The 57,513-nt window shown below is 53.6% G+C and overlaps 4 protein-coding genes across 17 annotated transcripts; 3 read left to right on the plus strand and 1 right to left on the minus strand.

The window, feature by feature from the left end:
• Positions 1 to 2,746: 2,746 nt before the first annotated feature.
• On the minus strand, positions 2,747 to 10,726 carry LOC108349570 (uncharacterized). Of its 5 annotated transcripts, none has more exons than XR_005499045.2 (3): positions 10,582 to 10,726; positions 3,674 to 3,831; positions 2,747 to 3,054 (listed from the first exon to the last, which is right to left on the minus strand). XR_005499045.2 is itself a non-coding variant. In XM_039100938.2 (3 exons), the coding sequence occupies exons 1-3, from the start codon at positions 9,204 to 9,206 to the stop codon at positions 3,009 to 3,011; spliced, it is 468 nt and encodes a 155-aa protein (XP_038956866.1). In that variant the 3' UTR covers positions 2,747 to 3,008. The 5 variants fall into 5 exon arrangements, 1 of the variants encoding a protein (XP_038956866.1); XR_005499047.2 differs by having other exon boundaries at positions 3,674 to 3,805; positions 10,582 to 10,709; XR_005499046.1 differs by lacking the exon at positions 10,582 to 10,726 and adding an exon at positions 10,220 to 10,560.
• Positions 9,098 to 43,371, plus strand: Lrrc4b (leucine rich repeat containing 4B). Of its 2 annotated transcripts, none has more exons than XM_006229055.4 (3): positions 9,098 to 9,237; positions 24,928 to 25,265; positions 41,011 to 43,089. In XM_006229055.4, exons 2-3 carry the CDS (start codon positions 24,963 to 24,965, stop codon positions 42,835 to 42,837), a joined length of 2,130 nt encoding a protein of 709 aa, XP_006229117.1. In that variant the 5' UTR covers positions 9,098 to 9,237; positions 24,928 to 24,962; the 3' UTR covers positions 42,838 to 43,089. The 2 variants fall into 2 exon arrangements, with proteins under 2 accessions (XP_006229117.1, NP_001258010.1); NM_001271081.1 differs by lacking the exon at positions 9,098 to 9,237 and adding an exon at positions 22,668 to 22,712 and having other exon boundaries at positions 41,011 to 43,371.
• Positions 43,372 to 45,522: 2,151 nt separating this feature from the next.
• On the plus strand, positions 45,523 to 47,784 carry Aspdh (aspartate dehydrogenase domain containing). The gene is made up of 7 exons (NM_001009643.2): positions 45,523 to 45,606; positions 46,140 to 46,284; positions 46,519 to 46,603; positions 46,693 to 46,842; positions 46,921 to 47,141; positions 47,215 to 47,369; positions 47,675 to 47,784. The coding sequence occupies exons 1-7, from the start codon at positions 45,543 to 45,545 to the stop codon at positions 47,716 to 47,718; spliced, it is 864 nt and encodes a 287-aa protein (NP_001009643.2). The 5' UTR covers positions 45,523 to 45,542; the 3' UTR covers positions 47,719 to 47,784.
• A 137-nt stretch (positions 47,785 to 47,921) lies between these two features.
• Josd2 (Josephin domain containing 2) lies at positions 47,922 to 51,811 on the plus strand. Of its 9 annotated transcripts, none has more exons than XM_006228996.5 (6): positions 47,922 to 48,219; positions 48,382 to 48,439; positions 48,820 to 48,982; positions 50,588 to 50,713; positions 51,264 to 51,458; positions 51,565 to 51,811. In XM_006228996.5, the coding sequence occupies exons 1-6, from the start codon at positions 48,178 to 48,180 to the stop codon at positions 51,662 to 51,664; spliced, it is 684 nt and encodes a 227-aa protein (XP_006229058.1). In that variant the 5' UTR covers positions 47,922 to 48,177; the 3' UTR covers positions 51,665 to 51,811. The 9 variants fall into 9 exon arrangements, with proteins under 9 accessions (XP_006229058.1, XP_006229059.1, XP_038960714.1 ...); XM_006228997.5 differs by having other exon boundaries at positions 47,929 to 48,219; positions 48,823 to 48,982; XM_039104786.2 differs by lacking the exon at positions 50,588 to 50,713 and having other exon boundaries at positions 47,935 to 48,219.
• Positions 51,812 to 57,513: the final 5,702 nt, after the last annotated feature.

Consider the following 57,513-nt stretch of genomic DNA (forward strand, 5'->3'; position numbering starts at 1 on the left):
ACACCAGATCCTCTACACCAGGCTCCAAGCACTTCATGCCTCTCATTTGCAGTTGCCTCTCTCCCCAAGGCAGCTCCTCACTCTGGGGCTTTCCGGAGTCCCGCTCTAGACATCCATACCCTTGATTACAAGTCTGAGCCTGGATCCCTACACTGGTTGTTGATCCCTGCATCCTGTAGCTCCTCTCCACACTGCAAGTTCCACTCCCTTCAGAATCTTCCAGATGGGTGTTTGCTTTCTGGGCTCATGGTCGAAGCCCCGTACACGTTGCTTGCTGTTATAAGGCAGCATGGGGTTCTCAGGAGTGCAGAGAAAGGAAAGATCACCTCCTGTCTCTCCCCCTTGAGGACCAGTCCTTTTCTCCATGATGAATGCTTGCACACAGTCACCCCATGGGCTGTGTCCAGTATCGAGTGCCTACAGTCACCTCAATAGCTGTATCCAGGGTTGAGTTCTTGCACGAAGCCATCTTGCAGCTGTGCCGTCTCAGGCTTGTTCCCCGGAGAAGGGAGACAATGTGATGTCTCGGTCATCTACAGGAGCAGGGGCTCCCCAACATGTGGTATCTATAATGAAGAGTATACGATTGGTGTCTACAAACGGCACTGCTGAGTAGAGAGAGCCTGTGCCTGGGGGGTCCTGCAGAGTGAGCGTGGGCCCCAAAACTGCCTCACTGGGTGTCTTGTGTGGCCCCTCGAAATCAACCAGGTCTCCTTACACCCACCTCGTAGGGTCACCAGGGCCTAAGAAAGCACGGGAGCTTTCCTCACACCCAGAATGTTCAAGGAAAGTAGCTAATATCTCGTTAAGCTGGGAGAGGACTTGTGTGTGTTTGTGTGTGCATACCTGTGTGGGAGGCAGAGGACACCGTTGGCTGTCATTCCTCAGGCACTAGCTACCTTGTTTCTTAAGACAGAGCCTCTCACTGGTCTGGATCTCACCAATGAAGTAAACTGACCGGTCAGTGAGCCCCAGGGACCACCCTTCTCTACCTTTCCAGTGCTGGGACTACTAGCGTAGGCACCATGACTGTCATTTATTTATTTATTCATTTATTCATTTATTTATTTATTGTTAGCATGGGTGCTAGGAAGGACCCATCAGCCACAGAGGGCTTGTGCTTGTGCTTGTGCTTGCAAGAAGTCATCATGTCTAGTCCCTGCAAGATGGCATTGTAGACAAGAGGGTATTGTCTAGGAGGGCACATAAGGCTACATAGTGCATATATTATTATGTGCAACAAGTTTAATGAACCTGATGTTTCCCAGACTCAGGGAAGGGAATAGCCAATGAGACGGGACAGGCCTTGGTTCTTGGTTTTACTCCTAGCGAAGGGGCTCTTGGTGAGTGGCAAGGAAGTGAACAGGAAACTCTATTGTCAGTGAGAGCATGGTCAGGGGTGGGAGGAGGGTGATCAGACCGAGGCCTGAGAGAGCCAGTCCACAGAGGGCACCAGGCAAAGAGGAGCTGGTGCAGAGGTGCTGGCGTGTGAGCCCTCTGTGGCAGGAAAGCCCTAGGTGAAGGACGAAGGAGTTGAGCAGTATCAGGACAGTGCCAGGATGGGGACTACGATTGTTAGATGTGTTGAGCACCAAGGGCTGCCCTCAGAGATAACCCAAGGGTAATTGCTTGTCACTAAGTTCACTCCAGCTACCCTGAGGAGGCTGGCCCAGAGGGATGTGACAGTGCCCATGATCAGGCCAGCGAGGAGACCTGAAGCTTGCTTTAGGATACTGGGATAGCAGAAGTGATGGAAGGGGGTGGAGAGATGGCTCAGCGATTAAGAAGTGATGGAGGGAAGGGACTGTTGGAAATGAATACCTATTGTATGTAGTACTGTGGGGATGGGGGATGGGCTGGACCCAGGCAAGAGTAAAGAGATTTCCTCCATTCTCTCGTCAGCTGAGCCGATGGTGTGCTTCGGTATAAGCATGGCTGATGTAGAGCCACTGTGTGGGCTGGCAGCACGGCTGTGCAAACTCTGCTTGGCCTACCAGATGTGGAAGAGTTATCAAGCATCTGTGTGTCCAAATAAAGGAGGAGCTGGAGCAGAGATCGGACTGGAAATGTATCAAGTCCCTAAGAAGTCACTGCAGAGAGGGACCACCTGGGGGAGAGAGGGAAGAGCAGAGAGAGCTTGGTCCCTGAGCTCTGTGTCCAGGGTTAGGGGCCAGAAAGGAGAGGCAGACTAAGAAGCCTTCTGTGGTGATGGAGGACTTAGAGAAGTGCCCATGGAGGTGAAGAGAAGCACTCGGCAAGGACAGGAGCCAAGAGCAGACGCTGGATCGGCCCTGGTGTGATGGTGGTGGTGGTCTAGAACAGAAGGCTGAACCCTAGCGGGTGTTTGGGGAAAGAACAGGAAACAAAGGCAGAGGTGATGAGACATTTAACCATTTCGTGGACGTGAACAAGAGTAGGGTCTTTGCAGAGAGGAAGCTATAAGGAGAAGGAGCTTGGAGATGGCCATTTTTGAAGACAGGTGATACTTGGCAGTCTTAAATGCTGTGCAGAGGGAGAGTGTTATGCTGGAAGGAGTTATGCTGCCTAGAATCCCCCAGTGAGGGGCTGGAGGTGACAACAGCCCTCAGTGTTCACACAGCTCATCTCCCCTCACACGCTCCCAGGCAGCATTCAGGTACATACAACATTGGAGAAATTGTGGTAAGTGTCCATAACCCACTGTCAGGGACCTTCCTCATTTCTGACCAAACACCTGGCAAAAAACAATACACAAACAAACAAAACCTTCAAGAAGGCTGTATGATTTATGATTTGAAGAGGCACAGCCTGTCATGACGTCTAACATCTAACAGTCCATCTAACAGCAGTGACAACAGCTCTTTGATGCTTCTAAGGAAGCCCAAGTTCATACCACCCCAGTTGCCCAAAGACCATCTCCTAGGCCTTTAAATAGAAGCTTCAGAGGCTAGCGAGATGGCTCAGCAGTTAAGAGCACGGCTGCTTTGACGAGGATCCGGGTTCAATTACAGCATCTGCATGGCAGCTCACTACAACTCCAGAGAATCTGGCACCTTCTTCTGGCTTCCATGGGCACTGCACAAACATACAGGCAGGCAAAACAGCAGACATATAAATTAAAAGTAAATAACTTTTTTTAAAAAAAAAGTTAAAGATTCTCTAAACCAAAATGGCAACAGGAGCAACACGCTGTACCTGGGTGATCTCTGTAATCTCAGACTAGAGCAGGTTCTCTCCCTCCTCCTCCCCTCCTCTCTTAAGGAACTGAAGATTGAACCCAGGGCTGCGAATGTGCCTGGCACGTGCATTACCACTGAGCCACGCCCCCAGCCCCTCACTGGAGGATTCTAGGCAGGGGATGTATTCCTGGGCCACATTTCAGCTCCTCCCTGGGGGATTCTAGGCAGGAATTACCCAGACTTCTTTTTACTTATTTTGAGGTAGGGTCTTCCTAAGTTGCTCAGGCTGTCCTTCAACTCATTCTGTAAATCAGACTGGCCTTGAACTTACAGTCTTCCTGTCTAAACCTCTCGAGTAGCTGGGATAACAGGCCTGTAACACCAGGCACAGTCTTATTAAACGGACTGGTATGTTGGTCATCCTCAAGAATGCCCCATCCCCTGGATTTGCTGGCTGATCCTTCACAGTGTCTAACTTTGTCCTGAGTCTGACAAGAAGCAGCTTAAGCACTCACAGGAGGACTTGCTTGGCTCCCAGTTTGCAGGTCCAGTCCGTCATGGAAGGGAAGTCAAGGAGGTGACTATGTTTCATGGCTGTGCTTGCAGAGCGTGAGGCAGCCTGCTCACATGACTGTAGCTCTTCACATCTTGGCAGAACAGGAAGCAGAGAGAACTAGAGGCAGATTGTGTTATAAACGTCAAGGCTAAGGCATTCTCGTGCTCATGGGCTAAGGCAGGACAATCAGGGGTTCATGGTTATCCTCAATTACCTAGGGAGTCTGAGGCTAGCCTGGGCTACTTGAAACCCTGCCTCAAAGACAAGCAGAAGATGCCAAATGTCCATGATGTATCACTGTTTCCATAAATGCACTGTCATAATGGTGCCGGCCATAATAATGTGTATATGTACATAACACATATACACATGCATTCACATACACACACACACACACACACACACACACGCAAACACAAAACCTTTCGTTCTTTTTGACTCTCACATTGTCCCCATATTTGTGAGTGGGAGCCCATTCCAGTGGGCTCTCGTGTCCTTTTGGTGTGACTGACTATTTATAGCTGTGCTTTCTGGTACAGTAGCTTTCTCAAGGTTACTTGATATTTGCCCTACCCTAGAGAGGGAAGCAGTCATTTCCCCAAGACTTGTAGGAAATATCGTGGAACTCAGGTTCAAGGTGGTATGCCTGCTCGCTCCAGCCACACTTTGCACTCCCTAAAAATGGCTTCACATTGGCCAAGATAAAGTGAGAGAGCTCCGTGTTCTTCACTGCTGTCCTCACTGACTGCCGTGTAACAGCAGACCACACTGCAGTACTTAGTGGCTCCAAATAGCAAAACCACCTCATTCCGTCCTAAACTTCCTGTAAGTCAGGAATTAGGGAAGGGCTTGGCTGGGAAGTTCTGGTCTTTGATTCCCTAAGGGAGGGCTAAAGACCTAGAGCCTCTCAGTGAGCAGTTGAGCTTTCCCCCAATATGGCAACCTTGAGAATTTTATCAGCTCAGAAGCTGGCAAAAACCCAAGGAACGACAACCAGGCAAGTGAAGCAGACGCTGCAGCCCCCCCACCCCCATCTCACCATGAAAGTTGCAGGCCACTGGCTGAAAGGCCACATGATTTCTACTCAAAGCAGTAATTTGTTTTGCTGTGCAACACAGCACACACGTTGAGGGCAGAGACAGCTTCGGGGAGTCAGCTCCCCTACTTTCATCACGGAGGTTCCGTGAATCGAGCTCAGGTGACCAGGCCTGATGACAAGCCTACTCACTGAATCATCTTCCCAGCACCCCCTTTGCCTTTCTGATGTGTTTTGACACAGGGTCTTAATAAATAGTTCAGGTGTCCTCCTGCCTCAAACTCACAATGCTGGGCTTATGAACTGCCTAACTTGGTTTTGGTTTTGTTTATGTCAATGTGTGTGTACATATATGCCTGCGTATGCAGTTGCGTTTATGTGTAGTCATGTAGTGTGCATGTATGTGCAAGTATGTATATGTACAGGCATGTATATGTACAGGTGCATGTGCACATACAGTGCAGGTGTGTATGAAGGCATGTGTTTACATGAACATGTGTGCATATATGGGTGTGCATGTTGTACATGTGTAGGTGTGGGTATTTGTTCCTGTATGCACAGGTGTGTTTATGTGCATATGTGTGTGTGTGTGTGTGTGTGTGCAAGCATGTATGTAGTTGCATACATGTGCATGTGGAGACCGGAAGTCATTGCCAGATGTCTTTCTCAGCTGTTCTTTGCTTTTTATTTTATTTTTAAAATTGTATGTGTATGAAGGCTTTGCCTTCATGTATGTATGCAGATGCGTCACATGAGTGTCTGGTGTCCTCAAAGGCCAGAAAAGAGCATTAAATCCCTTGAGACGACATTAGGGACAGTTATGAACTGCCATGTGGATACTAGAACTTCACTGCTGAGCCATCTCTCCAGCCCCTCCAGAATCTTGTGAGCCAGGGTGTCTTGCTGACCCTGTTTTGGCTGAACTGGCTGAACTGGCTGCCCTCTCTCCTCTTACTCAGTGCTGAAATGTCTGGTGCCCACCACTGTGCCTTTCCATTTTATCACCACGGCTTTCCCACAGATGCTGGGATGAATGCAGGTGCAGAGACCTCGGGAAGTCCTCTAGCTGGTGTTTTGACATCATGTATATCTTCAAGCCTTTCTGACTGAAGGATTACTGCCACTGTGTCTTACTACACAGCTGGTCTGATGGTTTGGGAACAAAAATACAAACAACTTATGGGGGGCACTTTCGCTCATAGTTCCTGAGGAGTTTTAGTGTATACTACGGGGAGCTGGCATTGGGGGCTCTCAGTTTGTCCTGGGGAAGAGGCTTAATGTGGGGGTCAGTATATTCTGGGGGCTGATGTTGGAAGTTTCCGTGTGCTCTGGGGAAGAAGCCCAATGTGGGATCAGTGTGTCTGGGGGCTGATGTTGGGGGATTTCACTGAGTCCTGGAGAAGTTTGGTGTTGAGGGGTTTTAGTGCATCATGGGGGTCCTGATGCTGGGGTTTTCCTTGTTTTCTGAGAAGATGCCTGGGGTTGAGACAGGAGGCTGCAGCTATTCACGTGGCAGAAGCAGAGAACTAGACCTGCAAAGGCCAACCCCAGTGACCCACTTCTGCTAGCCATCAAAATGGTGCCACCCACTGTTGGTCAAAGCATAAGCCTGGGGGCGGGTTGGGACTTCTCAACCCCAAGCTATAAGGCCCACCCAATACAGATTCTGCCGTGTGAACCAGGGGTGAAGGGCTGAGGCTGTGACTCAGTCAGCAGAGCAGACACCTAGACTGCTCTCAACCCTAGGTTCTCAGCCCAAGTCACGGTGATACATGGCTGTCATCCAGCATCTGGAGAGTGGAGGCAGAAGGATCAGAAGTTCCAGGTCATCCTCCTTTACCTTGTGAGTTTGAGTCTAGCCTGGGCTACATGAGACCCTGTCTCAAGGTTGCCACTAATCAGGACGAGCCTCGGCCGAAGATTAGGACATGAGGGCAGAGCTGAAGGAGGACTGGGTGGCATGGAGGTTGGCATTGTGCCTGTCAAACCTGGACTCCATCCTCAAAACCGGGTGGCATGGAAGTTGGCGTCATGTTTGCTGTTCTTGGGTCTTCCTGCCTCTCTGTGTCTCCACTCCTTTCAGTCTTTCAGACAGACCCCCTACCCCCTCCACCACCACCCCCATTGCTGACATCTGATGGTCCCTTTCTGCCTGTTCCCACTCCGTCTTCAGCATCCAGGCCTGAATGTGAAGCCTCCTCTCCCCAGCCTGGGGGTCTCCTCAGCCCCACCCTCCACCACCCTCTTCCTCCTTGCCGCTCTCTTATTCTCTTCATGGTTTGTGCACCTTCTGGAACAGGTCCTTGAGTTACCCTGTCCAATGAGGGTGAGCTGCCCAGGCTCAGGGTCTTGCCCACCCCTCCTCTAGCACTTACAGCCACCCTCCTCCACCCAGACAGCAAGCCTGGGATTCCAGGAGAACCAGCAGCTTCCCCAGTGTCCTCCAGTCCTTCCCTGGGAACTCTGGCCTTGGGCCCCAGACCCCTGGTAACTAGTGGCTGGATGTTCAGGGGGTGTAGACCTTCAGCCCCCACAAGCCCATACATCAGGCAGCTGACCCTCAAGCAGAGAACCCTGCTCCCCAGCAAACAGACACAGATCTGTGGTGCTACCAGGGACCCTGGTCTTCACCAAGTCTCTCATCCTGGCTTTGCCAGGCACCTAGTAGGTTCTGTTCCTGGCTGGACCCTTCTCTCTTTGGTTGTCTTCTGTGACTTTCAGCTCTGCATGTTCCTCAGTACCCACCCCAGCTACTTGTAAGGCACCCACCCATGACCTCACCCTTCTGTGAGCTCTAGGTCACTCTCAAACATGTCCAGGCTCTCAGCAAATGACTGTGCAACCCCTTCCCTTCCAGCTCCCCTGCTGGCTGCTGCTTCAGAGCTAGGGTAAACCTCCTGTTCTCTTGGACTCCAAGGGTTTTAAGAATAAGGACCCAGGCCCTGAGAGAAGTGGTCCTTACTCTTCCCCCTTTTCCCTATCCTAAGTCAGTAGCCAGGCTTTTGAGAAGGGAGCACAAATAGGGAAAGCATCTGCCTACCTTTAATACTGGAAGAACTTGGGGTGTCTGGCTGCAGTGAAACTGCTTCCTCCCAGCCCTCCTGGGTTCCTCTGTCCCAAGCCCCTTCCTCAATGCTAGGCAGGTGAGAGCATCCGCAGAGAAGTGGAGAAGAGCAGCGCCCTTGTGACCTCTCCCAGGCATCCTGCCCCACCCCCTCTTTCCTAGGCTGGCACCAGCTTCACACCTCTCCATGTGTCCCAGCACCCTCTGCCCTCACCTGGGAAGGTGAGAGTGTAGGGGGCTGGGCCTTGCCTCTACTCTGCACAGGCGCCTGGTCACTGACAGGTCTGGGGTGGGGGGTGGGGGATGGGGGGCTCAGAGCCAGCACTCCTGATCTTTCTCCTCCTTGCCAGGCCCAAGACTGGCCCCACTCCCCCCCCCATGAGACTCCCTCCAAAGCCCCTCCTAGAATGGTGACCGATGAGTCTGGCTAACAGTGGAGCTCCAGAAAACCCAGGCAACGCTCTCCCTTGTCCTGAGCTCCCAACTCTCCCCAGCTGTACTGCCTCTCTTTACCACCCACCGGCAGGTCCTCCTCGGTTCCCTCCTGGCATCCCTGTCCTGCCTCTACCTTCTGGCTCCGCGACAGCATTAACCCTCATCCTTCCTACTTCGTTCCAGCCCTCTCCCTATACTTCTTTGGCTTTCCTTCTCTTCTTGCCATCCCATTCCTTCCCGGCCTCCCTGCCCCCAATCCCTGTGTCTCCTCCACTGCTCTCCAGCCTTCCCGCCTCCCTCTTCCCCACCTTCTCCGCAGTGCCCATCAGGTTCCCTTCATCCCATCCATTCCATGGAGGTCTCAGAGTTCTCTAAGTTCGAGCCCCGTTCCCCTCCTCCCTCCTTCACAACGCCGCTTACACTTCCTCTTCTATAACCCCTTCTCTCCTCCACTCCCCTTTCTCTCCCTTCTCCCTCCTCCTTCCCTCTCCTTCTCCCTCCCTTCCTCCTTTGCTCCCTTCCCCCTTGGCTCCGGCTCCCCTTCCCTCCATCCTCCTTTCCCCCCTCTCCCTCCCCGTGCCCCCTCCCCCTTCTCGCCGCCTCTCCTGCCCTCCCTCCCCAGCTTCCCCGGCCACTCTCCCCTCAGCGCCCTCCCTCCTCCTCTTCCCTCCTCCTCCTCCTCCCGCTCCCCACCAGCATCAGTATTCCGCTCGCGTCCGCGGGACTCTCGGCTTCTCTCGGCGGCTGCCGCACCGTCCGAGCGGGGGCCGGGCCGGGCCGGGGCCTGGGGGGGTGGGTGGGGGGAGCGGCGGGGCCGCGGCGGAGGCGGGCGGCGGCCAGGCTGGCAGGCGGCGAGCGCGGTGCGCGGGCGGGCGGCGGGCCGGGCGGGGGCGGAGCCGCGACCCCGAGGACGCCCCCGGCCCAGGCCCCGCGCCCCGAGCGGACCCCGCGGGGCATGCCGCCCCTCGCCGGGAGCCCGGAGCCCGCGGTGAGTCGGAGCGCGTGGCGCGCGGGGACGGGGCAGGACGGGGCTGGGGCAGGGCTAGATGGGGACACGGATCCAGGATGGGGCCGGACGGAATGGAGACGCAGGACCGGGATGCGGGCCGGGACCTGGACCGGCGCCCCCGGCGAGGCGACCGCAGCTGGCGGACCGGCTGCGGACCAGGGCGGGAGTCCGCTCCCCCACGCCCTCCTCCCCGCCGCCGGGGGGCGTGCGGGCGATGGGGAGGGGGAGAGGCGGGCACGGGGTTTCCTTGGTGACCGCGCCTGGCAGGAGCGGTTGCCGTGGCAACCAGGGAGAACCGGGGAGTTTGGGAAGTGAACATGGGAAAGCCAAGAGGGGGTGACTGGAGAGGGAGGCAGCTTTAGATCCCACTCCCCAGCACCGATCCTCCTCCCTCTGGCCGCGGGTCCCGCCTCTCCCTCTGCCCCAGGACCCCCTTTCCTTGGACCCGCATCAGGCCCCAGGGCTGCGGTCCTTGCATGTCTCCTTGGGACTCCAGCTTACTCGGTGCTTTTCTCGAGAGGACCTCCCCAGCCACTGCCGGCCTCCCTCACACCTGTTCTTCCAAGGCCTTCTAACTGCACTTCTCCTAATCCGAGCCATCTCTGACCCTCTCCCCAGACGTCTCTCCACCCTCCTTCCTGGAGAACCAGCTTGGGCCTGCGCTCCTCTAGGCCCCATTCTTCTCCTTGCCTTAAGCTCCTAACCTTGCTAGCTGATAACCCCTTTCTCTTCAACCCAGGTCTTTTGGAGGTCCCATTCTATGACCCTTCTTTGCCCAAACATCTGTCTTCCTTTCTTCTCACCTAGGGTACTCGGATCCCACCTACCCCCAAAACCTCAGGTTCTCTCCAGAACCACTCTGCCCGTTCTCCTTTCTCCTAGCTGTCAATCCTAGGCCAGAAGCTCAGGCTCTGTCCAGGGTCCCTCCCAGGTCTCCACCGTCAGCTTCATCAGACTCCACCTCTTGGGCCAGGGGACCAGCCAGTCTCTCCGCTAGATTCTGAGTCCCCCGATGTTCTTGAGCACCATTTCCTCTCTGAGCACTCCCACCTCTGGCCCTTTCTTGCCCTGCAGCCTCGGGTGACTTTCTCCTGGCCGGGGAATTCTCCCGGGGAGCACCCCAGCTGGGCAGTGGAGGAGCCTGGGGTGCCTCTCGCCCCCTCCCCAGCTGGGAGCTGCCGCCGCTCCTCCCTCCGCACCACCCATTGCTATGCGCCTCACATCCCGAGTCCAGCCGCGCAGACAGGAACTCTGGGCTCCAGTGGCAGCTGGTAGTAGCTGAGTAGGCTTCCCTCTTGGTCCAGGAAGCTCTCCTCCCCATACCTCTCCCAGGACCGTGACCAGTCTCTGTCCTTTGGAGTATCTTCTGCCTGCACTTTGCGGCTTCCTCTTCCCCTTCCGACTTGCCTCCTCCTTTCCTTGAGCCTTCTCTGATTCCTTCTGGTCCTCCACCTCCTGATTATTCAAATACACACAGAAGAAGGGAGAAGCCAAAGAGAAGCTCTGCGGGAGGCTGTTGGGAGACACTCAAAAGAAGTCCAGAGAGAGGAATGGCTTCTCATGCACACACACACACACACACACACACACACACACACACACACACACACGAGGATGTTGGTGTTGATTTCCCCAAAGGGAAAAGTCAGTTGGGAGAAAGGGACACACATTCCCACTAAGCCAATACAGAGAGCCAGAGTCACAGACTCAGCGAGCCTGGGACCCACGAACCACTCTGCTAGAGGTGGAGAATATTCTGCCATGCAGAAGCTGAGAGGAGTCCAGACCAACCCAGAGGAAATTGGAGTGTGCGAGGAACACACACACACACACACACACACACACACACGCCGTGGAAGAAGTCCTCACACTTGGAATCCTGTGGTCACAGAGACCTGGAGGGGAGGACAAAGGCAGAAGCCCTCCTGTGCACACATGCACATGCTCCTCTCAGAGACAGAAAGTGAGGCTCTGAAGCTGACTCTGCCTGTAACTGTACAAATGAGTAACCCCACTGTCCACACTGTTGCTATGGGCTATGATTGAAGGGAGTGTGCTAGAGGGATGCCAGGGTCTGGGGAGCTCCTCCAGCAGTTGCCCCTCATGCCCCTAAGAGCACCACCAAGGTCTGTCACCCCAGAGAACAGCTGGACTGAGTCCTTAGGCTTCTAAGGCCCCTGACTGCTGGCAGGCAGAGCTCAGGCACACTGTCGGGATCCATGTGGAAGCTGCTCTCTGCAGCATAGATAGCCTGGCTCAGGCTTGGACTTTCCTGCCAGGGCTCGCTACCCACAGCATACATTTCCCAGTGCCCACCCAACTTCTTTACCAGGGCTTCTGTGGCAAGGTGTTACCTTGTTCCACCTGTCTGCTTTTCCCAGGGGCTGACCTGTCATCCTCAGTCTGGGATTTCCCTGAATTCCTGTCAGCCTTCTCTAACAGCAGCACTGGGAAACCCAAACTCCATTTCTACTCCCTTCCCTGAGTCTCCCATATCCCTGCCTGGTCCCTGAGGCCTGTGGTTCCCTGTATTTGGCCAGGAGGAGGGTGTACCTACAATCCCAGCATTCATTAGTCTATGACAACCCAGGCAGGGCTACACAGTGAGAATCGGTCCCCCAAACAACAGGTGTCCACAGAGCAAGAAAGGGGTAAGGGGGGGCAGGGATTGAAGCAGCAGGAAAATGCAGTCACCTCTCGCAGCACCTGTGCCAATGGCAGAAAGAGTCCCTAACACAGATGCCCACGGTTGGAGTCTACCTGGAACCCTGCAAGATGCTACCGTGTCATGTGTAGCCTGTCTTCATCCACTGACCATCACTAGGGCACCAACTGCATGTCCAACAGCCTCATTCTCTGTGTCTGCTCACAGCCAATGGCATGCCAGGTTTCTCCGGGGGCTTAGAGGGCAACTGTACCTTTGCTTTGGGTCAGATTGGAGAACAGGAGCTTTGGGAACACACACACACACACACACACACACACACACACACACACACACACACACACACGGTCACTTGATCTCAACTCCAGGTCAGGAAGCAGATGTTCGCCTCTTGGTAGGTGACCGTGGCCAGTCAATAGTTCACCCATGTTCTCCCTGGACCCCTGTAAGAAGCACATGTAAGCTTGTGTCTACATTGCAGGGTTTCCGCATTCTTGCTGGGAAGAAGTTCCTGGTCCTAAGGCTAGGATGGCTTTGCCAGACAGAGGGTGGCAAGAGAGTAACTACAGTGGCAGGATACACCTTGTTGCCTGGAAACCCACACTAGGCTGTTGTCGTGGTATGTGGGGGAGGAGGGGCTGGTTGTAAAGACCTAGAGCTGGCCAGCGAGGGCCCTGCTATAGGCGGGCAGGAGTCCATCCCAGAGTGTGCTGATTGTGAAGCGGTGAGGTTTGGGCAAGTTAAGCTGAGTAAGAGCGGACAGGGAAGAAGGAGGGACAGAGATGAGCCTAGGGACTGAGGTAAGTCCCAGCATCCTGAGCGTAGTTCCAGAGCCCTTGTCTAGACTCTCCGAGGATGGTGGGATGAGGAAGGTGGGACGGTCCATGGAAGGGTGGAGCACTGCAGGGCAGGGCAGTAGAAAGCTGTCCTGGTCTTGCCTAGAAAACTCCAGGACACAAGCCTAGTGCAGTCGCAGCAGCGTTCGCAGCAGATCCAACCTACGAGCCAGCCTAAGCCAAGATTGTGTGGGGGAGTCCTCCCAATCCTGTAGCAAGTAACCCTGGCAGAGAGGCACTGCCACCCCATCCAGACTGACAGAAGAAACCGTGGCCCATAGGTGTGAAGCACCCACTCCAAGGTCAAGTAGCTACAGAAGGCCTCAGCCACTCTGTAGACAGCCGTGCAGAGCTGTGCCTCTGCTTTACACAGAACAGCTGAGGCCCGGCGTTGGGAATGTCATAGGACGTTAAAGACACATGGGCATTTGGACGGCTAAAGAGACATTATGGGTCTCAACCTGCCCTAGTGACACAAACCTGTCATCTCAGCTTCTTGGCCTTTAATCCCATCACTTGGGAGGCAGAGGCCAGCCTGGCAATATAAGAGAAACCCTGTCTCAAAAGACAAAACAACAACAGCAGCAGTATTCAGTATTCATAGATAGATAGATAGATAGATAGATAGATAGATAGATAGATAGATAGATACATAGATAGATACATAGATAGATACATAGATAGATACATAGATAGATACATAGATAGATACATAGATACATAGATACATAGATACATAGATACATAGATAGATACATAGATACATAGATACATAGATACATAGAGATAGAGATAGAGATAGATATGGCACCTTCTTTGGGCTGGGGAATTGGTTCAGTGGTTAAGAGCACTTCTTGTGGTTGCAAAGGACCCAGGTTCGATTCCCAGCCCCCCACATGGAGGCTCACCATCTCTTTGGGCACCAAGCACGAATGCATTGCACAGACACACATGTGAGCAAAACACCCATACACATAAAATAGTAAAAATAGATCTATAAAAAAAAGGACCGTAGCATGGTTCAGAGGTAGATCCTCTGCCTAGAATCCCCCAATGAGGGCCTGGGATGCGGCTCAGTGGTACAGCCCCTGTCTAGAATCCTTCAATAATGCACGAGGGGCGTGGTTCAGAGGTAGATCTGCTGCCTAGACTCTCCCGGGGAGGGGCCGGGGATGTGGCTCGGTGGTAAGCTTTTGTCTAAAATCTCCCAGTTGGGCATGACTCAACAGTAGAATTCCCATCTAGAATCTACCAGCAAGAGAAGCTGGGGCACGGTTTGGTGAGAAAAGGCTTGCCTACAGGCAAGAAGACCTCGGTCCAATTCTTAGTGCTTTATGTATTTTGAGACGTATGTGTGTTTGTTTTGCCTGCATCTGTGGAACTGCACCACATGTGTATCTAGCACCCGAGGAGCCATTGGATGTCTGGAACTGACTTACAGAGGTCTGGGAGCCATGTGTGAGTCCTGGAAACTCCACAGGGCTCCAGGGCAAGGGAGCAAGCACTCTTACCCACCCATTTCCCCTGCCCTGCTTACGACCCTACAATTTTTTTTAATTGTTATGAGTATTTAGTTATTAGGGTGTGTGTATGCCTGGTGTGCATGTGGAGGTCAGAGGACAACTGACATCTTTCCTCTCTTTCCACCACATGGGTTCCAGGATGGAGCTCAGTGCCTCAGGTTTGGTAACAGATGCCCTCACCTGCTAAGCCACCTCACCAGCCCCACATCACAGCACTTTAAACAAGAAAGTTTCATAATTTGGGGCTCTCTGTCTCTCACGCTTGCTCATACCCAGAACCCCTGAGAGGACTCGGGGTTCCGGGCTGGCTCGGGCTTTGACAATAAGTCTATTAGGGATCTGTTTGTGGGAAGGAGACCAGGACTATGGTCCTAGGGGATCCGCTCTCCAACATATGAACATCTCTAACCCAGTCAGAAATGATGGAATTCCATATGGGGTAGGGGCTGAGTCATGGAATGGGGAAGCTTGGCCAGAGAAAATAAACTGTCACTTTTTCCAAGAGTCTGGGACAAGAAGGTTGTCATGAGTTTGAGGGCAGCCTGGGCCATCTTGTCAAAAAAAGAAAAAAACCCTAAATATGAATGGTACATTCAAATGTAGCAGTCACTGAGGGACCTGTACTGTGCCTGTCTTCCTTTGTGTTAGCTTTGTAGGGTGGGGTGGGGGACTTGGGGGCCATTAAAGAGCTAGAGAATAAGTCTGGGCTCAATAAGGCTCCCCTCCCCCAACCCTTCCTCCCAGGAGACAGTCTGAGAGATGGAAGAGGGTAGTTTCTTACAAAAAGATTTTATCAGAGCCCATTGAAGAAATGGGGTGTCCCCTATGAACAGGTAAGGCTTTGGCAATCCCTTTCCAAGGCCACATAGCGGGCTAGTCATGGTGGCGGGTTAAGTTCAAACACAGCCCACCCTGAGCCACAGCCCTGGACAGGGTGAGGCAGAGGGTTTACAGCACAGGCATGGATAGAGGGAGACAGAATCTCTGGCTGCCCCTCGGGGAAACACAGAACCCCACTCCTCCCGGCCTGCACACAAAGGAGCCGTGCGCAGCCTGGATGCTCATGTGTGTCTGGGAAAGGGTGTTGTTTCCCACGACTTTGGGATTTTTATTGCCTTCACTGTGACCTTTGGGTTTTCCCTTTTGAGACAAGGTTTCAAACACAGGGCAAGTTCACCTCAAACTCCCAGCTCTGCCTGTCTCCCAGATGCCGAGATGCTAGGTCTGAGACACCACACTCAGCTGCTAGAGCACCCTTCGTTTCCCCAAAACAGTCACAGGCCCCACAGCCTCCGCTAGAGCTTGTCCAGTTAACGCCATTTCAATATCCACTAGTTCCAGATTCAAATGTAAGTGCTCCCTCTCTTCCCCAAGGAACAGGTTTTGGAAGTCCTCATTCTACCAGAAAGCCCGCTTGTGTGTGGTTGTCCAGTAGGACTACATTAACCTTGGGCCTCAGAATACTCTTCTGTGAAATGGGCTGCCATGGCTCTGTCACATGGGTTTCTGGTAGGCCTAGATCTTCCCCCACAAGAGCCCTGTAGGAGACAATGTCCTACCATGCTATGGGAACTGAAGCAGAGGCAGCTCCAGCCAGGGCTGGGGGTTGGCTGTGCCAAGCCACATGTCCTGCTACCACTGATGTTTAAATCCTTCTCAAGTGAGTGGCGAGCTCAGGCTGGGCGAGGTCATGTCCACCCATCACCACAGCCCACAGAAGGCACAGGAGTGTAAGTTGAAGTATATTTCAACTGTAGTCACGGTTGCCAGCTGGGGAGGGCTCAGTGGCCAGCTGTGGTTGGTGGGCACTGGGTTCTCTCACGTGGCTTGGACCTTTCTGTTAACTCCAGAACTCCATTGGGCAGGGCCATGTCAGAATGTCATAGTTGCCCTGCCCTGTAACTGTAGGTCCCTGCCATGCTGCTGTGTCCCCATCCCTAACCTCCAGCTCTGTTACATAATAGTGCCGGTTTGTGCCCATTGCTCCATAGGGGCAGCAGGCAATGCCAGCAAGGGCAGATTGATGGCGGCGCAGGACAAGGGCCTATCACTCCCCCCACCCCATGGCTATTCTTTTGAGACAGAATCTTATGCAACCCAGGATGGCTTCAAACTCCCTCTGCAGCCCAGAATGACCTTGAACTCCTGATCCTCCTGCCTCTATTTCCCAAGTGCTAAGATGAGAGTTGTATGTCCCATGCCTGGTTTATTTGCTGTTATGGATGGAGCAGAGCCCCTGGTAAATGCCAGGTGAGCTCTCTACCAACTGAGTCACACTCCCAGCCTGTGTGCTTGTTTCTTATTTAGAGGGGGGGGTTGAGACAGGATTCCGCTGTACAACCCAGATTGGCCTGGAACTTAGAGCAATCCTCCTGTCTCTTATCTCCTGAGTGCCAAAGTCACAGGTTTGAACCATCACACTCAGGCTTCATCTTCCTTTTCAGAGTCTTCTGCCCTCTGCTGGGCTGTGCGTACCCACTGCCTGGCATGAGGGCAAATGCTGGGCAGGCGGCTATGCACTCAAGGCCCGTCTCTGACTTTACCTGCCCTGTGCGTCTCCCTTAATGGCTTTCAGATCAACAAAGGAACAGGGTCCTCCTCTTCTTCACCTCCTCTGCCTCTGGGTTTGATGGTTTTGCCTGTTGTCTTTTTATTCTTCTCCCTTCCTGTCACTTGGGCTCCAGCCTCAACCTCCACTGCCCCCAGCCTCCACTGCCCCCAGCCTCCACTGCCCCAGCCTCCACTGCCCCAGCCTCCACTGCCCCCAGCCTCCACTCCACCAGCCTCCACTGCCCCCAGCCTCCACTGCCCCAGCCTCCACTGCCCCAGCCTCCACTGCCCCAGCCTCCACTCCACCAGCCTCCACTGCCCCCAGCCTCCACTGCCCCCAGCCTCCACTCCACCAGCCTCCACTACCTCCAGCCTCCATCACCTCAGCCTCCACTCTGACTTCTAGCTTCTCCACTCCAGACAGAAGAGACGGGTTTGGGCTCCCAGGGCTCAATTATGCTGTCCCTGACTTCCCAGTAGCTTGCTGGCTAGAGGAGACCCCTCCTGCACACGTGTGACCCTCTGGCCTGCTGTTACTCAGTAGTGTATGAGCTCTCAGCATGAGAGCAGAGCTTGGGCCCTGTGCATTTGGGCATCTGACCCCTGTCACCTTCTAGTGGGAGACAGACAGCTGAGAGACCTGGAAATGGCTACATATAGAGGTTTGGTGACATGTCAGCTGAACAGAGACCAGATCTGGGAGGAGGAACCACCCCTGTGAATGTCCTGAGAGGTCGCCACTGTGTGCTGTAGATACTGGCTGTGCTGAGGGGTCACCTGAGTAGCCCTGGACACTCAGGACGCTGTTCTGCCCTTTTCTCAAGGATCCTTTGCTCCCATTTGAGAAGACATCAGTGCCCGGGGGTTATGTGTTCACTCTTACTCTGAAAGAAAGCCCTGGAGATGTGCGCAAGCAGGGAGCGGGCTGGTCTGCATTCATTTCCTTCCACCAGAGCCTAGACCACCTGTCCACCTCTCCCAGCCTTGCTTATGGCTGCTGTCCCAGGAGCTGTGGAGCCTCTCCTCCACCCAGAGTTGTGGAAGTCCTCCTTTAGCTCTGACTGCCACCCCTCTCACTGCCTACCCTGCAGCAGGCAGTTCCCTCTCTTGTCCTCACCTGATGAACTTACTCAGGCACAGGAGTGTGACCGACAGGAATGCTTCCTGCCTCCCTTTTCTTCTCACCCCGCCTCCCCTGGGTCCCCGAGTTTCCGATCTGCCATCTGCCTGAATCCTCTCAGGCACTGTGCCCAAGATGGAGCTGGAGCTGGGCAAGCAGCTGTGTCAGGAGGGCTTAGCATCTTGCTTGAGCACCTGGACCCTGGGGGTCTCTGGTCCCTGTCCTCGGCCCCACTCCAGCCTGCTCAGCTGTCTGGCTTCTCCATTCAAGGCCTGGCCAAGGCCTTGTCCCTAGGCAGTCCTGCCTGGCCGCAGCCAGTGTCTCTGAGTCAGCATCTCAACCTGGGAGCGGGGCTGTGGCTGAGCCTTCCAGGGGCCAGTGGAGTGTTCTGTGCTGGGCACCCTGGGGCTAGGAAGGAAGGACAGGGCTGTAGCTGACTAACAGTTGGCTACTTGGCCAGCTAAATCATAGCGACCTCTGTGGGACTTATCACTGTGGTCCCTGGATGACTCCTGGAGGCTCTCTCTCTCTGTCTCTCTCTCTCTCTCTCTCTCTGTCTCTCTCTCTCTCTCTCTCTCTCTCTCTTTCTCTCTCTCTCTCTCTCTCTCTCTCTGTGTGTCTGTCTGTCTGTCTGTCTGTCTGTCTGTCTGTCTGTCTGTCCTGTGAAGGCCAGAGGTCAACATCAGTGTTCCTCAGAGATCTGCACTGTGGACCTGTGGATTCTGGTTTCAGTGTTGGTTTGGTTTTGGCTTTTCTTCTTTTCAAACAGCTATTTATTGTTTTGTGTGTGCGTGCGTGTGTGTGCGTGTGTGTGTGTGGTCAGAGGACAACTTGCAGGAATCTCTTCTCTCCCCGAATTAAACTCGGATTCTCTGGCTTGGCCACAGGCAGCTTTATCCACTAAGCCCGCTCATCAACTTCATACACCTTGTTTTTTAACAGGGTCTCTCATTGGCCCAGAGCTCACTTATTTGGCTAGGCTGGCTCGACTGGCAAGCCCAGGGATCCTGTTTCCTCCTCCTCCTCTTCTTCCTCCTCCTCCTCAGTACTGGGGTGCAAGGGTACCCCCAAGTCTAGCTTGCCCACATTGCTTCTGGTGACTGAACTCAGCAAGCGCTTTGCCCATGGACCTCTCATCCCAAAATGATAGATAGATAGATAGATAGATAGATAGATAGATAGATAGATAGATAGATAGATGATAGATGATGGATAGATAGACAGGATGGATAGATAGGTGTGTGTGCGTCTGTGTGTGTGTGTGTACGTGTGTGTGTGTGCGAGTGCGTGTGTGTGTGTGTGTGTGTGTGTGTGTGTGTGTGTATTGGCAGTACTTGCAGTGGAAGTTGCAGGAGGGCTTAGCATCTTGCTTGAGCACCTGGACCCTGGGGTTTTTTTGCACACTAGACAGGAGCTCTACTACACCCCCAACCCCTCAATGGGGGATCTAGACACATGCTTTACTGCTGAGCTACACCCCCAGCCCAGTTTTTCTTTAGAGACAGAATCTCATTAAGTTGCCCAGGCTGGCCTTGAACTTGCCATCCTTCTATTCAGCCTCTGCATAGCAGGGATAACAAGTCTGTGCCTCCATGCATAGCCTCTTTTTTAACTCTATAGTGGACCTTGACCCGGTGTCTAAACCTATCTGTTTGTGAAATGGGGAGTGCCAGCAGTTCTTAGAGGGCTGCTGCCTAGAGAAACAACTTTTTCTTCAAGAAACACTACAGAAGGGTGTGGTGTCCGTGCTGGTAACGTACTCACAGCTGCGTGCTCTGGGCCTGCTCGAATGCAGCCTGGGCCTAGAACTGGCGCAGGTGCACACTCAGAAAAAGCCTCTATCGCTTCTCGGCCGTTTGGCTAAGATCGAGTGTGCAGAAAACGCCTCTAGCTGCTCTCTGCACTAGTTTGGCCAGTGTGTAGCTCCATGAGCGGGTTCTGGTTCCAAGCAAAGATGAGACTCCCCCAGTGACAGGTTATTTAGAGGGGCGCACAGAAATGCACCCGGATCTAACCAGCCGGAAGGTACTGTGTCAAGGGGGAAGGGAGAGAGGGAGACCTGAGACACAGGTGTCCAGCCAAAGGCAGTGACCTCCTGCAGTCGAGACTTCAGGTGAATGGATGTCCCAGACTGGTGTTTGCCTGGACTGGGTGCAGGTGTGTCTGTGACAAGAGGCAGAGGTGTAACCTACCAGGAAAGGTGTGAGGCCCACATCGACACAGTGCACCCATCCCTTCCCTCACCTGGCATTCCCTGGCACCAGGATCTGTCACAGGTTTCAGAAATCAAACAGAGACCAAAGCAGATGAGACCCCACCCTTGGGGATCGTGCATTCCAGTAGATATGGTCTGAGAGTTTAGGTACCAGTAACCGGAGGGAGAAAGGAAATGCACCAGGCATCACCGTTCAGTGAGAAAGCAGTGTCAGCCAGAGTGAAGATACAGGCAGAGTGAAGAGCAACTGCGAAGCCTTGCCCCCCCACCCCCGTCTGGTGCTTCGCCCTCCCAGGAGGGAGGTCAGAGCAGAGGCTGACTGAAGAGTGAGGTTTCCAACCTCTATCTGTGATTCAGAAGTCGCTGGAGGGCCCTGAGCAGTAGGGACCTGGCTGGCCACTTGAGGGACCAGACACTATGGAACAGAGTCCAGGCGGGGGTGAAGTGACCGCCAGGAGCTAGCTGAGCCTGAGCTGAGCTGTAGTGTGAGCTTTCTAGTGTTGAGACAGGCAAGCCTGTGTCAGGGAACTACTCTCCCAGCCTCCAGCCGCTAGGGCAGGGAGCCTGTACTAACCTCCTCACAGTGGAGGACACCAGAACTCAGAAGCGAGGCCACAGGGCAAAGAAGCAGACTCAGGGATCCAGCTCCACCCCTTCCCAGAGCTCTAACCGGCACTACTTCCATTTGTGGCCCATGGTATGCTGAGCCTTGTACCCATACATAAGCACTTGGCATATGCTCCAGTGCTTAGCACATAGTAGGGGCTTCATAAATAGGTTTTAGCTAGAGTAAGGGGGAAAGGAAGGGATGATAGATGGGCAGAGATAAAGAAGTAGAAGAATGGATGGGTGGATGGATGGATGGATGGATGGATGGATGGATGGATACATAAAGGGATGGGTAGAGACATAAATGGATGGATGAACAGATAAATCAATAAATGGATGGTTGATGGATGGATAAAAAAATGGAGAGATGGCAAAGGGATGGATAGATGGATGTGTAGATAAGTGAACTTATGAATGGATGGATGGGTAGCAGAAGAAATGGAAGGATTATAAAGGGTGGGATGGACAAAGAGCGAAAAGTAGGTGAATGGAAGGATAGATATATAGATGAGAGGATGGATAGATGAGTAGAGGGTGAATATGTAGATGAATGGATGGGCAGATGGATGGACAGATGGATGAGGAACAGGTTGATGGGTGGATATATAGATGAGTGGGTTGGTGCATGATAGATAGATGAATGGATGGATGTATGGACAGATGGAAGGAGGAATAGATAGATAACAGGATACATGAAGTGAATAGGCAGAGTGTAGCTTCACAGCCTGTTCTGCAGAGGGCACCAGGAGGTGGGTATTAGTCTGTGGCTGAGGCAGGGTGGGGTGGCATCAGGGATAGCTTTCTTTGTGGCAAGAATGAGTGCTGGCCCCCACTGAAAGGTTGATGGTGACATGGGCCTAAGTTGGCTGGCATAGGTTGGCTGGGCTATTGGAATGGGGTGGAATCAGTGGCTGCATGAGGTAGTGGGGGGTCCTGGAGCAGATGCAGGACTGCCAGGATGAACCCCGATGAGGCAGGCGGGATGTCTTGGTCCAGCGGCATTGAGTCCATGCAGCCCAGCCTGGTTCTGCAGCCAAGGCTGCTGTGTGTGTGTGTGTGTGTGTGTGTGTGTGTGTGTGTGTGTGTGTGTGTGTGCCTGCCATGAGGCTCTAGCTTGGCACAGTCCAAACCCCTCTCCCCTGGCAGCCCAGCCGACAACCTTCCTCCCCCGCTTCCCCCGACCTTCCCTGACTGCCCAGAACCAACGGGTTAATTAGATAACGGAGCCTTTGATTAGCGGGGGAGGGGGAGGCCACCCCCCTGGCCGAGCTGGCTGGGAGGGGGAAGTTGAGTGAGGGTGGAGGGAAGGAGGGAGGGAGCGCCCTCCCCGCTGGAAGGAGAGAAAGAAGGAGGGAGGGGGCGGGGAGGGAGCGAGCTGGGCTCTGCACTGCCGTGTGACTAGAAATTGTAATCGCAGAGAAAGGGAGCGAGGCAGAGCTGGGAGAGGGACGACGAGGCAGGCCCCAGGACAGACAGACAGACGACAGTGGGAACCTGACTGAGCCAGGCTCCCAGCAATGACAGAGTAACAGGGACAGTGGAGGAGGAGGACAGACCGACAAGGGGTCTGGTGGTCCTCGGGGAGGCAAGACAGAGTCGGGGAGCTGGGGAGAGGGGCAGAGGCTGTGTCTGTGAGTGAAGAGAAAGGAAGCTGGTGTTGGGGGGACTAAAGTGGTGGGCACAGGACCAGAGGAGGCAAGGTTTTGCTCGTGTGGTGGCCAAGAGAAGAAGGCCGGGCTCCCCTAGAGGGTGGGGAGGGCGACAGACGGGGGGGGGGGTGCAGGGAGACCCAAGAAGCCCCTGCGCCCCCCCCCCAGCACAAGCTCAAAGGGAAGCAGTAGGAAGCTAGGGTGGCAGGGCCCCGGGGCAACTGCAGGCATGTGGAGGGGGGGGCCTGGGGCACAGAGAGAAGGCCATCGGAAGCCGAGCCGCCAGGGTGAGTGTCCCTCAGTATGTGTTCTCCGGGAGTGGGGAGACAAGGACAAGGAGATGGTGGTGGCAGGAGAGGCGGGAGGGGAGGGAAGGGAGCTGCTGCAGAAGCCTCGACGGGGTGTGCACTGGCAGCCTCGGTGGGGGAGGAGACCCGGGCGCTGGCCTGGGGGATGGTGGGCTCAGTGAGCACAGCACCAGACCCTTGGCTGGTCACTGCCAGAATATCAGGAAGTGGGGATAGTGGAGCAGTGTGGACTGAGGAGAAAGCTCACTAGCCACATGGGTGGGAACAAAGACCCCCGGCCCCTGCTGAGACAGGCCAGTGTAAGGCAGCAGCTTCTGGTGGCCAGCCCTGAGGCAGGGGGGCCTCTGTCTCTCGGTCTCTGCTTTGCTCCTTATGCCTCCGCTTCTCTGATTCTGTCTGTCTCTGCTCCTGGGCCCATCTCTCCATCTCTGTCTCTCTTTTTGTCTATTTCTCTGTTTCTGCCTCTCTGTCGTGGTCTCTGTCTCTTGGCCTCTGTCTATCTCTGTGACTGTTTTTGTCTTTGTCTTTTTTTTTTCTTCTCCCTTTTCTATCTTTGTCTCTGTTTCCATGCCTCTCACCATCTCTGTCATTTCCTCTCAGTCTGTCTCTCTGTCTCTCTCCATCTCTGTCTCCATTCCCAGCCCTGCCTTCACACACTTGCTCGAACACACCGCGGCAGCGGCACACATATTTCTATCTGGGTTAAAATCTTGGAGGCTGCAGAAGTGTGTGTGTGTGTGTGTGTGTGTGTGTGTGTGTGTGTGTGTGTGTGTGTGTGCTCATGCGCACCTGCATGGGGGGCAGGCAGCCCTGTGTCCATGCATTTAGAGAAGCCGTGTGAGGGTGTGTCTGTCTCTGCTGTTTGTGTGAGTGGGTGGGTGATGGTGTTTATGGGGACCCCCCTCCCTGTCTCATGGGGAGTCTATGTGTGTGAGCACTCGGGGATGTCATGTGGAGGGGGCCGTTGGGAGCCAGAGGGTAAGTCCTGAGGCCAAACCCCCTCTGCCATCAAGTGGGCCTTGACATGGCCTGACACAAAACCCAGCAGCTTCCGCCTTCCACAGGCTGAGCGGCTGATGCATAGGAAGGGCGCCTGCTGTGCTGGCTGCAGTCACTGTCCTTCCTGCGCGCCATTTGGTTAGCCTGAGTCCCTCCCCCCTGGGGCTCAGGAAAGCAGGGGACAGGCTGGGGGGTGGTGGTGACAATGACACTGACTTCCTGTGTCCCAGACCCAGACATGGGGATCCTTACTGCCCCATTCCCACTCCCTCAGCTCCCTCAGCCCTATCCTGCGACAGCCGCTGGCACGGGTCCCGCCACAGGCTGTGCTCCCATGGAGCACCTGCAATCTTGAGGCACAGGGGCACTGCTATAGTCTCCAACTGTGCTGCCACAGGGTGAGGGTGCCCCCACAGCCTCCCGCCTCTGCCAGAAGCCCAACTACCGCCCATCTTCTCTCGATTACTTCTCCTCCATGTCTAGGACAGGACAGACCCTGAGTGGAGGGGGGGATGACCCCAGGGTGGGAAGAGGGAATACCGAGATGAGCCTTCATGGCTGGTACTGTCACACCTGGATGGAGACCCGCAGGGGAGGCGTGGAGGGACGGGAAGCTGCCTCCTAGGAGACCTGCAACCTTTCAGCCTTTGCCTCACTGTCCGTCTGTTCCTCTATCTCTACACACTCACCTGTCTATCTGAAATCAATGCAAAGATGCAATTTTTAAAGTTATTTTTTTTTACAGTGCTGGAGGTGGAAGCAAGGGCCTTGGGCATGCTGGGCATGGGCCCTACACTCAGCCACATGTTGCCTTTTTAGTTTTGAACAAGGTCTCACTGCACTGCCCAGGCTGGCTCTAGCACAGGCTGGCCTGGAACTTTCAATGTTCCGGCTTCATCATTCGGAGCAGATGAAAAGGCAGCCCTGCAATCCCAGGCCTGGCAGGACCTAAGTTTGAATCTAGCTGACTTTGCCATTTACTAACCAAGTGACCTTGGGCACAAATGTCCTCTGGCCTCATTTATCCTTTCTGCAGAATGGCCCAGGGGAGGATGTGTCCTGCACAGGAAGGCCAGGTCCCTGTACCTTTGGCTCTGGTGCAGGGGTGAGGGCTTCCGTTGGAACTGAGCCTGATGAATCCTGGGCACCCTGAGTTCCTGTTGCTTACTGACCAACACGCTCTCTCTTCCCACAGCCCCCCAGCGTACCCTCGGAGTATGAACATTGAGGATGGCGCAGGCCCACATCCAAGGCTCCCCGTGCCCCTTGCTGCCGCCTGGTAGGATGTCCTGGCCCCAAGGGGCTCTCCTGCTCCTGTGGCTCTTCTCCCCACCCCTGAGGGCCGGTGGGGGCGGTGTGGCCGTGACTTCAGCCGCCGGAGGAGGCTCCCCGCCAGCCACCTCCTGCCCAGCAGCCTGCTCCTGCAGCAACCAGGCCAGCCGGGTGATCTGCACGCGGAGGGAGCTGGCCGAGGTGCCAGCCAGTATCCCCGTCAATACCCGCTACCTGAACTTGCAAGAGAACAGCATTCAGGTGAGCACGCCTCCGTCGCTGGTTGGCCCGTGGGTCAAGGCACAAAGGGTGCAAGCTTCTGCCCCACTTCTCATCCCTCTCATCCTAGAATTCCTGGTGTCTGCGCACCGCTTCTCGCGTCCTCGCCCCGCCCACCTTTGCGATGTATTTCCATGTAGGCTGTGTACGTTTTCCTGGGGTGCCTGTCACACCCCCACACCACAGGACAGGGTGCCTTGAGGTAGCCAGGAGAGGAACTTAACCATCGCTTGTGTTGGCCTGACATGGCATCTCCCAGAAAACCTCAATGCCTTCTTCTAGAAAGTGGGGGCTGGTTCCTTCCGGTCCTGGAGAACTGACTGGGTGAATGATGGGGGCCGAGGGGATCGGGGTTTAGGGTTGGTACTGGCACAGTGGTCGGTGGAGGCTGCAGGTGACTTTAGCTGTCTTTTGGCTGCTGCACACACTTCCCCATTCGGTGGGGCTAGGGGCTGTGCTGGTGGCAGAGTGAGCTGTTGGGAGCCGCCTCCCACCTCTGCGCTGTGACATTTGGAACAGGTCTTTCTACAGCGGGGAGGCTGAGGTGGAGCTGTCCTAAGTGTTGCCGAGTGCTCAGCAGTGCCCCAGCCAGCTCCCAGCTGTCTGCAGACAGCGTCTGTGAGCACAGACACGGTGCTCACCCCCTTGAGGATTTTGTTGTTGGTCGGTTGGTTCTTGGGTTTTGTTTTGCTTTTCTATCTATGTGTCTGTCTGTCTGTCTGTCTGTCTGTCTGTCTGTCTGAGATAGGGTCAGGAACTCACTTTGTATCTCTGGCTGGTTTGAAACTCTTTCTATAGTTCAGGCTGCCCTTAAGCCTGCTCTATAGCCCAGGTTGCCCCCAACATGCAGGACCCTCATGCTTCAGTCTCCTGTGTGTAGGGACTACAGTTGTGAATCACCATATTTGGCTGAAGGCCACTGCCTTAAAGGCATCAAGTCAACTCCAAGTCTTCATGTAGACTGCCTTGTATCCATGTCATCCAGGTGGGAGAGAGGAGGGCACCCTCAGAGAAGGTCCCAGACCCCAGTCCTCAGCAGAGGGCTCTGTGGCCCTACATAGCTCTTTCGAAGAGGCAGACTCCAAAAAGATTCAAAGCTTGGGGGGTCGAGGGGAAGGATGGGTTCTTTCTGGGTGTCTGGGGAGCAAGAATGGGCAAACCAGAGAACCTTGAGACGCAGTACCACCACTGTACCTGCCCTTATCCAAGACATCTCCAGCCCCACCTCACCATTTCTACCAGTTCACTTGAAGTCTGCCCCCCATCTCTGCAGCTGCAGCCTCAGCTGGGCTGTCCATGCCCCACGCTGGGGGCAGACCCTCTGCCACAAAATGGAGCTCATCAAAGGATGAAAAATAGCAGGAGAAATAAGAGCCCTCGCTCGTCACTGCTTAGGCAGTCTGCACGCCATTGCACACCACCGTGGAGGCTGCTGACCTCCCTGAAAGAAAGCTGGGGTGCAGAGCAGAAAGACCAGTGGGCCTGACCTCCATCAAGGGCCTGCCGTCTGGCGGGCAGGAGCTGCTCTAAGAGTAAGTGTAACACCGGCCTGGCATGGCAGTGTGCACCTATAATCCCAGGAAGGTAACTGTCAGGGCCACCCTGGGCTACACAGTGAGTTCCAGGCTAGCCTAGGTCACAGAGAGATCATGTGTCAAATCCAATCAACAAACCAACACACAACAAAAGAAAAAAGAATAATGGTTTTAATTATCCATATTTAAAAAAAATCAACACATCCCACCACCCAGATATAAATAACTGTTTACATTTGTTTTCATACCTTTCTGGGCTTATGTAAATGCATCTTTTAATTATTTATTGCAGAATGAATACAGATTAATTTAGGAAAGCTAGAAGATACACCTAGATAAACATATAGAGACAAAAGCTACTCACAGTCCCACAGGCTCAGATAGCTCTCTTTCCCGTCTGGAGTCCTCAAGCTGATGTCCCCAGCATGTCCTCGGGGTCCTACCTGGCCTTTGCTTGTGTGCATGCATGTGCGTGTGTGCATGCGTGCGTGCGTGCGTGCGTGCGAATGTGTGTGTGTGTGTGGTGTTTATGTGCATGTGGAAGCCAGAAGTAGATGCCAGGTGCCTTCCATAGCTACTCTCTACCGTCTTTTGAAGTGGGCTCTCTGTCTGGGCACAGATCACTAGGCTTACTGGTCAGCAAGCCTCATAGATTCATGTATCCCCCTGGCTTCCTTGCCAGCACTGGATGACAGATGTGCACCACCATGCCTGGCCTTTCCACTGGCACTGGAGCTCAAATGAACGCTGGTCTTTTGTACATCAAGCAGTTTCCCACCAAGCCATGGCCTCAGCCTGCTTTCTTCTCAGAAATGAGAACCACAGTGTTCAGTGCTGTCCTATGGTTGGGTTTTGGCACCTGGCGGTACAGCCAGGAACATCTTTCTCAGGGCTGTGTCATTGCTGGGCTTTTGTTTTTGCAATATTTGGGGAAGGAATCTAGAGCCTCCAATGTGTGCTCTACCACTAACCACTGGGGGATTCTAGGCAGGGGCTCTACCACTGAGCCACACCCCAGCCTCTCACTGGGGAATTCTAGGCAGGGGCTCTTCCACTGGGCCACGCCCCAGCCCCTCACTGGGGGATTCTAGGCAGGGTCTCTACCACTGAGCCACACCCCCAGCCCCTCACTGGGGAATTCTAGGCAGGGGCTCTCCCACTGAGCCCCACCCCCAGCCCCTCACTGGGGAATTCTAGGCAGGGGCTCTCCCACTGAGCCACACCCCCAGCCCCTCACTGGGGAATTCTAGGCAGGGGCTCTCCCACTGGGCCCCGTCTCCAGCCCTCTTTCACTTTTTATTTTGAGACAGGTTTTCACTGTTGTCCAGGCTGGCCTTGAACCTACTCTGTAACCTAGGCACGCTGTAAGCTTGTCATCCTCCTGCTTCTGGCCTTCTTGAGAATCTGAGATGTCAGGCCTGTACCACTAGATCTGGCTTAGTTTAGGGTTTCTGAAATAGATTCTCACTCTGCACCTCAAGCTGGCCTTGAACTCCATCTCCAAAGTGCTGAGACTACATACACACGTCACAGGCCTGGCTTGTGGTTTGACAAAAACATAGTATTCAGGTCATCAAGAAGGGACTAGTTAAACGGCTGGATGCCTCACTCTGGGGTGCTGTGCACTCAATACAAACAGCAGCAGAGGGGTTGGGGAGCTGGGCAGTAAGGCTCCATCCAAGAGTATTGCCTTGCCTTTGGTCCCAGCACCATGATATCTAGGATTAAAGAAAGACTGCTCACTTCTCAGTTGCAAGAGATGTTTGTGCTGCATCTTCCTGCTGGTCCAGATTCAACCCTTGTGATTTGTTCCTAGAAGTGGGCCTGCACTTCTAGCAGTGGAGCTCAAGATCAGAGAAAGACTACCCAGGGGTGTCATTTGAACACTGTCTGTGCCCTGTGCATACAGGCATGTGCACACACACACACACACACACACACACACACACACACACTCAACATGCCATCTTTAGAGACTACGCACACACAATATACCATCCTTAGAGACCACACACACATACACACACACACACACACACACACACACACACACACTATTGACAAAACTGTCTTGTCAACTTGTTTTCATGACTAGCCTTGCCCCACCACCATTCCCTGATGCATCCTCAGCACCCAGAGCGACAGTGGTGAGAAGTAGTCTCTCAGCAGACATCAGAGCAGATGGAAACCTGCCCAGAGCTCTGCCCTCTACTGAGCAAGGGCCTCTGTCCCCTCGGTGCCCTCTTGTGAGAACCTGCATGGCTGAGAGATTCCCACCACCTGTTCCCACAGCAGCTTACCCTGGGAGTGTCATGCAGGGGGTGGGGGCAGAAAGGACCACACTGGAAACCTGGGACTCTGAGTATTGGCAGGATCCTCTCTAACATGTGAGCACCATGGTTATGTATGTAGGCCTGTGGGATGAGTCTCAAACACAGCACAGGGACAGTAAGTGGTCCCCATAGGCTGGAAGAGGAATCTTCTCATTTGATTTTATTTAGATTGATTGCTAAGTCTGTGGTGGTGAGGGTGGAGTGCAGAACATTTTATTTTTCTTAAATGTGCAGTTGCCCACTGGTCCCCAGTTGTCCAAATGGGCTGGACTCCACAATCTAATAGAACATGTGTCCCCAGCGTTACTCTGGTCTGGTGACAGGCCACCAGGCCCTGGAGAAGTTGGGGTGTGGGAATCAGAGGGTAGATGACCACCCCTCCATCCCCTCCTCTTTTCTGGAAGCTTCTCCGCCTGCCTGGGCTCCTTACTGAAGCACCCTACCCCATTCCCTCCCCCTCCTGCCCACAACCACCCTCACTCTGCCTCTGCCTTTCTCCTCCTCCTGCTGCTGCTGCTATTGCTGTGTGTGTGTGTGTGTGTGTGTGTGTGTGTGTGTGTGTGTGTGTGTGTGTGTGCATGAATGCGTGTGGTCAGAGGTCCATCCTCTGTGTCATTCACTGGGAGATGTCCACCTCATTTTTGAGACAAGGAATCTCGAAGGCCTAAAACTCACCAAATCAGCTAAGCTGGCTACCCAGCCAGTCCCTGTCTCCATTTCTCTGTGCCAGGATCAATACTGTGAGCTATACACCTTGGGTGCTCTTCATGTGAGTGCTGGGCACTGAAGTTAGTCCTGTGTGTGCACTCATTCCCCAGGCCCTGCAGAGTGAGCTCCATGGATGACTTCTCCCAGGGAAAGGTCTTAGGGCCATGTATGCATTTATCAAGTGCAGCTGCCTCCACAGAGGCTCTGTGCGGTCCTCGACCATGACCACTTAGAAGGTTCAAAGACTTCCCATTTGAGGATGGCCTAAGCCCATGCTCCCTCTGCACAGCTATCGCTAGGGAAGGAATTTCCTCACACCCTCTCTGTGAATTCTACATAGGTATTTACAATGGGGGTCTCAAAGAAGATTGTGAGACACTTTGGAGTGTCCCATATATGACATTGAACTCTTAGTAAGGTATGGAGCTACAGAACTGACTAAGAAGGCTGAGGCAGGAGGATTGCCAGGAGTTTAAGGTCAATGTGGACTACATAGTAAGATTCCATTTCAATCAACTGATCAGTCAATTTTACTGGGCTTTCAAAACATAGGAGGAACTCTAAACGACTCCCCTGGGTTAATAAAACTTCACAGGGAGGGGGTTTGGAGACGCGCATCAGCTGTTAAGAGAACTTGCTGCTCTTGCAGAAGACCAGGGTTCAATTGCCAGCACCCACATATTGTCTGAGAACCTAACTTTGATGTCCTTTTCTGACCTCTGAGGGCACCAGACACACACGTGGTACAAATGCACACATGCAAGAAAATACACATGTGCAAAGATATGTTAATGTTTTTGAAGGATTGTTCTTGCAGAAGACGTACACTCAGGTCTGAACACCCAAACAGTGGCTCACAGCCACATGGAACTCTAACTCCAGAAGAATCTGACGTCCTCCTTTGGCCTTTGTGGACACTGGACACGTGTGATAAACATGCACACACGCCAGCAAAACACCATACACCTCATGATAAATCCCCTTCGCTGTTTTTGGTGTTGTTTGTTTGTTTGCTTGTTTGTTGAGACAGGATTTCTCTGTGTAGCCCTAGCTGCCCTGGAACTCGCTCTGTAGACCAGGCTGGCCTTGAACTCATAGAGATCTGCCTGACTGTGCCTCCGGAGTGCTGGGATTAAAAGCATGTGCTGCCACCACCACCCAGCTATAAATAAATGTTTTAAAGAACCATTTCACAAGGAACGCACAAAAATACTACCAATGCTTCTCTCTCAAGGTTGCTCTTCATGGGGAATTTAACTTCTCCACGATGTCTTGTTTCCTAAATGTCTGCTCACTGAGAGCCTCCAATCTGCAATCAGGTCAAGACCAGAAGTAGCAGATGCAAAGCCTGCTGTGGTGGCCGAGGCCTGGCAAAGCCTGCTGTGGTGGCCGAGGCCTGGCTTCATGGGTGCTCAGGAGGCTGGGACAGGAGGACAGCCTGGGAGACTCAGTAAAACCATTTCTCAATATAAACTGTAAAAACATGGTTGGGTATAGCTCAATACCACTGCCCCTGCCGAGAAACCCCAGTGAAGGCTGGGTGTGGCTCAAGGGTAGAGCCCCTGCTGTAGAAGGGAGCAGAGGCTCATGTCTGGTCTGCCGCTGCATGGGTGCCTCCTTCCCACACCTCTCTTTGAGGAGCCTGGGAAAGGGCCACACATCTGCCTCCTGCGACTGAGCTGTGTGCTGGGTTAGGGTTTTTCTTCTCCTCCATTCTCTCGTTTTTCTTCTTTGAGGTAGGACTTCATTTACCTCAGGCTGGCCCTGAACTCAGTGCATTGCAGAACACAGGCTTGAAATCTTGATCCTTCTGTCTCCACCTCCTGAAGGCTGGAATAACAAAAAAACACCACCACACTTACTTTATATAGTATGGGGGACGAGACGGCGTGAACACTTCACCAACTGACGTTTCCCAACTCCAACCCCTGACATTCTTTAGTGTGTGTGTGTGTGTGTGTGTGTGTATATATATATATATATATATATATATATATATATATAGTGTGTGTGTGTGTGTGTGTGTGCAGTGTGTATGGTGTATGTGTCTGTGGTGTGTTATGTGGTGTTGTGTGTGTGTGTGTTGTACAGTGTGTGTGTGGTGTGTATGTGGTGTGTGTTTGTGGTGTGTATGTGCTGTGTATGTGGTGTGTGTGTATATAGTGTGTATGGTGTATGTGTCTGTGGTGTGTTATGTGGTGTTGTGTGTGTGTGTGTGTTGTACAGTGTGTGTGTGGTGTGTATGTGGTGTGTGTTTGTGGTGTGTATGTGCTGTGTATGTGGTGTGTGTGTATATAGTGTGTATGGTGTATGTGTCTGTGGTGTGTTATGTGGTGTTGTGTGTGTGTGTTGTACAGTGTGTGTGTGGTGTGTATGTGGTGTGTGTTTGTGGTGTTTATGTGGTGTGCGTGTGGTGTGTATGTGGTGTGTGTGTATATAGCATGTGTGGTGTATGTGTCTGTGGTGTGTGTGGTGTGTATGTTGTACAGTGTGTGTGTGTGCTGTGTGTTGTACAGTGCGTGTATCTGTGGTTTGGTGTGTGTGTGGTGTGTAGGTGGTGTCTGTGTGGTGTGTATGTGGTGTGTGTGTGTGGTGTGTGTGTGGTGTGTGTGTAGTGTGTGTAGTGTATGTGCCTGTGGTTTGGTGTGTGTGTGGTGTGTATGTGGTGTGTGTGAGGGGGTGTTGTGTGTATGTCTCCTGTTTGTATGTGTGCTCATGCATGTGTGGAGGCCAGAGGACAGCTTCAGACACCATTTCTCAGGTAGTAGCCACATCCTGTGAGGAGTCTCAGCTGTCAGCCCAGGCTCCCTGGGCAGTGACCTCCAGGGCTCCCCAGCCTGACGTGAAGGAACAAACACCTGCCACCACACCTGGTTTCTTTTCTTTTCTTTCTTTCTTTTTTTTTAATGGATTCTGAGAATCAAACTCTGGCTCTCCTGCCACCTGGGCAAGCACTTTGCCAACTGTGTTCCATTTTATAGCCCAGGCTGGCCTGCAGCTTCCCATAACCCACTTGCACGGTGGGTCTACAACCCTAAGACAGCATGCCCTTCCTTTGAGCTCAGTTCCATCCCATCCATCCCATGCCCTGACCCTGTAAACCCTGTGACCAAGATGTTCTTCAAACACAGGCACCTTCCTCCTCCTGGGACACCTTCCTCACCAGCTCATCTACCTATCAGTCCCCATGTGCTGTGTCAGGGACATATAGGGTCCATTCTCAGCCTCACACTGCCAGACCTCCACTTCGTCCTGGGTGAAGTGAGGATCACAGGTCCCCTGTCAGAGCTACTCAAGTCTGGGGCTTGGGAGTAGGGTGTGGCCCAGTCAGAGAGTGCTTACCTACAGCAGGGCAGTGTTCATCCCCCAGCTTGGCATGAAACAGGGCCATGGTGGCCCATACCTTCCATTCCATCTCCCCTCGGGCAGCTGTCACCCTGAACACTTGAGACGGCTGTGTCTGCCTAAGGGCCACGCACTCCTCACTCTAGACTTAGGCCCTGAGACTCCACCTCTATGAATGAAGTCAAAGCCAGAGCCATCTTTCCCAGCCTGTGAATTCTCATGGTGAGGAGAGGAAGGAGGAGGGGACCCACTAGCCCTGCAAGCCCTTCCTCAGCACAGACAGAGCACCGAGGCCTGAGAGAGTGAGACACTGAGGGGTGGTGCCTTACTCAGGAAGTAGAATTCCGGCTCAACCTTTTCAGCACAGCTCCTCGTACTTCCTAGTTCATAGCAAGAGGGGAACCCCCAGGCCCTGGCCCCAAGGAAGGAAGGAAGGAAGGAAGGAAGGAAGGAAGGAAGGAAGGAAGGGAGACCAGTCCAATCCTGGGTGACATGGCCCCAGCCATGTGCTAACCACCAAAGAATCCTGTGGAAGAGGAAGGCACCTTATCAAAGGATAACAGATAAATTCAAGAAGTTGCCATTGAAACACCTGGGGTTTTGTTTTTGATTTTTGATGTGTGTGTGTTCTGTGGGTGCGTGTGTGTGTGTGTGTGTGTGTGTGTGTGTGTGTGTGTGTGTGTGGTATGTGTGTGTGTGTGGTATGTATTGTGGTATGTGTGTGTATGTGTGTGTGTGTGTGGTATGTATTGTGGTATGTGTGTTTGTGTGGATGCATGGTATGGATGTATGTAGATGTGTGGGTGAGGAAATATGTGTGTGTTTGCTGTGGGTGTATGTGTGGTGTTTGTGATGTGTGTGTATGGTATGTGTATATGTGTAAGTGTATGTATTTGTGGGGTGTGGGGGGGATGTGCAAGTGTCTGTGTGTGCATGTTGTCTGTGTGTGTGTGTGTGTGTGTGTGTGTGTGTAGTATGGTGTGGTGTATGTGTGTTGCATGGGCATACATGCATGTGTACAGGTCAGACAGAGGCTTCTGTATATCAGGTGTCTTCTGTCCCTCTCCACCATTTTTACCTGAAGTTCATTTATGTGACTGGATTGTTTGGCTATTCAACCCCATGGATCAGCCTGCATCCTCCTCCCCAGTGTTCGGGTTACAGATGCACCCAGATTCTTATGTGGGTTCTAAAGATCAAACTCAGGACATTGTGCTTTGCATGACCAATGCTCAACCGAGTCAGCCAGCTCTCCAGCCCAGTGTCCTTTAAACTTGAAAACAAAAATTTGTGTCACAAAAACTAAAACAACCATAACTCTTGCAAACTTGCTCAACTTTTTTTCCCTGCTTCATTACATTCAGGACGTATGAAAAACAATTTATCTTAATAGCATTAGGATGAACGGTCCACTTAATCATTTTCCTACCACAGTTAAATTTTTAATAAAGGATCTCCTGACAGCTTGTTTTCTTAAAAGCCCTAGCAGAACACAGTGTGATTCACTCAACTCCAGCCCTGGTTACAGACTGCAGCGAAGTGCCTGGTGCTCTGAGAAGTCAGGCTGCAGGAAGGGCCGGAGTCTCCACTAGGAACTCAGCTCTTGAAGGAACCAGGCAAGAACCAGCAGTTCCTAAAGGACTAAGGGGATAGATGTGGGTAGCTAGGGCCTGTCATTCCAGACTCCTGGGCCTTCCTTTCTCTTTTGTCACAGCAATGTTAGGCAAGAGGTGGAGGGCTCCCTGTTGCAAGAGCCCATCACCATGGTGTCTGTCAATAGTGTTAGGATTCGCTTGAGGAACAAAATTGATGGGATGGATGGATGGATGGATGGATGGATGGATGGATGGATGGATGAAAAAATGGATGGATGGATGGATGGATGGATGGATGGATGAAAAAATGGATGGATAGGTAGACAGACAGACAGACAGGATGGCTTACAGCCTATAGTCCAGCTAGTTCAATAATGGCTCTCTACCAATGGAAAATCCAAGAACCCAGGAGTTGTTCAGTCCATGAGACTGGATGCCTCAACTGTCTGTAGACACTGGAATTCTGAAGAAATAGACCTTAATGCTAGAGAAAAAATGGACTTGCCAGCAAGAGCAAGCAGGCAGAGAGAGCAAGCTGCCTCCTTCCAGGTCCTCTGTATAGACTATGCCATTCTGGGCTTTCCCTGGGGACAGATGTGGACAGGAGAGACTCAGTCCTGACTTCAAAGAGACCATAGTATGATAATTAATTACCCATTATGGTGTAATTGTGGAGCTCCCAGCCTCAGTGGAATGATGGACCTCAGTACCCAATACTATCTGAAACAGATGTCTGCCTCAGATGTCCTCTGAGGTCTTTCCATTTCAAATGATCTAAAGAGGAAAAGAGGAAAAATATCCCTCCGAGTTGTGCCCAGCCATTTTAGTTTTAGTTAATCCCAGGTATAGTCAAATTGACAACCAAGAACAGCCATCGTAGCAGCCTAGTGACTCTGACCCCAGCCTCGGAGGACATCTGGAGGGCTTCAGATGTATTGGGGTACTGAGGCCCATCACCCCAGCATGCTGGAAGTGCCACAATTACACCATTACCATGGGCTCTGTGAGGTTGGAAATGTGTCTTTCCTGTTCATATCTGTCCTGAGGGAAGAACCTCTCAGAACATCCTTCAAAGCCAGTGTGATGGTGCCTGTTTGGGGTTCCAGGGCAACCAGGGACGTATGGCAAACCCGTCTCAAAAAAAAAAAAAAAAAAAAAAAAAAACCTAAGAAAGAAGATAGTGTTTGTCTTAGTCAATGTTCTATTGCTATGAGGAGACACCATAACCAAGGCCTTTATAACTCTTATAAAGGAAAACATTCAGTTGGGGTGGCTTACAGTGTCAGGAATTTTAATCCATTATCATCATGACAGGGGAACATGGCAGCATGTGGGCAGACATGACTGGCGCTGAGAGTTGTACATCCTGCTGAGAGTTGTACAACTGATCAGCAGGCAACAGGGAGAGAGAGAGGAGACAGACAGACAGACAGACAGACCCTGAGCCTGACCTGAGCATTTGAAACCCCAAAGCCTATCCCCAGTGACATACTTTCTCCTACAAGGCCACACCTACTCAAGCAAGGCCACACCTCCTCCAACTAGGCCACACCTCCTCCAACTAGGCCACACCTCCTGATCCCTCCAGTAGTGCCACTCTCTAAAGACTAAGCCTTCAAGTACATGAGCCTATTGAGGTCCGTTCCTGTTCAAACCACCACAGTGTTTCAAGGGCAACCACTAGAGAAAAGAGGCTGTCTATAAATTCTAAAGCAGTAGAGGGTAAATGGAATCATAAGAAACCCAGTCCACAGGAGAGGTGGAAAAGGATAGGTGCAAGCATGGTAGAAGCAATTCCTGTGTGTTCACGGTTACAATAGGAGCAAATGAGTTAAGCTTTTTAACCAAAAGGCAGAGACTTTAGGGTAGGGTTGGAGTTGAGTTCCTGGAGTGATTGCCTATCATGCAAGAAGCCCTGAGTTCAATCCCCAGCCCTGTGCAAAGCACTCACTTATAATTCTAGCACTTGGGAGGTAGAGTTCAAGATCTTCCTTGGGCACACAGTACGTTTGATGACCTTGACTGACTTCTTGAACTCGTGGCAATCCTCCTGCCTCAGCTTCCCAAGTGCCGTCACTGGGCTTCACTCTCTGGCATTGTCACCCGTACTGAAAGATGAGCAGGCAGTCCCCAGCATCCCTGGTGCTGTCTAGCAAGGGTCTGTGTTGGTAACTTTTCTCCCCATTATAACAGAGTATCTGACCAAAGCAGCTTCAGGGAAGAAGATAGATCTTGACTCTTGACCCACAGTTCTCTGGGTCCACGTCAGTAAGGCATGGTGGCAGGAGGGGGAAACAGCTGGTCACAGTGCATCCAGTCCACAGGTGCTCAGCTCACTCTCCCTTTTATTTAGTCCAGAACTCCCCAGTCTGTAGGAGGGTGTCATCCACATTCAGGGTAGGTCTGTGAATCCAATCTAGAGGCCCCCTCACAGGCATGCCCAGAGTCTTGTCTCCTGAGTGATTCCCATTCCTGTTAACCGACTACATTCCACATCACGGTGCCTTACTCTCCCTGGCCTCGTCACCTTCAAACCTTCAGTGCCGAATGCTGTGCACGCAGACCTCATTGCCACGGTCTCCTCACAAGACTCACAGTCCAGATAGGAACATGGCATGTCAGACCAGCGACAGCCAGTGTGATGGGACCAGTAAAACTGTACGTGATAAGTGGGAACGTGAGGGATAGGTGAGCAAAGAGATACCAGAGATGGCTTTCCTGAGAGTTCCAAGGATGAAGAAGAAAGAGACCGTCTCAGGAGAGTGCCAAGAACTCAGAGTATGACCAGTGAAAGGGACCCGCATGTGTCCCTCATAAGACTGGATGAGAGAATGCAAAGACAGGAGGGTGTGTGTGTGTATGTGTGTGTGTGTGTGTGTCTGTCTGTCTGTCTGTCTGTCTGTCTGTGTCTGTGTGTCTGTGTCTGTGTGCACCTGCATACTGCTGACGTCACTGCAGTCAGAACTGCACCTTGGATAACTCTGGCCACCAACTGGAAAGGAAGACGTTGGGGAAAAAGCAGAAGTCAAAGTACAGGACAGGTATTGATCGTGATCTGCTGAGTGGAACATATAGAACCAAGTATTCCTGTGGGATTGCAGTCACGACTCATCTGACCACCAAACACAGAGCCTCACATATGACAGGCAGGTGCTCTGCCACTGAGCCACACCCCCAGCCCCTCACTGAAGGTTTCTAGACAAGGGTCCTACCTCTGAGCCATATCCCAGCTCCTTTCTGGGGGATGCTAGGCAGGGACTCTTATCACTGAGCCACACCCCCAGCCCCTCACTGGGAGATTCTAGGGAGATCCACCACCACTGAGCCACACTCCCAGCCCCTTGCTGGGTTAAACACATATTAGGGCCAAGCTTCGTTATTCCCTGGTCTCTAAGCCTGCCCTCTCTGGCACACCCACAGATGTGGGCTTTACTAATCTCTCAGCATTTCTCTATGTAATCAACCTAACAGGTTTAAACACCAATTGGGATTGATGATCCCAGCACACACCTGTATTCTCAGCTACTCGGGCGGCCAAAACAGGAGGCTTGGCTCCAAGGAGAGACCTACAAAGCAAGATCCTGTCTCAAACACCTCCAAAATTTAAAACTTAATTGTCTATAACTGTGTGCACATAGAAGTAGACTGAGAGCTGGACAGACGCCTGGACACTGACGAGTACTTTCTGCCCTTGCAGAGAACCTGGGTTCAGTTCCCAGCATCTCCTTCCAAGGGATTCAGTGCCCTCTTCTGGTCTCTGTGGTAACACACACACACACACACACACACACACACACACACACACACACACACACACACACACAGAGCGAGAGCGAGAGCGAGAGAGAGAGAGAGAGAGAGAGAGAGAGACATACAGACAAAATTAATCTTTTTCTAAAGAGGAAGAGAAAGGCTGAAAGGCTGACAGGGCTGCACTCCTGTATCTTTCAGACTTTCCTTGCTAAGCGTGTCTCCTTAGAAGGAGCGCAAATGATCCCCACCAACAGGAAAGAGGGGCTTGTGAACGCTTGTTCTGTTTGTGGTGGTTCTGACTTGGTATCAGTCCCATCAATGTGTCTTGAGGGACCCTCTTTCCTCTTCAGCCCCTTCTCTGTCCCTTATACTTGAAATCTCAATCCAGACTCCAGCCACCTAACCTACCACAGTGAGAGTTCCTGAGTTCTCTTCTTAAGGGCTATGGTATGGGTGGGGTTGAGACTCATAGCCCAGGGTGGCCTCCAACTCACAATAATCCCCCTGCCTCAGAGGGTGCTGGGATTAATTATGCTTGAGTCCCCCTGCTCTGTTTTCTCATCCCTCCTCCTCTCTTTCCCCTAAAACCACAACAGCTCCATGAATCATGAAGGTGCCTAGGCTGTTCACTGTCCTCATGAAATGTGCTTCTGGCTTAGCAGCACAAGTAAGGAGCTGGGGGGTGTGACTCTGTGATGGGATGAATCTGAGAGCCCTCTGGGCTCTGGGTTCCCCAGCACCAAGAAGAAGTGGGTGTCCCAGACAGGAGTTCTGATTTCAAAGGGGCTGATTTCAAACCCATTCTGCTGCAGAAGGGCAGCTCTCGTAAACCCAGAACCCAGACTCTGGTGGGTGACACACAGCCACATGGGCACCTCACACCCATGAGGGATACAACCAAGACATCCTCCAGAACAGGCAGCCCTGATCTGAGCATGGGAAGGATAGAGAAGGTAGTAGGCCGGTGCTCGGAGATGAGGGAATAGCAGACACACACAGGCTCGGAGGCAGGAGTGAGCCTGCCGTTCTGTGGAGCTCATCAGAACATTCAATAAGGAGGAAGGAAGAGGAAGGCTGTGGCTGTGGAGGATGAACTGCTTCAAGCCAGGACTGTGGCCCCTGAGGGGATCTTGAGCTAGGATGCAGTTGGTAGAGTGCCTGCCCGGAGTGCGGAAAGTCCAGGGTTGCAGCCCCCAGCACTGCTGCATAAATCACATGTTGGAGAGTAATCTCAACACTGGGTAGGTGGAAGCAAACGGGTTTGAAATTCAAATCATCCATGGCGACATGTGAATCCAAGGCCAGCCTTGGCTACATGAGACCCTGTCTCGATCATTTTTTTTTAAAGGTTTGTATGGGACATCACTGTCCCTGGTCATTTAGATATGCAGGTTGTTTGGGGTAGGAGGATATATTGTGGCAAGCTGTGAGTGGGGAAGTGTCAGGTTTGTGGGTCTAAACACCCTGGCAGGGGATGAGGAACGGGGGGTGGGGGCAGGGTGGAAGTGGAGGTAGGGATAGAGAGGAGGAGATACAGAGCTGCCTTCTGCAGGAGTTGCTGCGATGAAGGCTTTGGGTTCGTAAGCCAGGGCTCCTCCCCCTAGGGTGTCTGCCCTCAAAGCCCACAAGGGCCACAGTCACAATCCTGATGTGAAAAGAGGCTCAGGAAGCTCCGACAGCATGAGAGCATGTTGGTGGTCTCTTGTCAGCTAACTGCCTTCTGCTGCCCTCCCTTCCTGAGGGATCTCTGGACAATGGTCAGGTGACAGGTCCCGCAGCAAGGAAGCTGAGGAAGGGCTGGGAGAGGACTGCAGTGTTCATTACAACGGCAGCCTTGGTTTCTTTATCTGTCCATCAAAACAGCCAACAAGAGGGGGCAGGCCCACTCGGTCCAGCACCCTGCAAACCGGGTGGTGAGCCTCCTCTCCACCTTTCTGAACAGAGAAATGTCAGGACCGTTGAAGGGTGAATGATAGCTGCATATGGAAAGCATCATGGGCCACAGAAAAAGCACCAGTAAGTCAGGCATGAAGGCACAGGCCTGTCATTCCAGAGTCAGAAGCCTGCAGATCAAAAATTTGAGGCCAGTCTTGGGAGCTTAATGAAACCCTGTCTCCAAATACAAAGTAAAAAGACAGCAGGGGATGAAGGATAATGGTAGAACCCCTGCCTAGAATCCTCCAGTGAGGGGCTGGGGTGTGGCTCAGAGGTAGAGCCCCTGCCTAGAATCCTCCAGTGAAGGGCTGGGGGAGTGGCTCGGTGGTAGAGCCCCTGCCTAGAATCACCAGTGAAGGGCTGTATGTGGCTCAGTCATAGAGCCCCCGTCCAGCATATTAGAGGCCCAAGGTCTTGTCCTTAGCACCACATACTGATCTCTGAGTCTCATTCTCCTGCTGTGAACTGGAGAATCCTGCTGCTCCCAGGCTCATGAGGTGCATTGACACTGGTCTCCCCGCAGGTGATCCGCACTGACACATTCAAGCACCTCCGGCACCTGGAGATCCTGCAGCTGAGCAAGAATCTGGTGCGCAAGATCGAAGTGGGGGCGTTCAATGGGCTTCCCAGTCTCAACACACTGGAACTCTTCGACAACCGGCTGACCACAGTGCCCACACAGGCCTTTGAGTACTTGTCCAAGCTCCGGGAGCTGTGGCTGCGCAACAACCCCATCGAAAGCATCCCATCCTATGCCTTCAACCGTGTGCCCTCATTGCGCCGCCTGGACCTGGGCGAGCTGAAGCGTCTGGAGTACATATCGGAGGCGGCCTTCGAGGGGCTGGTGAACCTGCGCTACCTCAACCTGGGCATGTGCAACCTAAAGGACATCCCCAACCTCACAGCACTTGTGCGCCTGGAAGAGCTGGAGCTGTCGGGGAACCGGCTGGACCTAATTCGCCCCGGCTCCTTCCAGGGCCTCACCAGCCTGCGCAAGCTGTGGCTGATGCATGCCCAAGTGGCCACCATCGAGCGAAACGCCTTCGACGACCTCAAGTCGCTGGAGGAGCTGAACCTGTCCCACAACAACCTGATGTCGCTGCCGCACGACCTTTTCACACCCCTTCACCGCCTGGAGCGTGTCCACCTGAACCACAACCCCTGGCACTGCAACTGTGATGTGCTCTGGCTCAGCTGGTGGCTGAAGGAGACAGTGCCCAGCAATACCACATGCTGCGCACGCTGCCACGCGCCCGCCGGCCTCAAGGGCCGCTACATCGGTGAGCTGGACCAGTCGCACTTCACCTGCTATGCCCCAGTCATCGTGGAGCCACCCACAGACCTCAATGTCACCGAGGGCATGGCGGCCGAGCTCAAGTGCCGCACAGGTACATCCATGACCTCGGTCAACTGGCTGACACCTAACGGCACGCTCATGACACACGGTTCCTATCGTGTGCGCATTTCGGTACTGCACGATGGCACACTCAATTTCACTAATGTCACCGTGCAGGACACGGGCCAGTACACGTGCATGGTGACAAACTCTGCTGGCAACACCACTGCCTCGGCCACGCTTAACGTGTCGGCCGTGGACCCTGTGGCTGCCGGAGGGCCCGGTGGCGGGGGCCCAGGGGGTGGGGGCGGTGCAGGGGGTGCGGGCGGCTACACCTACTTCACCACGGTGACTGTGGAGACGCTGGAGACACAGCCGGGGGAGGAGGCCCAGCAGCCCCGAGGTACTGAGAAGGAGCCCCCGGGGCCCACGACTGATGGCGCGTGGGGTGGCGGCCGGCCTGACGCTGCAGCCCCGGCCTCAGCGTCCACCACGGCACCAGCCCCGCGCTCCTCGCGGCCCACAGAGAAGGCTTTCACGGTGCCCATCACGGACGTGACGGAGAACGCACTTAAGGACCTAGACGATGTCATGAAGACCACCAAAATCATCATCGGCTGCTTCGTGGCCATCACCTTTATGGCCGCCGTGATGCTGGTGGCCTTCTACAAGCTGCGCAAGCAGCACCAGCTGCACAAGCACCATGGGCCCACGCGCACTGTGGAGATCATCAACGTGGAGGACGAGCTGCCCGCCGCCTCCGCTGTGTCGGTGGCTGCGGCCGCTGCGGTGGCTGGAGGCGCGGGCGTGGGTGGGGACAGCCACCTGGCTCTTCCGGCGCTGGAGCGAGACCACCTCAACCACCACCACTACGTGGCGGCTGCCTTCAAGGCGCACTACGGCGGCAATCCAGGAGGCGGGTGCGGGGCCAAGGGCCCCGGCCTCAACTCCATCCACGAACCTCTGCTCTTCAAGAGCGGCTCCAAGGAGAACGTGCAAGAGACACAAATCTAAACTTAGGCGCGCGGGGACGCGGGGACGCAGGACGCCTGCCCGAGATGCTCCTGCTTACCCAGCAGCCCTGGCGGCGCCTGCCTGTCCTGCAATGGGAAAGGACCTGGAGATCAGGAGAGGTGGCCCCACCCTCCGCCTTGCCGTGTCCTCTGCCCACCTGCCCTGCCCGCCACCTTCCTGGGTTGAGGAGCTTCTTCGAGGGGTACCCTTTCCCCTCATCCCAACAACCCTTCTTTTATGGCTCTTTCTTTTTTCTTTATTTCTTTGTTTTTTCCCCCTTTTGCAGTTTGACGCCTGTCCGTCCCTCCTACTCCACCACCCTCAAAACACAAGAGACAGACAACTTCACCAGAGCCCAGGGGGCAACTCCGACAGTGTCCCCAACAGCGAGCTCCACTCGCGGCCCTGGCCGGCCCTACTCACCCCACAGACTCTTTTGATACTGAAGGGAGGTTTGCGTCAATCACTACCTGCTCTGTAATTACTTTAAAAAAAAAAAAAAAAACACGGAAAAAGTAAAAAAAAAAAAAAAAATTTTTTTTTTTTTGGTCATGAAAGTATTGAAGAGAAACAGAGCACAAAGCCCCTGAGGGTGGGACAAGGAGAGGATGGGCAGCCAGCGAAGCTGTCCTCTCAGGAGGGGATCGTGAATACTCCACAGCTCTGGGATTGTCCATCCCAGAGTCCAGAGAGGAACAGGCTCACCCAGCACACAGCAGCAGGTCCCAGCTACCCAGGAATGTACTGGGGGCACAGTAGCTGTCCTTCTATGTGTCTCCATCCCCATCTCTGGCTGTCATTCCTTTCTAACTCTGGTGCCTCCCCCATCACACGCACACAGCACACAACCCAAGCTGGAAGGAACCTGGGACTGCAAAGCTCCAGGGTATCATGGAACAACAGAACTGTGCGATATTAGGGTTCTGAGTGCTCTAAGTCCAAGACCACATGCTAGCAGGGCTGGGCTCCCTCTGAAGCTTGGGCAGGAAAGTTACACCCCAGCTTCTCCTGGTGCTCCATGCATGCTTCCCCAGAAAAGGGATGGCATCATGTTGTTCAGCAGCAGAACCTCTCCTAACCAGACCATCTGCAGGCATGGCTGTCCAGGAAGGCCACCAGTGACAGTCTGAAGGTCAGGGCAGCCACAAAACTTTCCGGGTGACACTATTGAGCAAGTGGTTGTGTCCCCACAAGAGTCCCCTCCATTTCACACACATCCCTGGCTACTCAGGAGACAAAGTTTGTACAAGGGAGGTACACAGAATAAACAGGTCTGGACCACATGAGGAACACTATAAGCAGACCAGGGTACATGGAGGGCAGAGTCACCTACAGGTCTGCAATTACAAAGGAGAAAAATGTACAGCCAGGCCAGGACCAGTGCTAGAGTGGGGACATTAGTGACATCTTAGAGTGGCCCATGTGTCCAAGGTTTAACCTCCAGAAAGCTAAAGTTGCCTGGGAGGTCTTAGAAGGCCTAGGGAGACAGAGAGATAGCCAGAGTCAGGAACACAGCACATGGACTCCTGGGCTGGCCTAATGCAGCCTGCCTGTCATCCACACAGCAGACCTAGACCCTTTGTGGACACAGAGGCCCCAGGGTGCACACCTCTACCAGAGATGGGCGAGCAGAGCCTCCCTTCCAACTCCTTGCACATTGTGTTCCTGCCCTTTTCCCTATCCCCACCTCTTCCTGACGTTTCTAACTGCCCCCAACCCTGCATCTTCTCTCTCCCTCCCCAGTGCAAGGTGGATTCTTTATCTGTGACAATTGTCAGGCTCTGGCCCTGTCTCCTTCCCCATCCGGCTCCTCTCTGTTGATGGAGTCTGGGACAGAGCTGTTGCGCATGCACTTTAGGCTCTCCATCTTTTCTGCTTTCTCTGCAACCATCTCGGCTAGGATCCTGGTTACCATGGCAACACTGCGGCTGAACCAGGTGGCAATGGGGGCAGGGAGCTGGCCTGCTGCAGCCTGCCATGTCCCATGCCAGGCCTGCCAGCCAGTGGCTGGGCTCATCCTAGGGACACTTAGCGACTCCCCCACCCACGCATGTCCCTTCCTCATGGATGGGATAGGAGGCAGGAGAGGGGGCAGGGGACCAGGATACAGATAGGCAGGAGATTGTGGCCTCAAGGTGGGATGAATGGTGAACAGTTAAGGTGAGCTCAAGGGCAATTAGACATTGGAGTGAGGGAGGGGACTCCAGCCAAGACTGAGGGGCATGGAGGACTGGGAAAGACAGGACACGGGTGGAACATGCAGGAACACATACATTCCAGCCAGACCTTTCCACTTAGACTTTAGAGGAGAAAGGAAAGATGAGAGGTCTGTAAGGGGCCTGGTGGAAGATCTAAGTTCCTGTCCCCAATTCTTCCCCTATCCCAAGCAAAATGCAGTCTCCATGACAACCTGCTGGCCAGCCTGAGGAAGGGGGATTGCAAAGGGAACTTTCTACCTCGGCAGGCATGGGAGAGTGTGGGCTTTACAGGAGGCAGTGGGGTAGTAAGCACACAGGGCCACACAAGGCTTCCAAGCCACCATGCCAGCCAGCACAGGAGGGCAAAGGGCTCAAAAAGGACACACATCCCCATTCTGCTCCCTCCTCAGTGGACAGAGTCAGGGTCAAAGTCCAAAGATCATTCACTGCTCAGGCCTGGTAAAGGGGCCAGCAAGCACAGCAGATCCCCACAGCAGGATAAAGGCCATGGACGCTAGTATGGTCCCTCGAGTTCCTCACAAGGTGGGGGTGGTGGGCTATGGCCGCCTCGGTAAGAGCTAGCCTGGGGCCTCCTTCTATGCCCCTGTTCCTAAAGTTCTAGAAACATCTCTGCTCCCACATATCTTTCACCCCAGCCTGCCAGCCTAGCCTGCCTTCTGCCCACTCATTGGGCCTCCCTCCCTCCCTCCTTCTTCTCTCTGCCTCCCTCCCTCCCTCCCTTCTTTCCTCCTTCTCCCTCTCTCTCCCATTTCTGCCTTTCCTCTTGCTCTCATCTGTGTGCGTGCATGTGTGCGTGCGTGTGTGTGTGTGTGTGTGTGTGTGTGTGTGTGTGTGGTATTTGTCTTCTAGGTCTCTGTCTCTGTTTCTGTGTCTCTGTGTGTATGTGGTGGTGGGGGTGAATCTGTATCTCCCCAGCTCTCTAGGTTTCTATGTATTCTGTCTATGTGTCTGTCCATCTCTCCTCTCTGGGCTTCTGTGTATTCTGTATGTCTCTTTCTGGGTCTCTGTTCCCCCACTCCATCTCCCTGACTTGGGGAGTCTCTGTCCTTTTCTTGGGTCTCTCTAGCCCTCCCTTCTCTGCAGGACAGTCCCTTGTGTCCCGCCTTCTGGCTCAGGGATCAGAACTGGGCCTAGAACTTGTTTTTGTGTGGAACCGTGACCCTGGACGAATGGCAGGGAGTGTGCCCCCTGCCCTGCAGCTCGAAGACCTCACTACACTTGAGGAAAGGTCAGTGGCCCACAGAAGGAGCCTTCCCAAAGCTGCTTCTGCCTCTCTGTGTCATATAACTCTTTGACCCTTTCTGAGTCTCAGTGCACATACAAATAAACTAGAATGCACCCACCATCCCACGTCCCTTCCAAGTCAGGATGAGCACTGATGTTCCTGCAAACCCTGAGGAGCCTAGGAGACGGGAGACCTGATTCTTCTCCAGGCCCTCCCCCTCCATGTCTTTCTTCCCAGGCACCCTGACCTTGTGGTAGAAGTGGCCCATCCAAAAATAATCCATGAATCTGGGGTACAAATCCTCCGTCATGCAAACCTTCTGGTGAGCCTCCTCACCCCTCAGTGAGTCCCTCCCTGTGCTGGCTGCATCCCACCCTCCAGCAGTGATCTGGATCTTGGCCTTGTCCCAAGGTGGGATCCCCCTCAGCTCTCGCTGACCAGACCACAGAGCGGCAGCTCCTGGAGGCTTCAAACCACTGGGGCCACACGGTGTTTGTGGCCCGAGGGGCCCTGTGGGGTTGTGAAGACATCAGCAGATTGGATGCAGCCGGAGGCCTCCAGGTGAGAACCATCTGGGCTGCAACCAGAGGGAACATGTAGGAGTCTCTCTCACTCTTCTGACCCTGCCATTGCTTCCAGAGCCTTCGAGTCACCATGGCCACACATCCTGATGGCTTCCGGCTGGAGGGACCCCTGGCTGCCGCACATAGTAGTGGGCCCCGCACAGTGCTCTATGAGGGCCCTGTGCGTGGGCTCTGCCCCTTGGCCCCCCGAAACTCCAACACCATGGCAGCCGCTGCCCTGGCCGCTCCCAGTCTAGGCTTTGATCGTGTCATTGGGGTGCTTGTGGCTGACCTTAGGTGAGCAAAGGGAGTAGGTGGCATAGCTGTGTACACTCAGGATGAACTGACTGCTCTTCTCTGCTGACTGCAGCCTCACCGACATGCATGTGGTGGATGTGGAGCTGACAGGCCCCCCAGGGCCCACAGGCCGCAGCTTTGCCGTGCACACCCACAGAGAGAACCCAGCCCAGCCTGGCGCTGTCACTGGCTCCGCTACTGTTACAGCCTTCTGGCACAGCTTACTGGGTGCGGCCAGGCCCCTCCAACGGTCCCTTGGCGTTTGTGCTCTGCAGAACTCACGTGTTGGGTGTCCCACCCCAGTTTTCTGTCTTTGCCCATCCTTAGTTCTCACTCCCAGGCTTTATGAGCCTCTCTTTCCCCGCCCCGCTTTTTCTCAGCGTCTGGGTCCCCCTCTAGGTCTCTCTACCCACAAGGTACATCTCTGAGTATCCTCTTTGGGTTGTACCACATTACCATTTTCAAAACCCACGTTCACCATGGCCACCTGCATGTGTCTGTGTTGTCATCCTAGTTTTTCATTCTCCCCACAGGCTGCTGTCAGCTTCCCTCCAGACCTGGGATCCGCCTCTGCTGAGTTTCCTCCCCTACCCTTGCTGTCACCTTGACTACTATGGGTCCCAGTAAACATCAGAATTCTGCCCGCTGTTCTCTTTGGCCTCTTTGGTTCCTTGTCCCCACCTCCATGTCGTCACGCTTCGGCTACACACCGTGTATGACGCCATAGCAGCAGCGTGTGAGCTCATACACAAACCAGCCCCCTGAAAGCTATCGCGAGATCATTGGTTACTACATCTCCCAGGAACCTCTAGGCAGCAGTGGGTCCTGAGAGAGAACCAGAAAGGGCTGCGCCGTCCGATGGGAGTTGTAGTCCCATGTGGCAGAGCGGCCCCGGCGGACTTCCGGACTGAGCGTTCTATTTAGTCGCCCTACGGAGGCCTTCGGGAATCGCAGTCCGGCGCGCGCAAGTTGCCGGGAGCTGTAGTCCGTTCCGCCTGCTCAGTCAGCGTGGTACCACCCGAAAGCCGCCTAGGGAATGCGAAAGCGGCCGGTCCCAGGGAGCGGAAAGGCCGGCGGGGTGAGGGCCAGGCGGGCGCCGAGCAAAGTAGGGTGGGAGCGTGCCTGGTTGCCAGGTGACAGGAGGGGGAGTTCCTGTTGCTTAGTGACTGGGAGAGGGCCTTGTCAGGTGAAGGGAGGAGAGAACCCTGGTTATTGACAAGGGGAAGTCTTTCGTTGCTAGGCGACCAGAAGAGACCCTGTTACCCAGAGACGAGAAAGGAGGAGTCCTCCATTGCTAGGTGATCAGAAAACGGACCGGGTTACCAGGCGGGTGGGGTTGTTCTGTTGCTTGGGAACCAAAAAGGTATTGTTTCCTAGGGACAGAAGGGGCGATAGTCCGTTGCTAGGTGATGATGATCCAGACCCTTTTGCTTGGAGACATGTAGTGGGGGTGGGTCTCTATTGCCAGGACAGCAGATAGGAGTCTATACACCACCCACCCCAGGACTGGGCTCTAAAGGTGTCTCTGTGCTCTGGAGACAGCCTAGGAACAAGGCCTTGCGTCCTTTTAAGCTAGCAGCAGTGCCCACCTCAATGGCCATTGCATAGGGACACAGGAATCTAGAGACCCGGATGACCAAGATCCTAGGTGCCTAACACCTCCTTGTCCCACCCCTAGCAGGAGCTGAGGAGGGCATGTCTCAGGCGCCGGAAGCGAGACCAAGATCACCCTCAGTGTATCACGAGCGGCAGCGGCTAGAGCTGTGTGCCGTTCATGCTCTCAACAACGTCCTCCAAGAGCAGCTCTTTAGCCAGGAAGCTGCCGACGAAATCTGCAAGAGGTGACTGCCATTAGCCTGGCCCTGGAAGAGCAGAGCTCCAAGAGGCACGCCTATAGGGGGGCCAAGGGCTCAGATCCAGGAGCTGTTGCCTGCTCTTCCACCTGCTCTCCCACCTGCTGCTTCTCAAAACCTCAGCCCCAGCTTTGGCCTCAACCTCTCTTCTCTGAGCCTCTGTCACAACCTCCCAGCTGTCTGTTTTTCTCCTCCTACCCATCCTACACACAGCCCCCCAACTGCCTGCCCCCTCTTCTGCTTCTACCCCTCTTTGGCTCCCCAGCCCTCTTAGGGAGTAGCCCAGGGCCTTCAGGCTGAACTCCAAGGCCTTGGGTGCTCTGGTCTTTGTCTGCCTTTCTGCAGTTTCATCTAAACTGCTCTCCTAGGCCCCAACCAGGCTGTTCCCCTGTTACACAAGGCTTTTTTTTTTTTTTTCTTCTTGGTCATAGTTTTAGTCATCACTTTCTTTTTTTTTTTTTTTTTAAAGATTTTATTTATTGTATATGAGTACACTGTAGCTGCCTTCAGACACACCAGAATAGGGCATCAGATCTCATTACAGATGGTTGTGAGCCACCATGTGGTTGCTGGGATTTGAACTCAGGACCTCAGGAAGAGCAGTCGGTGCTCTTAACCACTGAGCCATCTCTCCAGCCCTAGTCATCACTTTCTTAAGAAACGTTCTTAAGAATCTCCCCATTCCAACCACTAGGCCACAGGGTACTTCTATGGGCACACAGACACCCCAGGCTGTAGTCCATGCCCACACCCAGAGGCAGACCTTATCCTCAAACTTTAGAAGATACTCATTTCCCCTGCACCAGCTCTTTGTCCAGGGGCATGCTGAACAGCTAGAGCTGAGGCAGATGTACTGAAAGGAGAAGCTGCAGACATGATTGGTTCCCTCCTGACACTGCTCACCGAGGGTCCAGACCTACAGAGGAACAGGGCCACAGAGCTGGGGAGAGCTAGAGGGAAGGCTTGGGCACAAGGGACAGCTGGAGACAGGTGGCTGCTAAGAGCTGGTACTGAGACTATGTAAGGCCTACTTGCCACTGGAGGAGGTGGGAGTGTGTCCTGGGACGATGGGGCACTAGGGAGGGCTCTGAGCAGGGTAGGGCAGGGTATTACCAAAAGAAAGAGGCTCTCTGTTTTCAGATATGGTGGTATGAGTGGCTCTGTCACCCAGGGACTCTGAGCACAGTCTGAAGGCTCCTCTCCCAGAAGAAATGACATCTGACACTGGTCTGGAGAGAGACCATGAGTGGGAAGGATGGAGGGGCAGGGACTTTGTCCAGGGTACTTGGGAGTCATAGAGAAGTGGAAGTAGGAAGGGGGCAGGGCAGCTCAGGGCTTCTGGAGGTCAGAGGTGGGCTGGAGGGAGAGACTAGAGGCTGGGAAGGGTTTCTGAGTTGGAAAAGATAAAAGCTTCAGCCAGTCCAAGAGTGCAGGGCTCGGGGGGTGGAGGAAGGACAGGATTCAAGGCCTGATAAGCTGTATGGGGGTTGAAGAGAGAAGCGTCAAAGGCTAGGCTATGGGCCTCTCCTATTATGTGGGAAGGTGGAGGCCTTTCCAGGATTTCAAACCTTGGCTCTGCCCCCTCACCCCCAGGCTAGCCCCAGATTCCCGGCTGAACCCCCATCGCAGTCTCTTGGGCACCGGCAACTATGATGTCAACGTGATCATGGCTGCCCTGCAGGGCCTGGGCCTGGCCGCTGTGTGGTGGGACAGGAGGAGGTAGGGCCTAGGCAGTGGGCTGCGCTGGCTCTGGGCGTGTGGGATGACACAGAGGGTGGCTTGAAGGTAGACAGGGGAGGGGTTTTGCCAGGGAGGCTATGACAGATGGGGTCTGACTGAATGGTGGGTTAAACTTATAAACTTGGTACCAGTCAAAAGGGTATCTAAATGAGCAACTCATGATTAAGGTGGGAAAGGCATACGTTAGGTCAAGAGCAGTGGAGCCAGCCTGGACTGCATGTGGAGATCCTGGCTCAAAGGGGCCAACAACAAAAAGTTGAGGAGCTGGGGCTGCATTGGCAGAAGGCCAACCCAGCAGATACGAGGTCAGGATTCCTACTCTATAACCTGCTGTAGTGCTGCACATCTGGGACACCTGAGACCCTGCCTAAACAAATGGAAGCTGGAGTTGACAGGTAGAGGGTAATAGGTCAGTGGGTGAATAGACAGTCAGTCATTCTGGGGAAGGAGGCAGGTTCCAAGTGCCTCTGTGACCCACAACCCAGACCTCAGTCTCTGGGGCCTCATGCTGTATCCCTCCCCTCCTCAGACCCCTGTCCCAGCTGGTCCTGCCCCAGGTACTAGGCCTGATCTTGAACCTACCCTCTCCTGTGTCGCTGGGGCTGCTGTCCCTGCCGCTGCGCCGGCGACACTGGGTGGCCCTGCGCCAGGTGGACGGCATCTACTATAATCTGGACTCAAAGCTACGGGCACCTGAAGCCCTGGGGGGCGAGGATGGTGTCAGGTGAGTGGTGAAGGCAGTGACAGGATGGGACAACACTGGAACTGCCCTGCAGGGAGATGGACCTGCCTGGGCTGCTGAGACCTCAGTCTTCCCACTTTCCCCTCAGAGCCTTCCTGGCAGCTGCCTTGGCTCAAGGCCTGTGCGAGGTGCTATTGGTGGTGACCAAGGAGGTGGAGGAGGCTGGCTGCTGGCTGCACACAAGCTGATGTACTGCCTGGGAAGGGTTGCCTGCTGCCGTTCCTGTGTCCAGTGCCTGAAAAGAACCTGTAACTTCAGGCCTCAGGAGGCCTGTCCTGCCCCAGTGTCCCCGCTCCCCTGACCACTGCTGCCTCAATAAATCTGCTCTTTTGTTATCCCTGCCTGGGCTCAGCTCCTGGGGTTGCTCTTGGTCACAGGCCCATGCCCATATGGACACAGAAACCAACATGTCGCCTCCCAAAATCAGAATGAAATAAGCTGAAGCAGGGACCACTCCACTTTAAGGTTTAGACCTTCAGTGAGAAGGCAGGCAGGACAGTAGTCCCCAAAGATGACCATGAGTCCAGCAGCCTCTGACCTGTCCCCTGACTTCCCGGGTGCAGAAGGAGCTGGGCAGCTGATAGGACTGGCTGTAATCGGCTCCCCTCAGGAACAAAGGTCCTGCATGTGGTGGGTCGCTGGGTGAAGTCATGGGGTCCTTAAAAGCAAAAGGAGGCCAGCCCAGCAGAGCCCATTCAGGATTTCTGACCTCCAGAGGAAGAGAGTCAGCAGTGAGGTATTTATCTATTGCTGTGACAGTGGCTTAGACACTCCCCACAGCAGCCACAGGACGCTGGCACAGTGGCTGTTATTTTCTCAGGGTGTGCCGGGCCCCCTGTGTAGGGCCATTCGGGCTCAGCCTCGAGGCAGGTGAGGGACAGACTAGGGTGGTTGGAGGGATATTCTCCTGAGGCACCAAGCCTACAAGTGGAGCAAGGAGGGATGTCTCTGTCACCGTCACCCAAGCCAAGGTCGAGAGCCTGCTAGACTTGAGGCCCCAAACTCAGAAGTCACCCAGGGTTCTGCAGCCCTTCTGTCATCACAGTTATTTGGGGACGTGTTGACAGACAGGTCTATATGGGGCAGAATGGAAAAGGGCTGGAGCCAGGAGGGCCCAGAGAAGAGCACCCTGAGCAAACGAGGTAATAGGACCAGAGTCACCCAGGGGAAGGAAACAGCCAGGATCTGGCCCTGAGCCCCAGGACCTGCAGGGAACAAGAGGAGAGACTGTCCTCAGCTGATGGGACAGGTCTGGGCAACAGAGACCCAGGAGACCCATTCAGGGATTACAGGGTGAGGGCAGCTTGGGGCATGACACCCCATCTTGGCTGAGATCTACCCTAGTAATTAGTTCATCTGAGGCACGCAGGTCACACCCTGACACCACGCTAGTAAAAGGAAGGGATTCAAGGTGCTGCCATCATGGGAAGGACATGCAGGGCAGCCAGAACATCCCGTCCGGGGACGGGACCTTTGCTGCCCTCTGGCCTTTGCCTTCTGCAGCCTTCTAGTTCTTCCCAGGGGCTCCTGTCTTCCTGTCTGTCTCCTGTGTGTCAGAGTCAACCCTTTCAATCTCCAACACTCATGTGTGTGTGTGTGTGTGTGTGTGTGTGTGTGTGTGTGTGTGTGTGTGTGTCCTCCACTCCCTTTTGAGACACAATCTCTCTGTACAGCCCAGGCTGATCTCAAACTTGGCCTGATCCTCTGGCTTCCACCACCCAAGCGCTAGAATTACAGATGTATTCCACAACACCCCACTCCCCCTTCTCTCTTTATGGCTCTCTGAAGACCCTCTGGGTCGCTGGGCCTCTTACCTTCTCTACGCCTCTATCTCCCTCCTTCCTGTCCACCCCTCACCCCTGCCCACCTGTTGCCTGTCTAGTCCCGGGTAGAGGACAACTGGCAGGGCTCCCTGAGTGTTTCTATTCTCGGCCTGAGTGGTGAGCCTGTGACAGCCCAGGTGCACCCTCCACTGTGACCAAATAAGGTCCTGAATGAGGAGCCTCTGGAGGGCCGGGTGCGGCCTTCACACTGGTTCGATGCCTATTTGCCCTTAGTGCAGACTTGGTGCCCCCAACTGACACCCCACTCCTGAGAGCCCTAGCATGCATGACAAGGCCTGTCCTGAAACTAGGGGTTCATGAGGCTTCCCTGCTGAGGGTATGGGCCTCCATGCTGACCCCCAGGGGCCTGGGGCACAGGCCATGAGAGGGGAGGTTGTGTCACGGCTGCCTGTGCAGCTGTTGCTGCTGGTGCTGACAGCTGAGGCTCGATTTAGCTGCAAGGCCAGGGTCTGGCCAGATAAGGTGTGGATAGAGACAGGGCCCGCCCCTATGGTGCCCCTTAAATTGCAGGGCTTTGGCTAGGGTTGGGGGTGCAGACACCATGGCCAGGTGAGAGGGTCCTGCTGTGCTGGGGCTCAAAAGGCGCCCAGTGTCTCTCCACCTGTCTGCTTGCCTCTCCTGACTGGGCTCCTGCCTTCCACACTCTCCATCCTCTCCTGTGCCACCTCACTCTGCCTGTTTCTTCATATCTATCTCTCTATCTCTCTCTCTCTCTCTATCTCTCTCTCTCTTTCTCTCTCTCTCTCTCCCTCTCTCCTTCTCTCTCTCTCCTTCTCTCTCTGTATCTCTCTGTGTCTCTCTTGTGTGCATCTGTCTCTGTGTGTCTCTCTCTGTCTCTCTGTGTCTTTGTGTCTTTGTCTGTGTCTGTCTCCCTCTCTCTCTCTCTCTCTGCCTCACTTTGCCTGTCTCTTCATCTCCATGTCTCTCTGTCTCTCTCTGTGTCTCTGTCTCTGTGTCTCTGTCTCTTCATCTCCATCTGTGTGTCTCTCTGTGTATCTCTGTCTCTGTCTCTCTCTGTCTCTCTGTGTATCTCTGTCTCTGTCTCTCTCTGTCTCTGTCTCTTCATCTCCGTCTCTCTCTGTCTCTGTCTCTGTCTCTCTCTCTCATGTGTATGTATCTGTGTCCATCTGTCTCTATGTGTGTGTGTGCACGCACGCACATGTGCATATCTGATTCCCCATCTCTATCTTTCTCTTTCTGCCTCTTTCCATCTGTTTCGCTCTCTGCCTCTGTCTCTCCATCTTTCTCGCAGATTTTCTATCCCCCCTTATTTTTTTGCCTTTCTCCATCTCTGCCTCTCTCAGCCTAATTTTTCCTGTCTCTGATGTTCCTTCCATGTGTCTGTCTCTTGACCTGATTCTCCTTCGCTCTTCATTTCTCTTTCCGTTTCTGACAGTCTCTCTCTTGTCTCTGCCTTTCTCTGTCTCTTTCTCACTGTCTGTCTCTCTGTCTCTCTTTTATTCCTGTCTCTATCTCAGCTTGCTTGTTCCCCACCCCTTCCTCCCTATCCCCTATTTTCAGGTCTCTCTTCCTCCCTTTCTGACTCCCTCTCTGCTGGGGCCTGAGCCCTGTGTTCTCTCCTGAATAAAGCTGGTTCTGTCCTGGCTCTCCCTTCTCTGCCTCCGTCTTTCCTTCCCCCTCTGCCCCCACTCATGCGGAGCCCCAATCCTGGTTAAGGGGCTCATTACTGGCAGCAGGGGCAGCCCCTCCTGCCCCACACAACAGGACAGAGGGGTGGAAACCAAGGACTCAAGACCAGAAAGGCAGGGAGAGAAGTCAGCCCAGATGAGGGACAACAGGTCATGGGATGTCGAGGCCAGGCAGCACCCTACACCAGGCAGACCAGGCTCCCCTCCCCCTTGGGCCAGGCTGTGCCAGCACCAGGACAATGCACCCTTGTCTCCTGTCCTGACAGCTGGGGGCTCCTGCCTCCGCCTCCTTCAGAGGGGCCAGTGGCTCTCAGCAGGAGAGTGACCCTGGGGACCAGGCCTAGGGCATCTACTACATCCAGCCTCCTGTCCTTGCCTGAGCCCAGGACCCTTTCATTATTCTGGTCACCCTGGTGTTCGGCCATCCTCTCTGTGCCTTGCCTCTACACTTCCTGTCCTAGCTCTGCTGTGCCTCCACTATGTCCTTTCTCCCCTTCCGATTTGCATGGCCCCTCCCCACTAGAAATCTTATGAGCACCTACTGTGTACGGGGGTCCCAGACTCCAGACTCCTTTCCCTCTTGTCCCTGCTCCCACACACCCCACCATCATCTCTTTCATCATCATCCTCTCCTTTCTACCCTCCTGGGAGAAGGAATGAACACACCTTGAGCCCCTACTGTATACTAGTCACTCCACTCACTTCTTTACCTCATCACACCCTCCTTTCCCTTCCCCCCCTCCCTTCCCCTCCCCCTCGCTGTTTTCTCCACTCTCTTCCAAGACAAAGAACGCATTTATTGAGCACAGTTCTGGTATGCGTTCTCTCTCTTGTCCTCCATTCTTCACTGACAATGGTCTCTGCCAGCCTCTGCTTCCTGCTTCTCTCTGCCTGGGAAATATGGGCATACATTGGGCACCAGCTGTGTGCTAAGCTTTTTATAAACACTTCCTTCTGTCCTCTGCTTCCTACTGGCTCTCCCACCCAGGAAGGGAAGGGGCACTGATTGAGCACTGACTGTGTGCCAAGCAATCCACACCTATGCCTCTCTTGGCTCCCTAGCTCCTCCTCTGCAGAGAAAGCAACAACTATTTCAGGCAGAGGGGCGAGGTGCCCATTGGGAGCACAGCTAGGGTGAGGATGGGCCAACAAACAGGCTTCAGAGCTAGGCAGGGACCAGCACTCTCCACCAGGAACTGATGCAGAAGCAGTGGAAAGATGGTGGAAAGGAGTGGCTTCTTTTAACAGCTAGCCTGGGTTACCTCCTGTCCTCTTTGTCCCCTCCCTGCACCCCTCCCACGACTCTCACTCTGTGGCTCTGTCACTCTCTGTCACATGCCGTCTTCCTTTGACCTCTTCCCATCTCTGCCCACATGATATGACTACATGAAGCTCCTCGCGTCCAGCACAGTACCTGACGTGTGGGAACTCCTGTCATCACAGACTCAGACACTGCAGCCTCCCCTCCTTCGCTTCCTTCCTCTTCCTCCTCCTCTTCCTCTTCCTTTCTCCTTGTTTTCCTCTTCCTCTTCTCCATCTTTCTCCTCTTCCTCTCCATTTCCTTCTCCTCCTGTACTTTCATCTTCTCTCTTTCCTCCTCTTTCCTCTTTTATTTCCTCCTTCTCCCCTATTCTCTTCCTCCTTTCCGTTTTCCTCCTCCTCTTCCCTACCTCCTCTCTTTCTGCATGTTCTTCTGCCCCTCCTTCTCTCCTCCATCTTCTCCTCCTATATCTCTTCTTCCTCCTCCACTTCCATCCCCAATTTCTTTAGCTTCTTCATTCCCATCTTCTTTCTGCTCCTTTGCTTTCTCCTTCTCCTCTTTCTACAACTCCTCCTTTTTTCTTTTTCCTTCTTCCTGTTTTCTTACCCATCTCTCCTCCATTCCGCCTCCTCATCTGCCCCTTTCTCCTCATCCTCTCTCTCTCCCTCTGCTCCTATTGTATCTCTGAATTCTCTGCTCCTCCTCTCCCACCTCTTCTTTCCTTACCCTCTCTTCCTCACCCATGTCTTGTTCTTCCTCCATTTCCTCCCTCTATTCCTTCTCTTCCTCCAGCACATCTTCCTCATCTATATATCCTCTTCCTTTCCTCCTCCTCCTCTTCACATCCTCCTGTATCCTCTCTCTCCTCTTTCTCCAATTTCCTTTTTATCTCCTTCCTCCTTCTTCTCCATCTCCTTTCTCCACTTCCTTCTCTTCTTTTCCTTCATCTTCATTTTCTTTTTTCTTCCTTCCTTCTTCATTTTCTCCCTTTCCTTCTTCTAACCCTCTTCCTCTCCCATTTCTTCTTCTTTCTCCTCTATTATCTCCTCCCGATCTAACTTCCCTTTTTCCACCTTCTCTTCCTTCTCGCTGCTTCTCTTGCATCTTCACCTCCTCCTGTTGCTACTCCTCCATTTCCTTCTCCTCCATCTCCTCCTCTTCCACCTCTCCCTTTCTTCTTCATCTTGCATCGTTTCCTCTTTTCTCTCACTTCCTCCTTCTACATCATCTCTTCCTCCTATTGTCTCCTTCCTTCTCTTTGCCCGGTCCATCTTTCTCTCCTT

Source organism: Rattus norvegicus, chromosome 1, assembly GCF_036323735.1.
Source record: "Rattus norvegicus strain BN/NHsdMcwi chromosome 1, GRCr8, whole genome shotgun sequence".
Taxonomy (NCBI): domain Eukaryota; kingdom Metazoa; phylum Chordata; class Mammalia; order Rodentia; family Muridae; genus Rattus; species Rattus norvegicus.

Bases quoted from the DNA above. Each gene is read 5' to 3' on its own strand.
- Josd2 (XM_006228996.5), top strand. From the start codon at position 48,178: ATGCGAAAGCGGCCGGTCCCAGGGAGCGGAAAGGCCGGCGGG. The intron at 48,983-50,587 runs GTGACTGCCATT...CCTCACCCCCAG, and splicing joins GCCGACGAAATCTGCAAGAG to GCTAGCCCCAGATTCCCGGC. The intron at 51,459-51,564 runs GTGAGTGGTGAA...CTTTCCCCTCAG, and splicing joins GGGGGCGAGGATGGTGTCAG to AGCCTTCCTGGCAGCTGCCT.
- Aspdh (NM_001009643.2), top strand. From the start codon at position 45,543: ATGGACGCTAGTATGGTCCCTCGAGTTCCTCACAAGGTGGGGGTGGTG. The intron at 46,843-46,920 runs GTGAGAACCATC...CATTGCTTCCAG, and splicing joins ATGCAGCCGGAGGCCTCCAG to AGCCTTCGAGTCACCATGGC. The intron at 47,142-47,214 runs GTGAGCAAAGGG...TGCTGACTGCAG, and splicing joins GTGCTTGTGGCTGACCTTAG to CCTCACCGACATGCATGTGG.
- Lrrc4b (XM_006229055.4), top strand. From the start codon at position 24,963: ATGGCGCAGGCCCACATCCAAGGCTCCCCGTGCCCCTTGCTGCCGCCT. The intron at 25,266-41,010 runs GTGAGCACGCCT...GTCTCCCCGCAG, and splicing joins TGCAAGAGAACAGCATTCAG to GTGATCCGCACTGACACATT.
- LOC108349570 (XM_039100938.2), bottom strand. From the start codon at position 9,206: ATGCCCCGCGGGGTCCGCTCGGGGCGCGGGGCCTGGGCCGGGGGCGTC. The intron at 3,832-8,942 runs GTGGGGAGCGGG...ATCTGCCTCTAG, and splicing joins CGAGCGGAATACTGATGCTG to TTCTCTCTGCTTCCTGTTCT. The intron at 3,055-3,673 runs GTGAGTGCTTAA...ATGTTTGTGCAG, and splicing joins GGAGCCAAGCAAGTCCTCCT to TGCCCATGGAAGCCAGAAGA.